The sequence below is a fragment of the Oncorhynchus nerka genome, unplaced genomic scaffold, assembly GCF_034236695.1.
Source record: "Oncorhynchus nerka isolate Pitt River unplaced genomic scaffold, Oner_Uvic_2.0 unplaced_scaffold_894, whole genome shotgun sequence".
NCBI classification, from domain to species: Eukaryota; Metazoa; Chordata; class Actinopteri; order Salmoniformes; family Salmonidae; genus Oncorhynchus; species Oncorhynchus nerka.
In genome coordinates this window covers 95,916-168,004 of record NW_027040401.1, presented here as the reverse complement: position 1 = coordinate 168,004, position 72,089 = coordinate 95,916, and the positions used below count along the sequence as shown (strand labels likewise).

Here is a 72,089-nt window from a genome sequence, read left to right as displayed (position 1 = left end):
AATGAATAGGGCAGTGAATGAATACAGCTACCTCATTTATAATGGCAAGGCAGATATCAAGGAGTTTAGGCATCAGTATGTCCATGTGGTTCTGAGCCATCACACGGAGAAAGGTCAAGCCCTCGATCTTCTTCTCCCTGCAATTCAGTGAAAGAAACGTAAGCATTTTACACAACATTTTCCAAAAACATTATAATGATGTTCATCAATTAGGACTCTGGTCTCTTAATTTCAGAAGTTTCTACGCTCTGTAGCTCAAATCTACTTTTCCAAGGACACTACACTGTGCTTCCTTTAGCCTAGCTCCATTGGTCTTGTCTACAGTGAATGCTCACCAGTCATCAGAGGCAGAGTGGAGTAGCTTGAAGGTCTTAGTCAGGGCCTGCTCTGGGTTGGACAGGGGCTGCAATCTGGCCTGGTTCTTAATTTGACCCTTTGGCTCACTGGCTGCCTTATTGTCTATGGGTTGACAGCAGACATCTAACTCTCTATGAACTTTCTCATTTCCATATCTGTTTGTAGCTTTTAACACTAGTTCATTATGATATCATTTTAAATTTAGCACATATATTTTTGGTGCTCTCCCTGCTCAGAAACAGGGTCCAATTAGCCTTGAGAAAAGGTCATCTCACCGTGAAACAGGCAAATCAAGTGTGGGAAAATGTCTTAGCCCTGGGCTAAAGCCATTTGTGTACCTTCCCTTCCTACTGTTTTTCTATCATTTATCATCTATCAATCTACCTAGCTTCATCTCCCTGTCTTATTTACATTAGTGTGAGTACATGAGAGGGACTGACCTGAGCCGGTGGCAGCCTTTGGCAGGCTAAAGAACCTTGTAGGCATAGTATGTTTGCTCCTGGGCTTGGTAGGAGTGGGAGCAGTTCTGGGTGGGCTGTCACGCGACTTGACCGGGGTCCCAACATCCAAGTAGTCACGGAGCTCAGCAGGGGTGTTCATATCCACTGAGCTCAGGCTTCCCAGAGAGCTGGTGGCCATTTCCCCCGTGGACATGGCCGAAACCAAATTTCTCCTGCCCATGGCCTTCATCTCATGTACCACCTTTGGTGTAGACCAGAAAAGACTGCTCCCATCATAGAAATACATATAGAACTAGTATATATATAAACTAATACACAGAGAGATCCTGTATTCTAGGATCTATTCTATCATGCTGTCAAAAAGAGAGTATCCTTTCTAACCTGTACCCCCGCACACTGACTCGGTACCGATACCCCCAGTATTTAGCCTCGTTATTGTTATGTCATTGTGTTACTTTAATTATTATTATTTTTTACTTTAGTTTATTTGGTAAATATTTTCTTAACTCTTCTTGAACTGCACTGTTGGTTTCACGGTAAGGTCTACACTTGTTGTGTTTGGCACAAGTGACAAATAAAGTTTGATTTGATTTTAAGACATGGAACCACTATCTGTTTTGGCAATTTATCAGTCCAAGTATAATTCTGAACGGCAAATTTTCACATGTACAATAAATTCAAAGTCCATCCTACCTTCATAATGGGGTCTGTTGACCGTGCTGGATAAGAGCGTCTGCTAAATGACTTAAATGTAAATGTAATGTGCTGAGCACATCAGCACATGGTGAACATTAATGAAAGCCTTTTGATTCCCATATAAAATCATAAATGTGGTGAATTTCTAAATACTATATATATATATATATATATATATGTATATAAACTCAGCAAAAAAATAAACGTCCCTTTTTTAGGACCCTGTCTTTCAAAGGTAATTCGTAAAAATCCAAGTAACTTCACAGCTCTTCATTGTAAAGACTCTTCATTGCTCCAAGACTGCTTCCATCACGTGGACTGGGATATGTTTCGTATTGCGTCAGACAACAACATTGACTAATACGCTGATTCCGTGAGCGAGTTCATTAGAATTTGCGTTGAAGATGTCGTTCCCATAGCAACGATTAAAACATTCCCAAACCAGAAACCGTGGATTGATGGCAGCATTCGTGTGAAACTGAAAGCCCGAACCACTGCTTTTAATCAGGGCAAGGTGACCGGAAACATGACCGATTACAAACAGTGTAGCTATTCCCTCCACAAGGCAATCAAACAAGCTAAGCGTCAGTATAGAGACAAAGTAGAATCGCAATTCAACGGCTCAGACACAAGAGGTATGTGGCAGGGTCTACAGTCAATCACGGATTACAAAAAGAAAACCAGCCCAGTCACGGACCAGGATGCCTTGCTCCCCGACAGACTAAATAACTTTTTTGCCCGCTTTGAGGAGAATGACGATTTACTACTGTTTTCCCATTGAAGGCCATATTGAGGTTAAATCAATGACTGGAGTTTTTCATTGATAAAAACAAATCACTATTGAAAGTGAAAGTCAGTATCGTGCATAAATCTCCCATGGAGGCGTGGGTTCAAATCCCACTTCTGACAGTTGTTTCGTGCCTCTCAGGATTCATGCTGCTTAGCAGTAATAATACGATGATGAAATAACAACTTCACACAGTGAAATAACAATTTATAATAAACACTCTCAAATGCAAACCTTCTGGTTAGTGCCACACGGTCAATGTTAGGCTTGCACAGATCGGGAGGACCTCAGGAATGTACCTGAGGTCGAATTGTGCTTCTCACCCTAACGGTTCTCTCACTGTCACCCAAAAGCAAATGACATTTAGGGCCAGGCTTAATTTTGGGCCTACTTGTTTCACGGTCGCTGCACTCAGAGCGAGCTACGGTCAAGCGTGGCATCTCGTTGAACTCGGCACGGCCTTGAGAATATGGAAATGCCATTGCAGGCTCTGTGTGTCTTTAAGCACCGCACTTTGTCACTCAACCCTTGCTGTGTGTGTGTGTGTGTATGTGTGTTTGTGTGTGTGAGAGCTTTTCTTTGACATCTGTTGGGAAAAATGACTGATTTACAGTTCATGAGGGTTGCTTAATCACACATATGAAGTTTTAAAAAGATCTGACCTTTTTAACCCTTCGAAACAGCACCTATGACACCATTTTAAGGCACTTCCGGTTGGCACAGGAACCTGAACGTGAACACATATCCTCATTGGGGTAGGCTCTTACGGAATCCTGAGTTTTAAGTCTTCATGTTTAGAATTGACTGATCTACACAGGGTGGAATGCAGTGATTTTCAAAATTGCAGGTTATGTACATCAAAACACTTTTAGGCTGAATTTAATCACTTCCGGTTGCTTCAGGAAGCTTAGAATCAACACAGGTAGACCTCATAGTGGCCTGATGGATTGTCATCGAAGACAGGTTCATAAGGCAATATTACCCACATAGGCTCTAGGTTGAATTTAGGGGAGCAGGCAATGTATTCCAATAAGGAGAGATGTCATTGTAATCTGTGAGACCAAAAAACCCTGATTTACTGTTAAGGGTTAGTGCCACACGGTCAATGTTAGGCTTGCACAGATCGGGAGGACCTCAGGAACATACCTGAGGTCGAATTGTGCTTCTCACCCTAACGGTTCTCTCACTGTCACCCAAAAGCAAATTACATTTAGAGCCAGGCTTCATTTTGTGCCTACTTTTTCTCATGGTCCCTGTGCTTAGACCGAGCGAGCTACGGTCAAGTGGGGCATCTCCTTGTACTCGGCACAGCCTTGAGATTATGGAAATACCATTGCAGGCTCTGTGTGTCTTTAAGCACCACACTTTGTCACTCCATCCTTGCTGTGTGTGTGTGTGTGTGTGTGTGTCTGTGTGTGAGAGAGCTTTTCTTTGACATCTGTTGGGAAAATGTTTATACAACTTCATGGACTAGGGCCCTATAAAATACAGCGCGCCCACACGAAATACAGACATTAACAGTCTCCTAGCCTAAAAACAAATGCTGAATGCACTGCCTAGATTTTGAGGTAAACGCATTGTCCATTATTTGATTTGATCAGGGCAGGGCATGGAAGCACTAACAAACTGCATTTAGTCCAATAAAAAGACACAACATTATTAGGGTGATAAATAAAAGGGAGTTGCTCCACGCATGACACAAGAGAACCCTCTGCTGGAGCAAAATGCTTACAGCACCTGGTATTCCCAGGCGGTCTCCCATCCAAGTACTAACCAGGCCCGACCCTGCTTAGCTTCCGAGATCGGGCGTATTCAGGCTGGTATGGCCGTAAGCGAAAGGCGATCTCTTGGTACAATATATAAAGTCAACGTGTCGCTTACTCTTAGGGGGACAGAGAAATGTCCACCTTGTGACACACACTGAAAAGCTCAAACCTTGCTTGCATTTCCAGACCATATATTTCACTCTTGTGGGGGGGGGGGGAAAGAGGGCATATCCTTAGGTTCATACTTATGACAACTTCATGGACTAGGGCCCTATAAAATACAGCGCGCCCACACGGAATCACGAAATACAGACATTAAACCGAAATTCAACAATATTCAAAAAAAAATTGAACTAAGGTTGAAATCAACTCAATCCCCTCAACTTGTTAGAAAATCCATTCATTTGCCCAAGTGAATCATAAGACATGAACAAAATGCATCAGTGATTCGTATTTTCACGCAACTTTCAGAAACTGCACAGGACTGCCCTGTTTCCGTGCGTATGCGTGCGGAGCGCGTGCATGTCTACACTTTGTGTAGCCGTTAGCGATGAGGCTAATGATAACCTTCTTGTGGTAGAGAAGGAAAGGCTTCCCACAAAAACCTTCTCAATCAAATGTTAACTGCAAAGTAGCCTATGCCAGCCTGGCAGAATTATATCATGATTATTTGCATCAATCCAGTGGCCATTTGTTTTGCAAACTCCGCAATCACATGAGCGCTACAGCAACACCGCTTAACCAAACAAAGGTCTCTTCCTGGCGCACACTTGCCTAAAAAAGTGTAACTACACCCCAAAATCGATATGTCTTCCATTTTCCCCAGACCTCAAAAGTGGTTTCCTGCTAGGGTTTGAAATGTTGTCGTGGACATAGAACATCTAATCGTGTTATATTTCTATTAAAAAGGTGTACTTTTGAGAGCGAAAACCTGCAGAAGCAGGGACAAACGGTCAATGGGGTTTTTTTTGGGGGAGATCAGTCAAAACTTTGAAGGGGATTTTACAGGGCCCTAATGGACTACAGACATTGACAGTCTCCTAGCCTCCTCCTAGAAGGATTACTTTATCCTATCCTAGGTATTCCTTAAAGAGGTGGGGTTTCAGGTGTCTCCGGAAGGTGGTGATTGACTCCGCTGTCCTGGCGTCGTGAGGGAGTTTGTTCCACCATTGGGGGCCAGAGCAGCGAACAGTTTTGACTGGGCTGAGCGGGAACTGTACTTCCTCAGTGGTAGGGAGGCGAGCAGGCCAGAGGTGGATGAACGCAGTGCCCTTGTTTGGGTGTAGGGCCTGATCAGAGCCTGGAGGTACTGAGGTGCCGTTCCCCTCACAGCTCCGTAGGCAAGCACCATGGTCTTGTAGCGGATGCGAGCTTCAACTGGAAGCCAGTGGAGAGAGCGGAGGAGCGGGGTGACGTGAGAGAACTTGGGAAGGTTGAACACCAGACGGGCTGCGGCGTTCTGGATGAGTTGTAGGGTTTAATGGCACAGGCAGGGAGCCCAGCCAACAGCGAGTTGCAGTAATCCAGACGGGAGATGACAAGTGCCTGGATTAGGACCTGCGCCGCTTCCTGTGTGAGGCAGGGTCGTACTCTGCGGATGTTGTAGAGCATGAACCTACAGGAACGGGCCACCGCCTTGATGTTATTTGAGAACGACAGGGTGTTGTCCAGGATCACGCCAAGGTTCTTAGCGCTCTGGGACGAGGACACAATGGAGTTGTCAACCGTGATGGCGAGATCATGGAACGGGCAGTCCTTCCCCGGGAGGAAGAGCAGCTCCGTCTTGCCGAGGTTCAGCTTGAGGTGATGATCCGTCATCCACACTGATATGTCTGCCAGACATGCAGAGATGCGATTCGCCACCTGGTCGTCACCCCTATTCGACAAATGTCACATTCCCTATTAATATCTCTATTGATTTGATTTAAAACCACATTAGTAAAAAGCCTATTATGTTTTACTTTAAAATCATTATCTTCACATTCTATTGAATTACATTTTACATTAACATTCTTCCATATTGATTTCACATCCAAATCCACAAAAACCTTCGACCACACTTTCTCCGAGGCAGGAACTTTTATCTCCTGCAAAATACATTTACTATATACTGTTTTAACTTTCAAACCTGACAAATCATTTTTCACTCCATTACTTTCATAAAATAAAACCGGCTCTCTTAACCGCCTCTGTATTTATTAAAAACACCCACTCCTCAGGAATACACCCCACAATTTTCTTATACATATTTCCTACAGTAGTTTTGCTTATTTCATCCTCCATCTCAACAATATTGTCATAAATAGCCTGTACAGGAAGAAACCCTGGAATAACTTCATATAAAATATCACAAATCTGTCTCATCCCAGCCCTCATAAAATATTTACAAAACAACATTGTATTATTATACTTGATCTTAGGATTCAAAAATATTGGCTGATTTAAAATATTTTCCAAAATGTTACAATCATAAGAAATGTGTGGTAAAAACTGCCCCCAAGCCTCAAAAACTTCCTTGTAAAACAAAGGTATGTTTCCCAACATTTCCTGTTTTACACACATTAATAAACCATTATCCCCGATCCTCCCAACCTCCTGCAAATACTCGGTAAAAAACTTTTTCCACCCGTAATCTAATTCCCCATATAAATACTTCCGAACCATTTTCACTCTTATCGCTATTCTCCTCACCTTTAGATCCACTAACTTCAAACCCCCCTCCTCGTAACCTGCAATCAAAGTTTTAAAAGCAATTTTCGCCCCCTTCCCATCCCATAAAAAATCAACTAAAATCTTATTAATTTCGGATAAAACCCATTCTGGCACGTCTAAAACATTCATGACGTGAACAAAAATTGACATCAGTAATGAATTTATAACAATAACCTTCCCCTTTAATTTTAGACACCTTCCATTCCACATATTTACAACCTTCCTAACTTTATTTATCACACCACTCCATGTCAAATCCCTAGATTCCTTTTCTTTTACCCCTAAAAACACTCCTAACACCTTAAAATAATCTTTGACCTCTTTAAAAGAAAAATTCCCCTCATTAACCTTCCCAATATACATTACAACAGACTTTTCCATATTCACTTTAGCCCCTGATGCTCTTCCATATATTTTAAAACCTTCTATTACCCTTTTTACACTGTCTTCATCTCTAACTGTTATAGTTGTGTCATCTGCATATTGGTGAATCAAACTAAAACCCCCCTGTGGAGTCTGGACACAATTAATAAAATGATCCTTCTTAAGAAAAGCCGCTAAAGGTTCAACTGATAAAACATACAATAAAGCTGATAAAGGACATCCCTGTCTTACCGATCTCTCAATAGTAAAAGCGTCAGTTAAAATCCCATTGCATTTCACCCTACTTTTTGCATTTCTATATAATAATCTAATCCACCCTATTATTTTATTACCAACGCCAAATCTTTCCAAAACCCTAAACAGAAAATCATGTTCTACCCTATCAAAAGCCTTATTTTGTGTATCACGTCTCTAATTGTATTAATTGTGTCAGCTATGTCCCTCCCAGGAACACTATAATTCTGTGTTGGTGCAATAATATCATGTAAAACTCTCTTCATCCTATTGGCTAACATTTTGGCTAAAATCTTGTAATCCACATTCAATAAACTAATAGGCCTATAATTTTCCAATTTGACCTTACTCCCTTTATTTTTATATAAAATAGTTATCATCCCTGTCACCATCGATTCTGAAACACAGTCATTCTCCTCCATATAGTGGTAAACCTCCAATAAAATAGGTGCTAAAAGTTCCATACATGTTATAAAACTCTGCAATGATCCCATCTACACCAGGGCTCTTATTCACCTGTAAATCCTTAATCGCATCTATAACTTCCATTTACTGTAATCGTCCCATCACACATCAACTTATCCTCTACATTAATTTTCACCTCCACATTATCTCAAATCTCCTGTACACACCCCTCATCCACCTCCCCTTTCTTAAATAAGTCCCTATAAAAATTCTGCACGTCTCTAAAATCTCTACATAATCATCTACTACTTCACCCTTTACATTTTCAATCTGTCTAAGATATGTTCTCTTTGAGTACTCTTCTCTAATCCTAGAAAAAAAGAAGTGCATTTCTCCCCCTCCAAAAAATACTTTGCTTTGCTTCTTATAATAGCCCCCTTACACTTATCTATGTCATATTTACTCAATTTAGCCTTCAACTCTAAAAACTTTTCTATATTATAATTAGGTTCACTGTCACACTTCCCCATTTCTTCATCCAATTTAGCTCTCAACTCATTTTCTTCTCTTTTCATCCTACCCCTCTTTTTCCTTGCATATCTTATACTAAAACATTTTATTTTTTCCTTAACCTGGTCCCACCATAAACACTTATCATTATCTTTCTGCTTATCCTCCATTTCACATGTTATCAAAGATTTAAGTTGTTTACAATAATCCTCATCCCCCAAATAACTATCATTCATACACCACGTACCACCCCCTGTTCCTTCCTTTTCTAAACCCACCGAGAAAATTAAATATGCATGGTCACTAAAAGTTGTAAAAACATACTTAATATCTTTCATAAAATCTCTTACGCCTTCTTTAACTAAAACCAGATCTATTCTAGTTTGTTTTAATTCCCCTAAAACCACCTGCCTTCTAGAAAATTCCCGTTTATCGGGATTTTCATCTCTCCATATGTCAATAAGTTTTTTCTCAAACATCACCTTTTTTAAAACCCCCCTAGATGCATCATTTCTAAAAATAGCTCCCCTTGTTATATCTAATCTGCCCATTTTCACATTAAAATCCCCCACCACAATGCAATTTCCCACACACCATCGTCCCACTTCAATAAATAAAACCTTGCGCTCTATTTCGTTATTTGGAGAATAAACATTTATAATTCTAAAAATCCTATCCATATACTCAAAATCTAAAACTAAAATCCTCCCATTGTTATCATCATATATATGTACCACTTTGTCCACCACATCCTTCCTCAATAAAATAGCAACGCCACTAGAGTTCCCCCTACCATTATTCACAAAAATAAAATCCCTCCATATTTTTTAAACTTTCAATACACAATCATTGTCCCAATGCGTCTCTTGTAAACACAAGATATCCACGTTCTTCATTTGAACTATATTTTGAAATTTGTCCATTGTCCTTAAACCATTTACATTTAGGGACATAAAATTAACCATTAAAATAAATAATACCATTAAAAAATGTACCTTCATTATCCTTTACTTGTTGACTTGTTTTTTCCCTTTTCCATCCTTTTTCACATCCCCCGCTTTCCTCCTCCTTAGGCCTCCTCTTATTCTCTCTACCTTTTCAGTGTCGTCTGTATCCGAAACCAACTCCAAATCCATCCCATCCAACCAGCTTTCTGTCTCCATTTCCGACTCCTCTATCGTTCTCAGCGTCCCACTCCCACTCCCCTCCGCTTCCTCTCCTCCCGAGGCACCCGCAGGGGCGGAGGCTCCAACTCAAAAACTGTGCGTCCCCAGTTCCTCTACCCAGCCCACTCCCCCTCATCCTGAAAGCTCCCTCTTCTCATCTCTGCATCCATGCTGCTCCCGATTTCATCCTCCCTCTGCTTCGCCACCTTCTCGCTCTCCTCATCTCCGCTCTTTTCCACGTCCTCTTCTCTGTCATTTTCTTCACCAAGCCGTGATACAGCTGCTTCATCGACTAGCTCTTGACTTCTCTCCGCCGGCAAAACCTCTCCACACGTGCACTCCTCTGTTCTTTTAACCTGCATCCTCCGCAAACTGCCCTCTCCCTTACTCCGACACATTCTCTGGCATAGTGTCCCTGGTTTCCGCACTTAAAACACCTGAGGTCAGGGCAGTCTTTTAAAATATGCCCAGGTTGAATACACAGACGGCACACCCTGACCTGCTTGTCATGAATCACCCTGAAGTATTCACCCCCCTCCTGTGTCTCGAACTTTGTGGAGTACGGCAAAGACTGCACGGTGTCCGTGAACTTCACCTTACAGTATCTCGTTCCATCCACGATCTCTGTCCCCGGCCAAACTCTCCTTCGGATATCCGTGACGGCGGCTACACCCCAGCGGCGCAGCTTTTCCATTATAGCACCGTCTCCAATATAAACCGGCAAGTTCATAAACGAGACTATTAATTCGTTTGTCATCACGTCTCTCGCCATTATCTTTGTGTCCTTCATCATGAAACCATCCATTAACCTCTATTTTCCTTTTGCATCCCGCATCGTGACTTCATATTTCCTGTCTCCTTTTATTCTGCACCCCACAACCTCTCCACACACTTCCTTAATTGATTTCAGTAATTCCATCGTCGTTATTCTGTCTTCTCCAATCAATTATACTACCACCGTTCGTCCTTTGCCATATTTTAACCCATCTTCAGGTCCATGTTTTGTCCGTTGTCCTTGTCCATTCCCTTGTTCTTTGCCATGTTGTCCGTCATAATAAACCAAAAATATGCAGCAAAACTCTCCCCCAAGCAGCAAAACTGCAAGGGGGAAGAACGAACCAAACTTAACTTATTCAACTACAAAAACCACAATTATACTTCAAAAACTGTTGAAATATAACCAAAAAAAAAAAAAAACGCTCAAGAAAAACTCTAGCGCAAACACTCACTCACAGCTCAATCAACCGCACCTGTCTCACTTTCCTCACCGGAAACGCATATTCAGGTTGGTATGGCCGTAAGCGAAAGGCAATCTCTTGGTACACTATATAAAGTTAACGTGTCGCTTACTCTTAGGGGGACAGAGAAATGTCCACCTTGTGACACACACTGAAAAGCTCAAACCTTGCTTGCATTTCCAGACCATATATTTCACTCTTGTGGGGGGGGGGGAAAGAGGGCATATCCTAGGTTCATACTTATGACAACTTCATGGACTAGGGCCCTATAAAATACAGCGCACCCACACGGAATCACAAAATACAGACATTAAACCGAAATTCAACAATATTCAAAAATGCTTTAAACTAAGGAGGAAATCAACTCAATCCCTTCAACTTGTTAGAAAATCCATTCATTTGCCCAAGTGAATTACAAAGTAGCCCAAAGTAGCCTATGCCAGCCTGGCAGAATTATATAATGATTATTTGCATCAATCCAGTGGCCATTTTTTTTTGCAAACTCCGCAATCACATGAACGCTACAGCAACACCGCTTAACCAAACAAAGGTCTCTTCCTGGCGCACACTTGCCTGTATAAAGGGTAACAACACCCTAAAATCAACATGTCTTCCGTTTTTCCCAGACCTCAAAAGTGGTTCCCCGCTAGGGTTTTAAACATTGTCATTGACATAGAACATCCAATTGTGTTATATTTCTATTAAAAAGGTGTACTTTTGAGAGCGAAAACCTGCAGAAGCAGAGACAAACGGTCGATGGGGAAATGTTAACGGAGAATATGGTGATTTTTTTTTTTTTTTGGGGGGGATCAGGCAAAAGGGGATCAGGCATTTACAAAGGGATTTTACATGAACACCTTATTCCAGTGGAACAGTAGTGCATCTAAATAAGGTTAGCAAGATGCTGCTCCACCACACTTGACCGTGGTATTTGTTCATGTTTAGCAACTCCCAATTAGCACATTCCTCTAGGACAGGAAATTCCATTGAAAGTGGCATCAACTTCTGGGGATCCTGTCAACTGATCCTATTCAGTTTCAAACATCCATGCTGCACAGGCATCTGAACCATCCTTTATGTTTAGAGCAATAACTGTTTTAAACACAAGAGGTCACTTGTGCCTGAATTCAACCCAAAACCAACAACTATTCAGTCAGTGTTAAGAGCAGTTGTTTGAAACCAATCGGAAAGGCAAGCCAAGCTTGCCAGCCACTCTTGATTTTCATTTGACTGACCATCAGTTTGGCACAACACTGAACTCTAGCCAACCAAAAGGATAACATTGAGTAAAAAGGTGTAGGTAACGCCAACATTAACCTTTTCACACGCGAGTTCCAAATATCTTCAACAGTCGCCCCAGTGGGAGTTGATTTTATGCTCGTGATGTCAGAATGCACTCACCGTTCCAACATGTGGACATTTAACCCGCGCTGACCTCAGACCAAGGCACACTACCTGCTAATTTTCTATAGGCTGTTTCAACTTCTAATTTTGCCTCATTCATTCACAAAAGTAGCCCATTTCACTGTTGCAGACCATTTCTATTTGAGAATTTAATGAGCCGGACAGACTTTCCTTCAAAAGAAAGCCCAAGCACTTCCCCAGATCAAGTATACAGTCCTTGCACATTTATTGCCTTCCTTACAAATAACTGTGGACATTCGTGCATTCCGATCAAAGTGCCTTATTTTCTGTGTAACGTGTTGTCGTTTCTACTGTAGCGTACCGTAAGTATAATGTACTTAGCGTTTTATTCATGCTTTCTGATTCCTGCCTAGATTGTAATGGACACGTGTGTAAAACACTTTTGAAGGTGGTACTGAATATGAGCTAATGCTAACGCCATACAATGCAGTCAGGTTATCACATACGCGTCTGTCAGACTAATGGTGATCTCAACTGGAGTACCCCCATTGTCTTGAATGCACTGAAGTCGTTAGTTGATTTGAACACGGCATCAGAGTGTAAACTATGGTACCTCAGGGTTGCCAGATCAGACCCCCTTTCCAGGGATATTTAGCTTAGAAAAACTGTCTGCCCCGCCATTTATTGTTGATAAATCCCCCATCTTATTAATATTTCCTGCATCATCCTCTCCATAATACCTTCCCCCAAGGACTTCACCTCCCAAAATGGATTGAGCTATATCTTGCAACTCTGTTTAGCTTTCGTGCTAAGGTTGTATTGGCTTTTTGATTAGTTAACTGTAAACTACTTGTCATGTGTACGCCGTAACAAGTACAAAGATTTGTCACATGCTGAAGTGGCCAAACTAAGTTAAGACCTCAGGAAATGGGCACAGTGAACGGCATTCTGGGATTAGGGAGTTCTTGCTTGACAAACATGGCTGCCATATTTTCTAAACTAGATTTACATGTTCCAATGGTACGCTGCAGGGACCAGTCAGTGATAACAAGCATGTGATCGTATGCGCCAGACTCTCCCATAAGTGTTATATTGGGTGGAGATCTGGTGACAGACCGCACATGACCGCACATGCATAGCAACATCATCAACTTCCGGTTGACAGGTGAAGAGCTAGTACACTCGACTGAAAGCATACTGTTCGTTTACAGGTTGGAACAACCTATTTCGTATGTTTTTGCGGTCCTTTTTTGGAACCGTATAAGCTTAAATGTTGCGGCATCCTGCAGCACATCTTGCATGGTTCCGCATAATTCTATGGCACGTTATTTAAGTGTCAGCCAATTTACCACAATCTGCCACCATCTACCACAAACGGTGGCTGCATAAGCTCAAAACTTTCAAAAGTAAGAACCACTGTACATCTGACAACTTTATCAGATGTAACATTTTACTGGTTGTCTCAGATAAAAAAAAACACTACTACTTTGTTCTCCTGTACCTCTTCTCCCTGCCTGTTTGTTCTTCTAGATTCTCCCCTTCTATCTATGTCCCCATCTGTGGCAAATCCCCCCTCGTCTCCTTTTCCGAACATTTTCCACCAAAAAATGTGTACAGTCTTGTAGGTAGACTCATCACTGATTCTTTCACCTTCATCCATCTCAGACATACTCTCATCTGGGCTACCTGCACAGCCTACCTCATTACAGATGTGCAGATCCACCAACCAAACGCACCACTACATTCACTTCCGAAACCGAATGTTTTGATCGAACACAACATTTTTTAAATAATAATAATTCAATGTCCAAAGTCAGATTCCGCACTCATCTGGTATGTTGTGATTCAAACTGTAGCCCAAATGAGCGTGCTCTGGTATCAATGCTCATCGGGAGAAGTCCTCAACTTCAAAACGTTGTTTTCTACAACAAAGCTGGCTTACCTTACTATTCACTACTGCACTTGTTTATTGCAATTGAATGGTAAAAACACATCCAAGAAACACCCACATCAAACCACACCCCCAAGACAATTCTTGTTTGCCTTCAGTCATGGCCGCTAGCATTTCTTAATGAGCATTGATGAAAAAAAAGAGCTGTGCTCGAATACCCATACTAACATACTGTATACTACATACTTAATGAGTATATACTGAATACTATATATTATTAGTTCATTTTAGTATACTGTAAACAAACAGTAGGCTTTCAATTGCGCGTACTAGCTTTTCACCTGTCTACCGGAAGTTGATGCTGTTGCTATGCAACCTCTTGCTAGCTATCTAGCATAACAAATTACTGGTTAGACATTATACGACTTCGGGTGTGTTCTTAAATTCAATCAGGAGTTCCAGAATGCGCTCATGAATTCAGAGCGTTGTCACATTGTCTGTTTGTAAATTCAGAGCAGAGTAGACAGCCAGAGCGAATTTACGAAAGCACCCGAATATCTATTGAGAACACACAATGACTATACCATTTAGCTAAGCTCAGAATGACAGGAATAATCATGTCAAACATTGGGTAGATTTCCTGAAGATTTGCATTATTGGCCCTAAAGTACGGAAATAGTGTCCTCTTCGTGTATTCCTCATATTTTGGCGAATTTAGTACGACATCCTGGAACATTTGGCATACTAAATATATCCATAGTATTTTTTTATTTCTATTTTATTTCACCTTCATGTAACCAGTTAGGCTAGTTGAGAATAAGCTCTCATTTACAACTGCAACCTGGCCAAGATAAAGCAAAGCAGTTCGACACATACAACAACACAGAGTTACAGATGGAATAAACAAACATACAGTCAATAATACAGTAGAAAAAGTCTATATACAGTGTGTGCAAATAAGGAAAGGATAAGGGAGGTAAAGGCAATAAATAGGCCATGGTGGCGAAGTAATTACAATATAGCAATTAAACACTGGAATGGTAGATGTGCAGAAGATGAATGTGCAAGTAGAGATACTGGGGTGCAAAGGAGCAAAATAAATAAATAAATACAGCAAGGGGATGAGGTAGTTGGATGGGATATTTACAGATGGGCTATGTACAGGTGCAGTGATCTGTGAGCTGCTCTGACAGCTGGTGCTTAAAGCTTAGTGAGGGAGATCTGAGTCTCCAGCTTCAGTGATTTTTGCAGTTTGTTCCAGTCATTGGCAGCAGAGAACTGGAAGTAAAGGCGGCCAAAGGAAAAATTGGCTTTGGGGGTGACCAGTGAGATTCTCCTGTTGGAGCGTGTGCTATGGGTGGGTGCTGCTATGGTGACCAGTGAGCTGAGATAAGGCGGGGCTTTACCTAGCAGAGACTTGTAGATGACCTGGAGCCAGTGGGTTTGGCGACGAGTATGAAGCGAGGGCCAGCCAACGAGAGCATATAGGTTGCAGTGGTGGGTAGTAAATGGGGCTTTTGGATTGGAGATGCTTAATGTGAGTCTGGAAGGAGAGTTTACAGTCTAACCTGACACCTAGGTATTTGTAGTCCACATATTCTAAGTCAGAACCGTCCAGAGTAGTGATGCTGAACGGGCGGACAGGTGCGGGCAGCGATCGGTTGAAGAGCATGCATTTAGTTTTACTTGCATTTAAGAACAGTTGGAGGCCACGGAAGGAGAGTTGTATGGCATTGAAGCTCATCTGGAGGTTAGTTAACACAGTGTCCAAAGAAGGGCCAGAGGTATATAGGTATACTATGATATATTTATACAGGTATACTATGACCAATAAGCATACTAAATACTCAATTCATGTCACAAACAGTACAGTTAGTGCGAGTATTCGAACACAGCTAAGGCCAAATCAGGAAGTGCAGTCACCTTTTAATCCTGAATGACAATTGTCTTGCCTCATAGAGATAGATACATCTTCTTAGGGCTGATCGATATGACAACAGCCAGTGAAAGTGCAGGGCGCCAAATTCAAAAGAACAGAAATCTCATAATTAAAATTCCTCAGACATACAAGTATTTCACACCATTTTAAAGATACACTTCTTGTTAATCCCACCACAGTGCCCGATTTCAAATTGGCTTTACGGCGAAAGCAACACAAACAATTATGTTAGGTCAGAGCCAAGTCACAGAAAAAACGTCATTTTTCCAGCCAAAGAGAGGAGTCACAAAAATCTGAAATAGAGATAAAATTAATCACTAACCTTTGATGATCTTCATCAGATGACACTCATAGGACTTCATGTTGACATGTTCATGTCAACAACTACAGACCAGTATCCCTTCTTTCTTTTCTCTCCAAAACTCTTGAACGTGCCGTCCTTGGCCAGCTCTCCCGCTATCTCTCTCAGAATGACCTTCTTGATCCAAATCAGTCAGGTTTCAAGACTAGTCATTCAACTGAGACTGCTCTTCTCTGTATCACGGAGGCCCTCCGCACTGCTAAAGCTAACTCTCTCTCCTCTGCTCTCATCCTTCTAGACCTATCGGCTGCCTTCGATACTGTGAACCATCAGATCCTCCTCTCCACCCTCTCCGAGTTGGGCATCTCCGGCGCGGCCCACGCTTGGATTGCGTCCTACCTGACAGGTCGCTCCTACCAGGTGGCGTGGCGAGAATCTGTCTCCTCACCACGCGCTCTCACCACTGGCGTCCCCCAGGGCTCTGTTCTAGGCCCTCTCCTATTCTCGCTATACACCAAGTCACTTGGCTCTGTCATAACCTCACATGGTCTCTCCTATCATTGCTATGCAGATGACACACAATTAATCTTCTCCTTTCCCCCTTCTGATGACCAGGTGGCGAATCGCATCTCTGCATGTCTGGCAGACATATCAGTGTGGATGACGGATCACCACCTCAAGCTGAACCTCGGCAAGACGGAGCTGCTCTTCCTCCCGGGAAGGACTGCCCATTCCATGATCTCGCCATCACGGTTGACAACTCCATTGTGTCCTCCTCCCAGAGCGCTAAGAACCTTGGCGTGATCCTGGACAACACCCTGTCGTTCTCAACTAACATCAAGGCGGTGGCCCGTTCTTGCAGGTTCATGCTCTACAACATCCGCAGAGTACGACCCTGCCTCACACAGGAAGCAGCGCAGGTCCTAATCCAGGCACTTGTCATCTCCCGTCTGGATTACTGCAACTCGCTGTTGGCTGGGCTCCCTGCCTGTGCCATTAAACCCCTACAACTCATCCAGAACGCCGCTGCCCGTCTGGTGTTCAACCTTCCCAAGTTCTCTCACGTCACCCCGCTCCTCCGCTCTCTCCACTGGCTTCCAGTTGAAGCTCGCATCCGCTACAAGACCATGGTGCTTGCCTACGGAGCTGTGAGGGGAACGGCACCTCAGTACCTCCAGGCTCTGATCAGGCCCTACACCCAAACAAGGGCACTGCGTTCATCCACCTCTGGCCTGCTCGCCTCCCTACCACTGAGGAAGTACAGTTCCCGCGCAGCCCAGTCAAAACTGTTCGCTGCTCTGGCCCCCCAATGGTGGAACAAACTCCCTCACGACGCCAGGACAGCGGAGTCAATCACCACCTTCCGGAGACACCTGAAACCCCACCTCTTTCAGGAATACCTAGGATAGGATAAAGTAATCCTTCTCACCCCCACCCCTTAAAAGATTTAGATGCACTATTGTAAAGTGGCTGTTCCACTGGATGTCTTAAGGTGAACGCACCAATTTGTAAGTCGCTCTGGATAAGAGCGTCTGCTAAATGACTTAAATGTAATGTAAATGTAATGTTACACAATACATGTATGTTTTGTTCGATAAAGTTCATATTTATATCAAAAGAATCTCAGTATACGTTGGAGCGTTATGTTCAGTAGTTCCAAAAACATCCGGTGATTTTGCAGAGAGCCACATCAATTTACAGAAATACTCATAATAAATGTTGATGAAAATAAAATTGTTATGCACAGAATTAAAGATATATTTCTGCTTAATGCAACCGCTGTGTCAGAAAAACCTTTACGGAAAAAACAAACCATGCAATAATCTGAGTACGGCGCTCAGAGCCCAAACAAGCCAAAAAGATATCCGCCATATTGTGCAGTCAACAGAAGTCAGAAAAAACATTATAAATATTCACTTACCTTTGATGATCTTCATCAGGATGCACTCCCAGGAATCCCAGTTCCATAATAAATGTTTGTTTTGTTCGATAATGTCCATCATTTATGTCCAAATAGCTACTTTTGTTAGCGAGTTTTGTAAACAAATCCAATCTCACGAAGCGTGTTCACTAGGAGCAGACGAAATGTCAAAAAGTTCCGTTACAGTCCGTAGAAACATGTCAAACAATGTATAGAATCAATCTTTAGGATGTTAAAATAAATCTTCAATAATGTTCCAACTGGAGAATTCCTTTGTCTGTAGAATTGCGATGGAACAGAGCCCGCCCTCATGTGAACGAGCGTCACGAGCTCAAGGCATTCTGCCAGACCTCTGACTCATTCCCCTCTCATTCGCCCTCACTTCACAGTAGAAGCATCAAACAGGTTCTAAAGACTGTTGGCATCTAGTGGAAGCCTGTTGACATCTAGGAAGTGCAACATGACCAATATCCCACTGTGTCTTCAATAGGGAATGAGTTGAAAAACGACCAACCTCAGATTTCCCACTTCCTGGTAGGATTCTTTCTCAGGTTTTTGCCTGCCATATTCTGTTATACTCACAGACATCATTCAAACGGTTTTAGAAACTTCAGAGTGTGTTCTATCCACATATACTAATGATATGCATATCTTAGCTTCTGGGACTGAGTAGCAGGCAGTTTACTCTGGGCACCTCTGCACAAGAAGATAATAAGAAGCCATAAGAAGGTAAAAGACTCATCTATGTATCTGTGCCAATATATTGTCTGTGACAGCATGGGCAGCGCCATTGAGGCTATCTTCATATTAAAGTAGTAACATTTCTTCTTCACAATTGTCTGAGCCCTTCTGATGACCCGATTGGACATGACTTCAACAGGGTCACCAGTAGGGCTCAGCCAATGAAGTTGGTAGTCCCACCCAGTTGACTACATTCAAATTGTGAAAGTGCATGCAAATGCAGCATTTTGGCCATTAGAGGCCAATATCTTTCTCTCTGTCTGGGCTACAATTGTAGACGGTTGGGTAATTATGCTTTTCATCTGTGAAAGGCTGTTGTGCTGCTAATGAGGGAGTTCTATTAACCTGAGCCGAGCGGTGAGGGCGGAGCACCCTTCTAAAATTGAACAGTAGCCTAACACTACACAGCTGATTCAGATGAACAAAGCTGGATGATTATTTGAATCAGCTTTGTAGTGCTAGGGGAAGAAAAAGAAAATGTGCAGCCCTTTGGGGTTCAGGTGACTGAGTGTGGGAAGCCTTTGTCATAGGCATACCCCTGGGCTGCACACTTTGGGTCAAATATCAGGTTCTGTAGCTGTGTATTTTATCAGAACAAATCTGTTCTACAATGATTATTTTCTTTAGCTCAGGGTAAGTAGTAGCAGGCCTAGGAGAGTCTTATGCGATGCAAACATTTGAGTTGTGTTCTTCCTCCTTTTAATCAATCATAATAATTTGTCAAATGCCTTACAGGTTGTTTTGCCTATTGATGGCAGCTGTGGGCATACAGGCACAACAGACACCTTCTATAAGTATGCACTTTGCAAATTTAAGCACTAAGCGTTAGACAATATATATATATATATATATATATATATATATATATATATATATATTTTTTAATTGAACTAACCTTTCCTATTCCAGATGACCTCAATGCTGAATGCCTTGGTAACGTTATTCGTTTGAGTGTCGCTCCTCTTTTTGAAGAGGTTGATGCTGTCTTCAGTGAGTTTGCCTCTTTTATGATTCTCTTTCTCTCCTTTCATAATTCATGAGAGAGTAATAGGATACGGCGCGTGTCAAATTTGATTGATTGCTGACCTTATGACCTGATGACCTGTACAGAATATGTGCCCCCGCCCCGCCCCCCCTGTTCGTGTGGTCATGTGTTAGAGGGTGTTTGAACTTTTGGGGCCCATGCCCCCCCTCCACCTCCCAGTTTTATCTCCCTTATGGTTGTTATCTATGAAGCAGGAATGTCTGGGGCTATAGATAGCGCTGGGGCCTCAGCATTATAAATGTCCAGAACAAGCCATTTTTTAAGACCTGAATATTAAGCATCTAAAAATATGTCTACAAGGGGAATTCTCGGAGTGCTCTGTAGCTCATGTCACGAACCCAACGCCAAAAGCTTGGAGGATATTTTGTAGGCTCCCGAATGTTTTAACGGATTTCTGTGTACAAGCGAGGGCCATATTTCGTACATATTCAACCCGGAGGAATCTACGGTTAAGATATTCACAGACAGCGTGTCCCAACCCTTTTATCGTGCAGAACCCGAGCCTTTTTCTCTAGCGCTAAGGATGCGAGAATGGCTTAAAATAAGGCTAGCTTTGTGTCAAATGGAACGTGCCCTGAGTGCTTCAAGGCTGCCAGGATATGCATTGGAAGAACAAGTCTGTGGACGTCAGGACCTAATGGCCCTGAGAGTCACATCCATGGGTTATACCCGGACTCCAGAGTGACAATTTTAGCATGTGAACAATTTGACAGGTCAAATGCTACGAAACGGTCAGTCCATATGTATCCTCCAAAGCATGCAAGGATGTAAATTTTTTCAAATAATGTTCAGTTTTAAATGGCGCGATTACCACATTTTCCGAACCCTGATGAATAAGCTGGACAGTCTTTTCGAAAATCGTGAACAATTACGACGATGGCCTAGGTTATCGTTGAGACATAAACTGAACAACATATGTTATCGTTGAGACATACACCGGAAGAACAACAAGTTCGAAGGAGGATCTTTCCCTGGCAGGAAAGTGGACAGAGCTTCGACGGAGCGCGGAAAAGACTTTGTGATGGGGAATTGGAAACGGATAATGTTCAGGGCTAACAGGACCCCATATATCTGTAAGAAATAGTTAAAATAAATGTTGAATTATAACGTGTGTTAAAATGTAGGTGTTAATTTTGAAAATGTATACCCCCATTTAACTAAGGGGTAGCGCTCTTTTCTCTCAAGCTAGGGTCTGGCGCAGACAACTGTAAGATCTGAAAAAAACATGTCTTATTTTATAGTCTATTCCTACATTGGGTATGTTATGAACATTCGTTTTATTAAAGTTTGTAATAATGTACAAAGACCTGCATCCAAGTTTTTTTTTTTTTTTACATAAAACACGTGTGCTGCATGTTTAAATATTATTCAAATGGGTTACTTAATTCAAACATGTCTTAAAGGTTGTACGAAATATTTTGGAATTCAATAAAAGGAATGTTTAAAAACGGTATCTCACCCTTTAACTATGGGAAAAACCTATTTAACAACGTCTTCCAACTCTGTCACGAAGTAAAATAGAATCCGAGTGTTTGTGTGTGTGTGTGGGGGAGGGGTCTTGAGGCGGAGCAACAGGCGTGTGTGTGTGTGTGTGTGTGTGTGAAAATCCTAAAGTTGGGGGGTCCCAGAACTCTTATCTGTAGAGAACCGTTTGAAACCAAGGTGTGCACTATCATGCATAAGGCATGTCGAGATATCAGCCGAACAGCGGGGGTTAAACATAAACGGCCCCACACACCCCGTTTGCAGACAGAATGTTACGACATCCCCTCCTGTTGTTGGCGTGTAGCATACATCTCTCAAACTCATTCGAACTTTTAGATAGTTAGGGACAGAACTATTTTTTAACGTTGTCAGCATTGCTTTAGCGCAAACATAAAGGCCCGAATATTGAGCTGCACGGACAGATTAAAATAATAATAATAATATTCGGAATAAGGGAATCTCGCATAATGGATATTTCTGGAGGTGAGTAAATGAAAAAAACATATTTTAAGATTTGTTTGAATATTATTGGAATATTAAACCCTAGTTATTTGGGTATTTCAGGCCAAAAGCCCAATATAAAAAAAAAAAAAAAAAAGTGTAGATATAGCGTATAACTGTTAACATTGTCTAATGGAATCTAGGATACATTTACGCAGCTTTTACGCGATTTACCTGATCTGGAACATGATGGGGGTTCGCAGGAGCAAAAGTCTGGCAGACAATCACCAACGGCCTTTTTCGTTGTAAGTCCTTATAATTAAACACATACCCAAGAAATATTTATATATAAACATTTTAAAAATAGGTTGTACTATTTTTAAAAACTATTTTATGTATTTACAGCCGACATACAGCCCTTTATGATAAAGGATGCGTTATGGCCAGCTGACACGCAGGACTTTGATGCAATTCTACCGTTTACTGTGGCCCAAACACCTGCTCAGAATCAAGCCCACCCGAAAACTACTGTTGGGCCTGGAACTTGCTGCTTCACGAGCCGGCGCTCCAGGGACAAGGTATGGGACCATTATACAGTTTTGTTATTAGTTATCAGCCTTTTTATTAGTTATAGATCTGTTGATAGCCTATGTTAAAACAAGGACAAATAATGTTTTTCAGACTGCCCGGAGACAGACCCAGCAGAATCTGGAACGCTAGAGGGAAAAAGTCACACACCCCACGATTCGTCACAACAAGCGCCAAAAAAGCCGAGGTATTTTAACTATGTACTGTTAATATATATTATTATAACGGAAAGGTATTTGACATTTGTATGTAGCTAACATATATATTTTTATATCTAATAACGTAATTATGTATGTATTATTTTCATTCAGACTCCGCACCGCGAAAAACGGCACAGACGACCACATAAATCTAGAGCTGGGGGATTCCGGCGCCCGAGCATTCCGAATGAAACACCCAAGAGACCTGTTTTTAATGACATGTCAGATGTTGATGACCAGCTATTCTGTGATGCGGCCAACCTTATAGACCCAGTCAATTCTACGGCCTCAATACCTGCAGACGAACAAGAAAGGTTTTTCACATTATTTTCCAGGGCTTTGAAATCGAGGAATGTTTTGCTATACAAACGACTGGGGGATTTAATTGAGAGACAGTACAGAGACGATATGTTATTCTGGCATAGAACAATTCCACGCATGTTAAACAGCAACCCCATTAAAAACGCAAATACAGACGCTAAAATCATACATGTAACACCAACCATTACAGAAAGAAAAAAACGAACACTCTTAATTATCCAAAAATGGCAGAACTAACGCAACACGGGGAGACAGTTGAAAGCCTCTTATCCCAGATTCCAGACGAACTCCTAGAAGTTATAAGACGTATGAACGATTCAGGAACGTTAGATGAAAGCATATTAACACAGATTCCAGCCGAACTCTTAGAAATGATTACTCGTATGAACCAGTCAGGGGGTTGAGGAAAACATGTTATCCCAGATTCCCAAGCCCTCATAACCTTAATTAATCGTATGAACGCGAGTCAGACAATTTCGGCCCGACAAACCCGACAACGATAGCACAACCCGTAACGCCTAGGTCCGTAGAGTCTGAAACGCCACAAGATGTTTTTGGGGAATTGGACAATTATCTAATAAATCTGGCTGCAGATGTTCAGGATAGACGTGTCAGGGTTGTTTACAGGAATAAATTCAACAATACAGAGATTCGACAGTTTTTCAATTTCCTATGTGTGAATCAGAATCTTGACTATGCTGTATTTTACATGATGATAATGGACACTCTGAATGACCTGTTAGAAACAGCAAGAGATTATGGCGAACCTCGTGATGTCTTACAGTTGGAAATATGTGGAGATAGCCTGCATAATTCAGTATCTCTTATTTTACCCAATGGCGAAGCAGATCTTGAACAATTTACAGCGCTGGTAGAACGCCTTGTTCAGTCAAATTTAGCCATCATAGCCGATCGAACCCTAGAGCTTGTAGTGCAAATAATACGTCAACCACAGGGGGCGGTGGGCAGAGAAGGAAGCTTGATAGCCTAATGCAGTCAGAAATCATAAGCAATAAAAGGGCCTACCTCATAAACGTTCACAATCCCGATAATAAGCTATGTTTTGCAATAGGCCTAGCGCATTTACTTAACCCCGGATGTACTGATCTGACGGCATTGCAAAAGGCTAGAGAGATCCAAACGGCGGTGGGTCTCGGGATCCATGAAGGCGTGGCATTCTCAGACATTGTCAAATTTGAAAACCTTCTGAATATCAAGATTGTGGTTTTGTACCACAGTAGAGCTAATGCAGCTCTCTTGAAGTTCCAAAACACCCCCAACCGCACCCCCAGATTCTGTACTTTTATGTGCAAAACGAACATTACTATGCCGTTACAAACGTCACGGCGTTCCTAGGGCAGCCTATGTGTGTAGATCCTGCCATACCGGCTACAGCCGAAAGGGGGGACACTCGTGCCGTTATAACTGTTCGGTATGTCAGGATGCCGGGTGCCCTATGCAGACCCTAAACTTGACACCATGTGAGGATTGCCATCGCACATGTCGTTCGACCTACTGTTACGATAAACACAAAATTGAAACATGGCACCCTAAGGCCGGTAAATCTGTAAGCATTTGTGCCATTAACAAGAAATGCCCAAAATGTCATTGCAATTACAGCCTTAAAATAGATAGCCCTAAACCACATGTTTGTGGAATCCTACTGTGTCCAATCTGTAAAGGGGATCTGAAAAGCAGAAATGCTGAAGTGGTTCAAGAAGTGACACACGAGTGTTATATTCAGCCCTTGGCTGAAGATGAACCTTCAGAGAAATATGTGTTCTATGATTTTGAGACAAATCAACAATCGGGGGATCATTTGCCTATTTTTGTATCTACCATGACATTCACGGGGGAAAAGTGGTCTGCAGAAGGATCCAATTGTGCACTACACTTTCTAAAACATTTTAGAAAACCACAGTACCGAAACTTTACGTTCATAGCGCACAATGCTAGAGCCTACGACTCGTACCTTCTTCTGAACCCCTTGATAAAGCAAGGCATAGCGCCGAGGGTCCTAGCGCAAGGGAGTAAAATCCTGTGTTTTGTTGATCCCGCCTTCAACCAGAGATACATTGACAGTTTAAGCTTCTTACCCATGAGATTGGCTCAAATGCCAGAGGCCTTGGGTTTTGAAAACTCTGTGAAAGGCTGGTTCCCCCACTTCTTCACATCTGAGGAGAATCTACACTATATAGGATCATATCCCAGCCCAGAAATGTATGGGTGTGATCAAATGTCTCCCAAAGAGCGAGAGAGATTCATGACTTGGTATGAGACAGTAAGACATGGCACCTTTGATTTCCATAAAGAGATGGAATCATACTGTGACAATGATGTGGTTATACTTCGTGAAGGATGCCTCAGATTCAGAGAAGAGGTAATCAAAGATGCAGGTATTGACCCTTGGAGTTGTACAACGATTGCATCGGCATGCATGAAAACATACCGTACACACTATATGCCGACATCCTCTATAGCGATCCCCCGCCTGACAACTACCGACGCCAGTTCAAGGCCTACTCTAGTGGGTCCATTCAATGGCTAGAGTATATGGCCCAGGATAAAGACATTTTTATTCAACATGCTTTGAATTGAGGGGAGAAGGCGTTTGGCTCTTACCATGTAGATGGCTACACCAAGATTGACGGGGTTGAGAGCGTGTATGAGTACAACGGTTGTTTCTTCCATGGTTGCAAATCTTGCTTTGTGCCCCAGAACATATGTGTCCTAACCCAAAAGACTTTTGGGGAAATGTACGAAGAGTTTCAAGACAAAGTTGATTCGTTACAGGCTACTTACAGTCTAAAAGTGGTTGTTTTGTGGGAGCATGAATGGACAGCCCTCAAAAAGTCTGATCCTCATGTTCAAGCATTCCTTTCCAGCTTTGACATCCCAGAACCTCTGGAGCCAAGACAGGCCTTGTATGGCGGCCGTACCAATGCTTTGACATTGAGGTATGTAGCGCAACCCGACGAGACAATAGGCTATGTGGATTTTACATCCCTTTATCCGCATGTAATGAGTTCCTCATGCTATCCTATAGGTCATCCTGAAATTATTCATCGTGATTTTGACTTACCTCAAAACTATTTTGGTCTGATCAAAGCAACAGTCTACCCTCCAAGGGGTTTGTTTATACCTGTGTTGTCTTACAGGGGCCCTCAAGGAAAACTTTTCTTTCCCCTTTGTCGCACCTGCAGTGAAAACATACAACAAAACCCATGTGATCACACAGATCAAGAAAGAGCACTGACAGGTGTATGGGTCACAGCTGAATTCTCTAAGGCTTTAGAGATGGGGTATCGTGTGGCCAAAATCTTTGAAGTATGAACTTTCCAAAGAAATCAGACACTCTTTTTAAAGAGTACATCAAGACCTTCTTGAGATGTAAGCAAATGGCTTCAGGCTATCCTGCATCGGTCACAGATCAAGAAAGTAAAGACAGGTACATTCAAGACTATCATGACAGAGAAGGCATCCTTCTTGACCCTGACAGAATAGAGGTCAACAAAACCAAACGAAATGTGTCGAAATTGTACCTAAATTCGCTTTGGGGCAAATTAGCGCAGAGGTGTAATATGTTGACAACGTCGATTATTAAAGATCCTGAAGAATTTTGGAATTCATTTTTCGGACCAATACGAAATTTCACATTTTTCATTCTTGAGTCAAGACATTGCCTTGGTGCAATGGCGACGTAACAAGAAGTGGGTTCTACCCCGGGTAATGTAAATGTGTTTCTTGCAGCATTTACCACGGCCTATGGCCGACTTGAACTGTACAAGCTCATGGAGCAGCTTCAGAGGCGGGTACTTTACCACGACACAGACTCTGTGGTCTATGTAAGCAAACCAGGGGATTGGAGCCCCCACTCAGCAACTATCTGGGTGGCTTAACGAGCGAACTCGCAGAGGGTGACCATATCACAGAATGGTCATCCTGTGGGCCCAAAAGCTATGCTTTTAGAACGCTAAAGAATCACGTGGTATTGAAAGCCAAAGGAGTGACTCAAAACTATGAAAATGCCCAGCGTGTAAACTTGGAATCAATCACACGCTTGGTCGAGGGGTTCCTAAATGACAGGAATAGTGACTTGGAGATTTTGAGCTCCTACAAAAAGATTGTTAGGGATAAAAAGGGCTTCCATCTGAGGAATGCCCCACTCATTAAAAGATTCAGGGTTGTCTATGACAAGAGAGTGCTTTTGCCTGACGGGACTACATTGCCCTATGGCTACTGACTTATGCTACAGGCCGCAGTGTGTCAGGCGTGACTCAAAAACTATGAAAAAAAATACACCTCGTGTAAAAACTAGGAATCAATCACACGTTTGTTTGAGGGGTGGTTCCTAAATGACAGGAATAGTGACTTTGAGATTTAGGAGCTCCTACAAAAAGATTGTTGTGTATAATAAAGGGCTTCCATCTGAGGAAGGCCCCACTTACTAAAAGATTCAGGGTTGTCTATGACAAGAGACTGCTTTTTGCCTGACTGGACCACATTACCCCCTTTGGGTGTTGACTTATGCTACAAGCTACAGGGATCTTAAAGCTTAAGATATAATGACTGCTGTAGAAGGTTTTGACCCCCGGTTGCAACTACCATTTTCGGCCTTAATCGCAGGGCCTTCGAATAGTGGTAAAACTTGTTTTGTAAAAAGTATTTTAGAGAATTCTGAACATGTGTTATCTCAAAAGCCTGATAATGTTGTGTGGTGTTATTCATGTTATCAACCTCTGTATGATGAATTGTTGAAGACAATAAAAATCAAGTTTGTTGAAGGAATACCTGATACCCTGTCTGATGATGAACTTTTACCTCCTCATAAAAACAATCTGTTGGTTTTGGACGATATGCTATTTGCAGGTAGCGAACATCCCGAAATTGCCCGAGCGTTTACCCAATATACGCATCATAGAAACCTGTCCGTGCTTTACTTGGTGCAGAATGTGTTTCACCAAGGTAAAAATAGCCGCACCATCAGTTTGAACGCCAATTACATGGTTTTGTTCAAAAATCCTAGAGACAAACTACAAATTAACACTCTAGCTCAGCAGATGTACCCGGAAGGAAATCCTACTTTATGGAGAGCTACGAGGACGCAACCCAAGCGCCATTTTCTTATTTAATCATGGATTTAAAAGCAAATACTCCAGAACACCTGAGGCTACGAACCGGTCTGTTCCCGTGGGAGTGGCCGGCTGTGTACATTCCTAAAAAAAAGTAGCCGCTATGTCTCTGCGTTTAAAAAGAAACTTGCCCCTCTTGAGAAGCCTAGTTGGGGCTACATCTAATGAACGGAAGGCCATCTTGGGTCACTGTTCTTCAGATCTCATATTATCCCTATGTGAGATTGCTTTGAATCTTCTCAAAGGACGCATTCCACTCACCCTGACACAATTGAAAAAATTAAAGAGACAAAAGACCTCGATCAAGCTCTTTGCCAATAAAAGGGTCAGTCTTCAAAAGAAACGACATAGCATACAACAGTCTGGCGGTATTATTCTACCTTTACTAAGTATAGCCGTGCCCTTCATCACCAGCCTTATTGCAGCCCGACGTGGTGGTTGAACACATAGGGTGATGGCCAATAAAATGTATCTGGTGCCACAACAAGAGTTGGATAGACTTAAAAAAACAAATGCAGGGGCCCCCGAAAATATCAGACAAACAGCGGAAAATGATTTGGATACGGCCATGAAGGATATTTTGAATCAAAAAGGATTGAACCCCTATGATAAGGTCCAAAAATACACAAACCTCTTGCAAAGGTATTTGTCCTTGGTGAAACAAGGGGAGAGAGAGACAGGCCATTTAACTATTTCCCTACAGGACCCTTTAAAAGATGACGAGCCTTGCGAGAGCCACGCCCCTGTAAGGCCGGTACCTGCGAGCTTACCATCTGAAGATCAAATGCCTGTTGAAGATAAAGTTATGCATGACTTGTTAACCCATGTTCCGGCACGTAACAGGAAAAATGTTAGCTACATTATGAACAAGCTAAAAGACTCAAATGGGGCAGCTACTTGGAATGACAAAGGAGAGTTTATCCTTCAGGGGCTGTTGTCAAGGGTTCACATATACTTGACTTGCTTAAAAGTACCACATCTGCCCACAAGGTGGCTGATGACCGAAGACCTCCAGGGTGGCTTCAGTTTCTTAAGGCCCTGGCCATCCTCAACATACCCCTCTCGGGTGTACCCAACTATAAGATTCGGCAACAGATTCACTCTTTAAAACACAAACCGTCACCGAGATACAGCACCCCTAAAGATGCCCCAAAACCCTCGCATCCTTATGAAATGAATGACGATAACCCATTTACCCCCTGAACGCCTCTGGACCTTTCCCTAATCCCGATCTCTCTGGGTGGTTAGCCTTTTGAATGACTTTTGAATGACTATGATTAAATTCAATAAATTTTATTTGAAAAATAAGCAATTTAACATTTGTGGCATTCTTGAAACATTTGGCGTGAGCATAGCTTGATTATACGTTCTTAGAGGATACACATTTGAACACTTTTGATATTTTCTAACAAAACAAGCTACAACTTTATCATTACTTCTTAAATCATCCTTATAAAGAGACATAACATCTTCAAAAGAAACTCCCGGGCTCTTTGGCATAGGTAGAATACACAGTGTTGACCGCATGTCGTTGAAAGGGTATCTTGCACCTGTTTGATATTGTAGTATATCTTTGAGCCATTTTTGGTCAGAAATTCTTTAATAGATTTGGGGAAATGTGAAAAACCGGGTGGGAAACCATAGGAATCAAAAAAAGTTGAGATTTTTCTTCCTCCTTCCTCTTCTAAGGTCACAGCTAGCCAATGTTCACCCGGCATGTTTTTAGGATGGGTATTGACAATAAACATTGCAGGCCGCACCTTCCATTTCTCCATAGGTAATTCATCACAAGCCAACACTCCGCAAAATTGTTTTCCAATCAGTCGGCTCATCAGCCCTTCCAACTCTTGGGTATTCATGTCTTTTGCTCAACGATCCTTAATAATAATCTACTAAAACCTGTCTTCGGCTATTCACCTCCAAGATTGAATCAGAGCAGGCATAAACAATCATGCTAACCGTACAGGCTAAAGGTGTACGGAAATGCATTTCCAGCCTGAGGTTACCTTGGGACATCACAGAAAGATTTCCTGAGGTGTCATCATCTGGGGATAAATTGAAAGCATACATTGTGTAACCCTCGGCAAAATCATTTCTGTCAATAGGTAAAGAGAGATCTTTTAGATGCCTCCCGGTAGCCAGGAATAGATTGTAAAATTCTCGCACAGATATGTTGTTATTAAATTGCGGTTGGAAAGCTTTAGCAGGGACCTGACGTCCGTCCTGACACAGAGCGACATACTCTGCATTGAAGTGTTGAAAATTAAAGTTTTTTTATTTAAGCTGCCCGTATTGGAGGCGTGATCAACCAAACCTATAACTACGTATCGCGGTAAAGGGCCTAGAAATAGGTTTTCTTGACTGCAGATTCTGCTGCCCACAGGTATGCTAAAGGTTTTCATGGTAATTCTTTGGAGAGGGTAAAGGGCATTTCCTTTCAGCAAAGCCTGTGAGTGACCCAGACGAACTGCCGGAGATACCGATACTTTTTTAATAAAAAGCGTGGCCCCCAACACTTTTAAGCTAAAGTCCCCATCCGTTGCAGACATTAGGCAAAACTCATCCTTGGCCCTGGTTAATTTTAGTCTTAAATCAACCGCATTTAAGAGTAAACGTTCTTGAAAGAAAATGTCAGAGTGTATAGGGCCTAGCAGATGAAACTCTCGAGATTCTGCACAGTAGCGAGCCCGGGCGGCCAGGCCTTTATTTGCACCTGTGGATGGGTCTGTCGATTCCATAGAGCCTCCTGCAGTATCCTTGCTAAAAAGCCCTGCGCTGAATTGGGTCTTGAGAGTGTCTTCAGAGTAGTTGAGTAAGCATTCCATGATGGCACGGTAGGGGTATGTGGCACTGCTTTGACTGATTAGCCGTTCCCCCAAAGTCACATCCACTTGGGAGAAGATGGTGGCCACTGGGTAATTAATGAGACTCACTTTGGCATCGTTTGCAATATCAGTACCATCTCTTTTGGTTACTTTTAGACGCAAATGCACCAAGGTGTTGTTGAGGTCCAGATAGTTGTCACCGTTGCCTGGTATGAAAAACTCTATGGGGCCGTTGTCTGTAATGGCAGAGAGTGGGGCTATCTCCACATAACTGGACCTCTCTACTGAATGTTGGGTTAAGGGGGCCGTGAAAAGATCGAGCTCTGTTTTTATAGCTTCAGAGGACATGCGGTGTAAAAGAGCCATGGTGCTTGTTCTTTTAGAAAATACTTCCGAGTATTCTTTTTACCGTTTTTGGTCCAGACCTCCTCACTTTACCCCGTCTTTGACTAACTGAGTTTCTTTTAACCGTTAACCGCCGTTTTTTAGGCTCAAGTCTTCGCCTTATACCTGGCGGTCTCTTTTTCGGTCTTCGAGACAACATCATCAACCCCGAGCCTTCTTGACTCTCGACATCTGGTGACGCCCTTCTGTTTATCGCATTGGCGACAACCTCACTTACTATATTTTTTTGCTGCTGATTTTAAATGCGGTTTGGCTATGCTGAAGCCTCTCTTCATAAACGGTAAAACCATCCTAAAGAGATTACGAAATATCCCTCCGATCCCGAACCATACATGGTGGGCGATCCATAATATCCTGGTAACCCATTACCCACTTGATCCACATAGTATGTGACATACCGGTTAGGGTCGAGATGTCGGTGTTCCATAATTTTAATTTAGTATATATATAAAATATATAATACTAATATTATATATGTAGAGAGGTTTTGGTGGGTCTAAAGTGGAGTTTTACAATCGTTTTACCATAAGTAAATTCAATGTTTTCGTTCTGATCCGTTTTAAGCTCAACAAGAATGTTTTCAATATATTTCTTGCTTACAGGTACGTAGTGTGGCTTGTCGTAGGTGACAGTGACGATGTCCCCATCCTTTCCATCTATATGAACCGTTCTCAGGAGTGGCACACAGCTGTCTCCGACCCTTTGATAGGATATGATGTCGGTATACACAAATATGTTGTAAAATCCTGCATGTATATCCGCGGGAATGGGAATAATTTATCTCTCACATACGTCCATGTATTGGGCCCCATCCCTAACATGTAGGCTAAATTACCACTGGTCTTTATCCCCCTGAAGCATCTCCTGAGATTTGTACCCTTTTATTTATAGGGTTGTACATCAGGAATATTTCCATACTGTTCTGCGATAGCCGTTCATTCAACTCGGAGACGAGCCTTTCGACGGTTCTATAGAACCCTTTTTTAACCTTAATAAATTTAGCAGGTTCCGTTAACTTTTGAAATAAAATTCCCGGTCCTTATCTTTGATATTATACCAGCTATGGGGGTATGTAATCTCGCTGAGCCCTACTTCCCAGACCTCTGATAACTCTATAGGCTTTGGAAAATTGGTTGTATAATTAGAACTCTGATTATTACGATATATGTGTGCTGACGCATTACTGGGGAGAATCAGGTAGAAGCCGTTGTGTTCCATTATGCCCTCCGTTGTACACCCGAATGAGGATGTATTTTATCATGCATGGGGGTTTAAATTAACCCCTGATGCCTCCACTACATCCTTCTCTAATACCCAGCTGTTGAATTTTAGCGGCCAGTTTTTCCAGCGGACCAGCACCCATTTTTGACCTTTCTCTCTCTTTTGATCTAGAATCTCCTCTACGTGAAACACCTTGTCTTTACCAACCGTTACCTTCTGTAATTCCTGCTCATAAAAAGATCCCGTTATAAGTTCCCCGTCATAATCTTTTAATATGTAGACCGGGGTATGCGCGGCAGACATTCTGTAACCGTGAAAAGCTCATCACTGTATCCTTGCACGTATTTTTTATCGAAAACACCCCTCAACTTGGATATACGAACCAAGTCCCCCACAATAAATTTAAAATGTATTTTTTTCTTACGGCGAAGAGGAGCAAACCATACAGATTTTTAAAGACTTGAAAAGAGTTTTCCGAAGAGACTTCGGAGGGTTTCATCCTTATACTTTTATGATAACTATTGTTATACGCAATTACTAAATCTTGAACTATATCGATATATCTATGCGTGTTGTGCGCTGTAAAATAGCGCCACATCCTCTCCTTCAGAGTCCTGTTAAAGCGTTCAACCACAGAAGCTTTCAAATCCGATCCTGTAGCAAAATGTACTATATTGTGCTTTTTCATTAGTTTCTGAAAGGTCTTATTAAAAAATTATTTTCCGCCATCGGTCTGCACTTTCTTGGGGGCGCCTCCTTCCTTCAAGATAGAGGCAAATGCCCTGGTCACCTCAGCGCCGCTCTTATTCTTTAAGACCCGGACAAAAGCTATTTTAGAGAAAATATCTATGACCGTTAGCATGTAGCGGTTTCCTTCATTTTTATCTGCAAGGGCCTGCATGTCACATAGATCCGCCTGAAATTGGGACAATGGGTGTGTAGAAAAAACTCTATTTCTAGGAAAATGTTTTCTCACGGGTTTATGTAGAGTGTGCGCATCTTGTTCGGATAGCCACTCAGTGACTTTAGCATCGCTTAACCTGTGACCTGTTTCTTCGGCTAAAGCGCTGTAAACGCTCCTTACCACCATAAGACCCCGGGTTAGAGGGATTATAATAAATGTTTTTCAAAATCTGCTCTGCCATCCTTCTTGCCTCTCTGAGGTACAATAATGTTAATGAGCCACTTTCAAATAACAACAACATTTCATTTTCATTTTTGGGATTTTTATTTTCATGAAAACATTAGGTATTACGTATACAGACAATCCCTAATTCGTTGCAGGATACATGCCCCCCCTTTCTCTATGATCGAATCATGTAAAACCTTGTATATTTGGGTTAGATTAACAGGTTTGTTTCGCTGAATTTTTACAACAGACACATCCGCTATAAATGTATATAAACAACAAATATGATACATGGTACAATTAAAGGGTGTTTCAAACAAATAAAGTAAAATCTTAGACAAGGTTGTTTCTAGTTCTTCAGAATCACAACCAAGCCGGGTTACCATTTGTGTCCATTGTAGAACCTCGCCAGCATGGCGTACATGAGTCATGATTTGGTCCATTTTCAAAACACGCTCTACATTAGCCCCGGAATTGGGGTTTTGTAGAACGAGACATTGTTCACTTTATTTTCAATAATTTGATGCATAACACTTGTAAGTTCTCTCAAAAGAAAAAATGTATTTATTCTATCTAACATCGTATACATATAGTTACCCATTGCTCTACATCTAAATAACAAAAATGTCACTCGGGCTCTTGGGGTTTATTGAGCCAGAAAGCCAACACATCCGACACCACAGCCTCCCTGTATTTGTTATCCTCCACCAGGGTGTGTCGGATTTCTTTGAGTTTCTGGTGTATGTGAATTGCCTCCTTTAGCTCGTGTAGGAATGCTTCGGTTACCCCGTAAACTCTGGGGATAGACGGCACAAGGCCCATAGCCTCCAGGGCTCTGACCAGCGATGGTATAAACCGGCGGGACCAAAGTCTTTTCACCAGCGCCTCAAAATTGTTGAAGAAGTAGTATCTTGGGGGATCGTATAGGCAGGGGTGCCTTCGCTGGCTGGGGTGATTAATCTCACAACCGATGCATTTTTCTCGTATATATTCTCCAATCACCACGTCTAAAAGCGCGGCTACTGAGGCCTTGATTGTGTCAACAAAATAGTACTGACCACCCCATCAAACACGTCCTCAGGTTGTGTACAGGTAGGGGGTGTCGAGGGTCTTGCCAGGGGGGAGTAGAATGGAGGGCTGCGAGGCATACAATCCTTAGTGTCGGGAGCCCAGGCTGTTTCGGAGTTCGGGTATGTGTTAGGAATATCCATGGTCAATGCGTAGGTTAAGAACTGTAGGTTTTAAGAACCAGCCTTTTTATTCTTGAACCAACCCTCGGGGTATCTGGGCGGGGTTAACAACACAGCTTACCTCGCTTTCTTTGGGGCTGCCTCTCCTGACGTTGTATCTTCTTGGGGTTGCTTTGAGTCGTAATCCTCAGGATTCGTATATATTATGCACTTCTTTATCCGTGCAATGCTCTGGCGCTTTTGGCTCTGTACAAACAGAGCGTCCAACAGCTCCAACATTTGCAATTCCATTAAAGGCCAGCTTTTAAGGGGTATAAGCATTCGAAGCCGGAAATCCCCGTCCGAACCGCCAGCCCTGATGTTTTGGTTTCGGATTTCGAGGTGCTGACGTAAAATTCCACGCACCCGCAAGGCCGTCCATTTATACGTTGTAATTTAACTCTGTGAAATACTCTTCCTGAGGTGTCCGGGGTACCTTCCCAACGGGTCTCGTAGCCTGTGAACAAGCTGTAACCCTTGGTGATACGGCTCAGTTCGGGACACAAAACCTGTCGAAAAACCGTCCAGTCTTCAACATCATAAGTCACGCCTAATTTCTGGTCGGTATATTCTTCTCCTTCGGCTAACGTATAGAGTTTCACGCTACAGGCCAAGTAATCAAACAGATGCCCCCAATGCTGTCCATTAGACATCAACATTTCATCTTTCAGCGCCGTTGCGGGCGGTATCTGGGTTCTATACACGTTTAGAAACCGCTTTTTTGGTGCATCGTATATTGCGGCTGTATACTTTGCCCTTTCTCGATGTTTCAGACGCGGTCCTGCCTCCGAGGCTACAGTCATCACAGCTTTGCCACTGATCGCAAAATCCATGTTTAAAAAATAGGGTTTACGGTTCTGGGTTTGAAAGCCTTGTTCTGGACATTTATAATGCTGAGGCCCCAGCGCTATCTATAGCCCCAGACATTCCTGCTTCATAGATAACAACCATTGATATTGCTTGTCAACTATTGTGTTCACACCATCTCCATCCCTTCCAGATGACACACAAATCATAAACCTGACGCCTGGCCTTGCTACTCAGTGTGGATTCAGCTTTAAATTTGACCCCATGGGGAATGCCATGTTTTTTGCTTCTCTTCAAAACTGCTTTTCCCAAAACATGGTAACCCTAAGAACTGTAGTGTTTGCTTGTACTTCAAATGGACAGTTTTTCTTTCAGTGTCACTGCATTTGCAACTCATACTGTAGCAGTGTCATTTTATTTACCTTTGACATGGAGTCATGCTGAGACCAGGCTCTTTTACAGATGAGCCCTGTATACACAAAGATACAAGTCAATATTTGCATCACTAGATGGAAAAATAAAATAATTGGAAACCCATTTTTCAGTAAAAAGGTCCTCAATAAGCCTGAGGTGCTAATACATACAATTGAGCGCATGGAGGTTATTAGAAGTCCGGTTCCAGTTTTACTTAACTCTGTGGATATCAAAAGGATCTCCATTGTTAGCCACCCCTGGGTCTGGTATCTCTTACCTCTAAGTTAACGATGACGTAAGGTACAGCAGATGTTTATGGAGGGCTTTCAGAGGGCCAGCCAACTTTCTGATACAGACTGCAGTGATGTGAACTATTGAGCTCTACTCCTGTAGTGTGGCTTCAATACAGTGGCAGCTGCATTCATATAGCCAATTTTGCCACAGTCTATAACTTGCATGAATGTCACCTGCATTTTGTTTATTGCTATATAATGAAGGCTTTTTTCCCTTCCCCCTTCATTTTAGGATGATAAGATGTTCAGCTTGGTCATGCAGTTCAGGCTGCCAGGAAACCACATGACTGAAGACCCTGTGTATAGAGTGGGCAAAACCTGTAGCTATACCCCCTGGACCTCCCGAGAGATTCTGTGCGACCGCAACTACATGGAGGCAAGTGAGCAGAGCATGCCCCAATGGACATGTTTACAGTCGCGCTTGTCGTACTGCCTGTATAATTGATCTGTCTAGAGCTACAACTGTCCAGTGTTTCATTTCTTCTGCGACACAACGTAGAGGTCTTGACTATCAATTCCACTCGCCTCTTCAAAATGCACATAGGAGAACTTTAGAGGTGAGGAATTTTGGCCTATTCTCAATGCATTTAAGGAGGTGAGTGGACAGATTGAGAACTGGCCCTTGATTTCCTATTGTATGGGAGGGAGAAATGCATAGGGAATAATGGCCTTTCTTCTCTAGGTGTCTGTCAGAAGGACTCTTCCAGACATCCAAACCATCCCCGAACAGCCCACTGGGGGCCCGAAAGCAAGGAGCGGCAACTTCCGGAGAGGAGCTGAGGTAGCCATGTTTCAGTTTCTGTAATTTCACTACAAAATGACAGGATGGCGCTAAACAATGTGCGTTTGACAATTTTGTTTAATTCATGTTTCCATTTCCTGAGACAGGCTGTTGCTTCAGGATACAAAATGACAGCAGTCGTCTTTAGTCCTAGCAAGAATGTCATGAATGTGGATGAGGTCCAAAGAAAGGGCTATGCAATAGCCAACACTCCCACACGGCTGGTGTTAAGAAGCCCTCATAATGCAGAGGAGACATACCTCCAGAATGTAAGCTGACCTCCATGAACTGGGTCATGTTCAGTAGAGCAAGCATTTGGAAACGGTGGCCCTACCTGAACTCGGCAACATATTGTTAATACGTTGTGCCCTACTGAACACGGCCCTGGTGTGGTTGCCCCCTGAACAGGTAGCTGGGGTTCCGATGCGGGTGCTCTCAACCTCAACCTTCTTTGAGCAGAAGTGGCTGGTTACTCGAGTAGATGCCACGGCTGTTTGTCCAACACCAGGTTGAGTGTGAAATAATTTAAGATCCTATAAGCCCAGTTCTTAATTGGCTCCAGACAAGACTTTCATGTTGGGAAAATGTTTTGGGGGTGAACTTTTTCCAAATAATGGCACAGTTGTTTTCAGTTGCAAAATGTTCTGTTTTGATGTGCACTTGGCTTCTTGTTTCACTGCAGGGGCAGTTGCCTTTACTCCAGAAGTGATCACCTGGTACATGCCCAAGCACATAGACCCACTTTTCTCCTCTGATGCCTTCACCATGTTGGAGGTGTACATGGGAATTGACGCGAAGAGGCTGAACACTGAGGAAATGGCTGCCAGAAACTACTCGGTTTTAGTCACAGAGGCTCATATTATTGTTGCAATTCCGGTGGGGGCGGTTGGCGGCTATTTCAAGGTCAGCATTGGATGAGTAAAATGATCCTGTTTCATTTCTAAATCTAATTTGTAGAGCCCTTTTTACTACAGCAGTTGTCAGTGCTTTGCAGTAGCCCTTTGCTATCTCTCATGGGTAAACTCCTAGAAATGTTGTCTTGTGTAAAATGTTTCTTATTGAGCAATTGTCTGCTTAATCAGGTTAATATACAAAATTGTGTGAATTTTGCATAAAATTACATTTAAACATACTCTACCGCTTGTCTTTGCAGTTTGTCCTTTAGCCGCATGAAATTTGAGACCAAATATCCACACTAAAGGATTGTTTACCTGACTTTTTAGGTAGCCGGTAGCTTTGCCACTGTCAACTGAATGCTGCTGTTTACATATTGCGCTAGTGTTTACTTTGCTTGTCAGTTGCTTTGAAAATGCACACTGCCGGAAATGCAAGTTGGTAACCAATACTTTCCTTTGGATATTTTGTCTTAAATTACGAGTGGCAAAAAGACAAGCGGTAGAATAATTGTATTTAACATTCTGGCTTATAAGGAACATTTATCTGTTTTTGCACTCCAATTGTGTATTACATCACTCGTCTCCCTTACAGAGCCACATTCAGGATGACCAGTACTTTGTCACTTACACCATTGAGCCCATGCTTGAGTTGCTGTGGATTGAGGAGATCGCACACGAGGACACCAGCTATAAAGTCCTCTTCCCTATCACAACACCTCCGATGGCCAGGCCTCCACAAGTTCGCAACTGTGAGTCTGGTTTAGTTAAATAGTGCCTAGGGTAATTTGGGATGCCTGGGTTGTTCATTAGGCACAAAACAGAAGAAAATGTACTGAAACGGGGAGGCAATACCTGGACTTACCCAATAACAAATGTCAATTTTCAACTTCCATTCAAATGTTTTCCTTTGTTTGCCAATGAACAGACACGCCCTTAGACACAGTTCCTGAGCAGGCAGTGTTTGTGCTTGAGTTGGGGACCTTCAACCTTGATGTGGAGCTGCTGAACATCACCTTTCCCACCATGGTGCTAACTGTTGCAGAGTGCAACGCCAGGGGCTTCAATGTTCAGGAGCAGAGATCCCCGGACAACACCTTGAAGACCTTCAGGATGGAGGTGCCCTTCTCAGACCCGGTGGTCTTTAAGGAGGTGTGTTTCTGTTAAATCCATGCCCTAACAAAATATAAATAATGGCACAAAGTACTTTGTATCCCTCATTTTCATTTGATTTCAAGCTCAATAATGGAACAAAATATAAATAATGGCACAAATGTACTTTGTATCCCTCATTTAGTCAAGTGTTTCATTTGATTTAGGGGAACATTACTTTAAGTATATAGTTTGTTTTAATAGTCCCCATATGTACTTAGTTGTTACTTGATGTTGAATAGAGTTCTGTTACAACAATAATGCTGACCAATTGACCAATGCTTTTAACTTCACTACAGAGAAGGGTGGAACAAGGTGTCACAACCTTCACTCTTCAGCTGTGCCTGGTCATCTTTCCAGAGTACGCTCCTTTCTCTCACTCTGCCGTTGTGGACGCTGTACTGCTGGACATTGGTATGTCTCTGGACTACGCCAAACTACTGTTGAATGGTTTCTCTCGTTAATGATTGCCCTGAAAGGAAATTGGCAGTGAAAGCCCAGATAGCCATTCTGTAGGGTTTTCCTATGCGGTCTCTCTACAAAGAAAATGTTAAGCTTTAGAGTATTTGGACCCAGTTGTCCTGTTCATGTTTATTCAGTCCCACCGTAGCAAAACATTTTGCAATCTAAACAAGGGTTTCTTCTTAAAGTTCACTCCACCTTGAAGTTTTTGTGACAATTTGAACTTACATCCCTGTTTTTTTTTTGTCCTTGTAGTGCCACCCTCAGTCACTGGCAACTGTGATCAGGAGAACTTCCACATCACTGTGGACTACAGGAACCAAGAGCCCTTTTTGTGGTCTTTTTGCCGAGACTGCTTAACCATGAGTTTGCTCAACAGTATTTAACAGAGGGCGACACAGACTTCACCATCACGTTGCCCTTCTCTTCGCCGGACGCAGTGTTTGAACTTGACGCTCTCCCAAAACATGTTAACCTAAATTGCTGCAGCTAGCCTCGCTTTCCTTACCCTGTATACATGCATACAATATTGGACTAATGAACTCTCCCATTGGTTCCCAGTCGGTTCACTCGTCCTCTGTCAGGAGCAGACTGGATGTGGCTCTGTTGAATCCTTACAACAACATGACCATCAAATACTTTTCCCTGGCTTGCAGCTTCCTCAAAACGCTGACTGGTTGGTTCTCAAACAATTACTTCCGATAAATAGTCATTTAACATGGTTACCAAACCTGGGTTCCTTGCAAATACTGTGAGTCATATAGTAGTGCCAGATGTGCATGGTTTGCACTTTTGGTGATATTCCATTGGTTCACGCTCAATAAGTGGAACAAATACAGAACCCAGGTCTGATGACTACCTGTCTTTTGCTCCCCCCACCTCCAAGAGTGTTTCTCTAACGGAACGATGACTGCGCTGGCGGTGAAGGTGGATTCTGTTCCCGGTCTGAACCCCGGTCAGCTGACCCTGAGCGACCCCGCCTGTGGTCCCACCTACAGTGACGATCGCTTTGCCTACTTCCACTTCACTGTGAACTCCTGTGGCACCATCAGGAAGGTAAAATGACTATTACCCCGAGGTGATGGGTACTGTGTGTTTGCTTCTGCAGGTTGTAATAAGCAATTCCCCTCTACTACATAGTTTATCAACAATGTCATGCTGTATGAGAACGAAATCTCCTTGCCAGATGAACTTGAGGTGAAGCTGAATGCCACAACGTCTTCAGAGGAGGAATATCAGTAAGTGCATTACGCATCCATCACAATTGTAGCTATTAGCTTTCATGCTCAATACTTTGTATAGAGGGAAAATGTGCCTCTACTACCAGTGTCCACTCCACTGCTTGAAGTTTCCCCTATTGAAGTTGCTTACATCCCTCTTTTTAGGTTAAAGGTTTCCTGCTACTATGTGGCCAACATCACTCGCACATTGGCCTTCCTGACCAGGCCGCGTGACAACGAGCCTTTTGCCGAGACTGGGACGGGTCGACTAATGGTCAGAATGAGACTCGCTCAGGGTAAGCGTGCACAAATTCAGAACTTTAACTTGACCCCTAGCCTCTAAAAGTATCTTGGAAGGTCTCCTTTACAAAACCATTCCCAAGAATCTAAGCCTTATGATATATTACTCTTGCTTTCTGAGATCTACAGGTGTGACTATGGAGTAACGGTGAGGAGCTGATTTGGGAATTTGTCAGAAGCCTCTGGTGGGGGGTGGGTGGTGTTCATTGGGGCACAATAGGATATGATAAACGAGCATTTCTTAATGGACAAGTTCAGATGGTGCCCACTGAACACGACCCCGGTTGTCTTGTTCTGTGTTCCAGACGCCTCGTATAACACGTTCCACCAGGAGGCGGACTATCCAGTGGTGAGGTACCTGAGACAGCCTCTGCACTTTGAGGTGGAGCTGACCACGTTCTCTGATCCCAAGGTAGCGCTGGTGCTTGACCACTGCTGGGCCACCCTCAACGAGGACCGTGACTCCCGACCCCGGTGGAATCTCATCATTAATGGGTAACATGTTGTTTTTGGGCCTAAACAAGTGTTATTCCACAGGTGTGGTTCCTGAGTAATTAGCAACCTATCATGCTTGGCAGGCCATTTACTTTGGCTACCGTGGCTATGCCCCCATCCATAGGTCTCGAGTGGTCAAAACGCTTAAAAACGATGTGAGCCATGTGGGGTCTGTCACCAGATCTCCACCCAATTTAACACTTATGTATGATCACTGAGTGGTCCCTGCGGAACGTATGCTGCATCAAACGACTCTACACCGCGTTGTCTGAAAAGCATCTAAACAATGTTTTGTACTGATGAGAAATAAAGGTCTTCACAACTTTATTCCAGCTTTGCTTGTAAAATATATAAATGTTAACGGTATCATCTAGTCTAAATAACAGGTTGACTTGTCCACAGTTATTTGTAAGGAAGGCAATACATGTGCAAGGACTGTATACTTGATCTGGGGAAGTGCTTGGGCTTTCTTTTGAAGGAAAGTTTGTCCGGCGCATTAAATTCTCAAATAGAAATGGTCTGCAACAGTGAAATGGGCTACTTTTGTGAATGAATGAGGCAAAATTAGCAGGTAGTGTCCCTTGGTCTGAGGTCAGCGCGGGTTAAATGTCCACATGTTGGAACGGTGAGTGCATTCTGACATCACGCGCATAAAATCAACTCCCACTGGGGCGACTGTTGAAGATATTTGGAACTCGCATGTGGAAAGGTTAATGTTGGCGTTAACAAACCCTTTTTTACTCAATGTTATCCTTTTGGTTGGCTAGAGTTCAGTGTTGTGCCAAACTGATGGTCAGTCAAATGGAAATCAAGAGCGGCTGGCAAGCTTGGCTTGCCTTTCCGATTGGTTTCAAACTGCTCTTAACACTGACTGAATAGTTGTTGAATTCAGGCACACTAAACCTAAAGGATGGTTCAGATGCCTGTGCAGCATGGATGTTTGAAATTGAATAGGATCAGTTGACAGGATACCCAGAAGTTGATGCTGCTTTCAATGGAATTTCCTGTCCTAGAGGAATGCGCTAATTGGGAGTTGCTAAACATGAACAAATACCACGGTCAAGTGTAGCAGCATCTTGCTAATGTTCATATTTGAAAAAATGTTACGACATTTTTGATTTGGGTGAGCACTTTGCCACAGATGGACACGCTGGCCTAATTTTTATCTCAAGAATTTAAATTGGTTAACTATTGGAAGATGACTTATTTATCCTACATTGTAATGGGCCACAATGATTATGCACGCTGCAAATGACACTTTATTTTGCGGGTGCCTTTTCAGTATCTGGATGCATGTTACACCAAGCAGTGTAGTGAAGCAACTTTATTGGTCAAAACCATTCATTTGGGGGATCATCGGGTTTGCAAAAGCAATTTTATGGTATCAAAAACCTAAATTTGGCCATGTGGACACGGAGTAACTTTGCAGCTGTTTATTAAATCAGCAATGTCATAGCAGTTTAAAAAAAACAGGCTGAAATGTTTTGTATATCATAGGAAAAGACACAACATTCACATGGCTGTGCACGAAATGGGCAGTTCAGATTTGTCACTTCAGCTGCAACTATATCGTTGTGCAAAATCCTGACCATCGTCTGTCAGCTCAAGTGGATTTGTACTGGTGTGGGCGTTTGTCTCTTCATGTAACGTCTTCAGATTTCACAAATTCCTTTTTGCTAATATCTGGCAGTTAAACAGTGAAGGATAAACCTCCCAAAGATGCAAATAAAATAAAAAAGTAGACCTAAACTGTCAATGCGTAGGTTACTTATAGTAGAGCTGCGCCCTTCACAGAAGTCCTCCACATGTGAATCCGATGCCGTGGGTGTAGAATTTATTTTGCGTGAGCAATTTTTCCAACAGCGGAAGAATTTCTCTGGCGCATTGCATGAAATTCTTGTTTAAAATGAAGGTCTTATTTTGAAAAATATGATTGCCTTGTTGATGATACTTTGGTTAAACCACGGTCAATTGATCAATATTCAGGTCGCCTGTAGTCTGACCATTCTGGATCATTTAGAATTTTAAGAACCATTTAGAGGGACATCTCACCTCATGTCAATGGCATTGAATATACATGTTTGACAGCCGTCATTTAACAAGCCATTGCAGTAGACCAAAATAGATCTTGTTGCCGGAAAGCCCAATTTCTGTTCTTTAAAATAAAAACGTACTTAATCAGATGCATCCAGGTCTGATGGGCCAAAATATCAGAAATTAAAACCAACAAACCACTTTCGTGACCTTGAATTATCTGAGGACTGTTTAATTGTTAGCTGACTCTAAATGAATCATGTTAGGATTTGGGGTGCCGAGGAAGTGGTTTTAAAGAGTTACCATCTCTAGACGGTAGAGATCTATTAAATTGATAGTCAACTTATTAACATTACATCGTATCCTCCTTGCAGCTGCAAAAACCCCAGCCTTATGATTCAGTACTATACAAGTTGGTTTAACTAAATAACAACACACAATATGACTGCTTGTTACAAGGTTTCCCCCCCATTCCGTAAGGGACACTTATCATTGATACATTTATTTAAAACACGAACCGGCACCAGCTTGGAGTAAAAGCATGAATGTATTTATGTGGGATGCCGCCGTGGCAAGGTAGGTGGTGTCTTCTCGCTGATTTGCTACATGAGATCACAATGTCGTTGGTTGTCCGTGGCTCCAATGACTAGTCTTGAACAGAACTACAGGATGGGTTTTCCTTTCACTCGTTCTGGAAGATGGGCTAATCAACCCTGTCGCTGATTCCTCAGTGGGTGATGAGTAGGATGGTTTGGATATAGTAGCAGAATGATCCCACTTAAGTTCATTTTTCTAGGTACTTGTGAGTTTAGGAAAGTTCCAAACGTGTAGCTTGCGCCTCACGGTTTTCTGGTCTAATGTTAATTTCTGTTACCATTCCTTTTATGCACTCTGGCCGCCGGGGATGGTTCTGTCAGTCTGACCCGCTCTCTGATGTCCCTCGTGGCATGGCTACTTACTATGCACATTTTCTAGGGGAGTTTCTCTAACACGTTCAAAGTGAATACTGGAACAATATTTCTAACATAAGACTGGTCAGAGATTAGCTATAGAAAATGAATGTCATATTTTTACTAGAAACGTCCTCACTCTACAGGTAGGAAGTCTCGAGCCTTTACATTGTATATGAAATGTTTTTTCATAAATAAAAAAGCCTGTTAGCAAAAACATTCCTTTAGTTCATACTGGAGGGGGAAAAGATCCCACTTCTGCTGTAAATTGATCTGATCCTCACAGGACAGTCATGACACCACCACAAGACTTTGTACACAAGGCGGTTGGGGTTTGCAGCGTTTTCTTGTTCCTAACTTAGTCCCTCTCTCTACACTGGCAGCTGTGAGAACCCCGAGGATCCATACAGTGTGGTCTTCCACCCGGTAGTAGCTGATGCCAGGGTCCACTTCCCCCCTCACGTCAAACGCTTTGAGGTCTATATGTTTTCCTTCGCCGAGGATGCGGTTGAGCCGAGTGGCCAGGTAACAAAGTTCACCCAACAATCTTTATTGGTTAATTTAAAAATAATAATCTGACGGCATCAAATCTTTGATTCCTAGGTCTTTGTCCATTGTGATGTGGTCATCTGTGATGCCAGTAGTCCCTCTGGCGGCCCCTGTAGTGGACAATGTGTGAATCAGGACAACCCGAAAAGAGGTAGGTCTTGTTTTATGCTTTTCAGACCCTGGCAGACCATAACTGAACTAATAGTTTCTCTCTCTATCTCTCTCAACAGGTCAACGACATGTCAAAGACCTCTCTGAGGAGCGTCATTTCTATGTTTCTTCTGGATACATTCTTTGGGTGTAATGTCTTGTTCTAACATGTCAAATAAAGTGTTCTATATAAAACAATCCTAACCGTTGGAGCTACCTTAATTGTATCTGATTTGCGTTTAACACCAAGGCGCATGTAGTAGGCTTGTCATCTGACATGTATCAATCAACCCTTTTGTAAGCATGGAACTCTGAACCATCCACCGGAGGGAGATGAGTGTTGCACACCAATTTCCCGTCTAGGACAAACAATGGGTGTCAAAACAAAAGCTTTCCAATGTCCAGTAGGATGAACTGACTCAATGTTATAGTGGTTTGCCAAAGTGAAACCAGCAGGGCTGTGGTTGGATGCAGTGTTGGTAATTTTCAACTGAAATTACAACTTTCCTTGATACCTCTCACTAGCTTGGTTTCCATCCAAATATGGAAATTTCTTCTTTAATGATATGCATGTCAATCTCTCATGGCTCAAATGGGAAGAGCATGAATTCATCGCTACTTGTTTGTGTAAGAAGTGTTGACAAGCTGAATGTACCGAGCTGTCTTTTTTAAACTACTAGCGCACAGCTCGGACACCCATGCATTCCCCACAAGACATCTCTTCACAATCTCCAAGTCCGAACTACGAAGGTAGAGCCATGATTACGTTGCAATCTATTCCGCATCAGGATAAGATTTCAACACACACCGTACGGAACAGCGGGGACTGAAGACACTCCTTAAAAAGTTGCGAGCTTGCACCGCGGGACGGCTTCATTGCTCCAGACCACCACAAGGGGGAGTTTGCGCAATCATTATGCATTTGGGTCCCAAGGCTTTGACCAAAGACTAATTTTGACACGAGCCACCCAACGAAGATTGCTGACAAAACAGATGGAAGTTACCTTAACGAGTCAAGCAAATGTACAATGAGAGGAATGTGATAATGTAGAGATGGCTGCTTTTTATTGTTAAAGTTAAATTACAAATCTCTTTTTATCAAGTTACCAGACTAGCTAGTGTTAAAATGAATTTGTAAATCTTCTTTCAGGGACTCCTGAGAACCAACAAACCAGGCAGTTGTCTTGTGAAACAGTGGATGTAAAGAATCGAGCTGGCTAAAGCATTGACTGCACAATTGTAAGCTTGCCTTGCAGCTGAAGTAACATGGCTAGCTATTTACTCGCTAGAGTCGGATTAAAAATAACTGTTGCCGCTCTGGGTATGGACGCTAAAACGTAGTTCTGAACTAATATTCATACCAATCAATGAACCTCAAGTCTGAATGGCATTAATGAAGCCTAGAGTAGAATATACCTTTCATTGTGCCAAGGATGCAAGACCTATATACACATGTATTTGAGTTATTACCACGTATGAGATTCCCATATTGTAGATTGAATATATTCACCGACCACATACTCTTCCCTGGCAAATAAAGCTGCGGTTCAGGTATGACACACTTTCAGTCATATCAAACGATGCGGTGTCTGTATGTATTACAATTGTACACTTCAAAAGTGTTTACTGCTCCTGGGATATCAATGATTACACATTGTAACTATACAATAGACTAAACATTATTGATTTGTAATTCATATATGCATAGGTTTTTTTCCTGTATATCTAACTTCATTAATCTGAGGACACAGGATAGTATTTCAACCAGTGGAGAATGTGAAACGCTTTATTGAAAAATCGATGTCTTCTGTTTTTCCCAGACCTCAGAAGTGGTTTCCTGCTAGGGTTTTAAACGTTGTCGTGGGCATAGAACATCCAATCATGTTATATTTCTATTAAAAAGGTGTACTTTTGAGAGCGAAAACCTACAGATGCAGGGACAAACGGTCAACGGGGAAATGTAAATGGAGAATAGGGAATTGTTTTTTGGGGGGGGGGATCAGGCAAAACAATGAAGGGATTTTACAGGGCCCTAATGGACTACAGACATTGACAGTCTCCTAGCCTAAAAACAAATGCTGAATGCACTGCCTAGATTTTGAGGGAAATGCATTGTCCATTATTGGAGTTGATCAGGGCATGGCAGGGAAGCACTAACAAACTGCCTTTAGTCCAATAAAAATACACATTATGGTGATAAAAGGCAGTTGTTCCACGCATGACACGAGAACCCTCTGCTGGAGCAAAATAGGTTCATACTTATGACAACTTCATGGACTAGGGCCCTATAAAATACAGCGCACCCACACGGAATCACGAAATACAGACATTATACCGAAATTCAACAATATTCAAAAATGCTTTAAATTAAGGAGGAAATCAACTCAATCCCTTCAACACTTTAGAAAATCCATTCATTTGCCCAAGTGAATCATAAGACATGAACAAAATGCATCAGTGATTCGTATTTCCACACAACTTTCAGAAACTGCACAGGACTGCCCAGTCTCTGTGTGCATGCGTGCGGAGCGCAAAGTAGCCTATGCCAGCCTGGCAGAATTATATCATGATTATTTGCATCAATCCAGTGGCCATTTTTTTTGCAAACTCCGCAATCACATGAACGCTACAGCAACACCGCTTAACCAAATAAAGGTCTCTTCCTGGCGCACACTTGCCTTTATAAAGGGTAACAACACCCCAAAATCAACATGTCTTCCGTTTTTCCCAGACCTCAAAAGTGGTTCCCTGCTAGGGTTTTAAACATTGTCATGGACATAGAACATCCAATCTGTTATATTTCTATTAAAAAGGTGTACTTTTGAGAGCGAAAACCTACAGATGCAGGGACAAACGGTCAACGGGGAAATGGAAATGGAGAGGGGGGGGTCAGGCAAAACAATGAAGGGATTTTACAGGGCCCTAATGGACTACAGACATTGACAGTCTCCTAGCCTAAAAACAAATGCTGAATGCACTGCCTAGATATTGAGGGAAATGCATTGTCCATTATTGGATTTGATCAGGGCATGGCAGGGAAGCACTAACAAACTGCCTTTAGTCCAATAAAAATACATTATGGTGATAAATAAAAGGCAGTTGCTCCACGCGTGACACAAGAGAACCCTCTGCTGGAGCAAAACGCTTACAGCACCTGGTATTCCCAGGCGGTCTCCCTTCAAGTACTAACCAGGCCCGACCCTGCTTAGCTACCGAGATCGGGCACATATAAAAAAAACTTTTTAAACTTTGAAAAAAAAAAAAAAAACACACTATTTACAACATTCAGACAATAAAAGATGAACAATTCACCCTTTAACAAAATCAGAAAAAAAGTAAAACAATTAACATAATTATCCACTAATACCAATTAATAATGAATGACATGTTTTCCATTTGATAGAATTTCAATTAAAGTACTCACCCACAGTTTCCTCCACCGTATCTATATATTATCTATCTTTCTCTAAAATACTCCTAAAAAAAACTCCACACACAATTTTCCCTTCATAATGACCTAAATTCCTTAATCTTATCGCATGACTTAGTACAAAATTCACCAAATTAAAATGTAAAACTTTACTTTTCCCATTTAAACCAAAAAGAAACAACCTCCTCCACTCCAGTAAAAATCTCTTCTCCCCAATGTTTTACTTAAAGCCATTTTAAAAACTCGTGAAAATCTTTTAACCTACTACATTCAACAAAAAAGTGCATAAAATGTTCTGCCCCCGTACCACAAATATCACATTCTCTTTTAATATCGCTATAAATTTGACGCAAAACCACATTTGTAAAAATCCTATTGTTTCAATTTAAAATCATTGTCTTCACATTCTATAGATTTATATTTTACATTTACATTCTTCCATATTGTTTTCACATACATGTTTGCAAACACCCTAGACCACACTTTTCCCGAAGCAGTGACTTTTATCTCTTTAAAAAACATTTTCTATAAACCATTTTAAGTTTTAAACCTGATTAAATCATGTTTCTCCCCATTACTTTCAGAATATAAAACCGGTAAACCCCTAGATCTTTTGACCACCTCTTTATTTATTAAAATCACCCACTCCCCAGGAATACATCCTAATATTTTCTTGTACATATTCTCCACAGTAGTTTTACTTATCTCTTCATCTACTTCAACCACATTATCATATATTGCCTGAAATGGAAGGAACCCAGGAATTACCTCAGGTGACATAACATATCTGCCTCATCCCAGCCCTCATACAATATTTACAAAACAACATATTACACTATCTTTGGATTTAAAAATATCGGCTGATTTAAAATATTTTCTAAAATGGTACATTCATAAATATTTGGTAAAAACTGTCCCCAAGCCACAAACACTTCTCTATAAAACAAAGCTATATTACGTAACATTTCCTTCTTCATACTCTTCAATAAACCATTGTCCCCAATCCTCCCAACCTCCTGCAAATACTCTTAAATAAACATTTTCCACCCATAATCCAATTCACCAAATAAATATTTCCGTACCATTTTTACTATAATTGCTGTTTTTCTTACACTTAAATCTAATCTTCAAACCCTCCTCCTCATAACCTGCAATCAAAGTTTTAAAGCTATTTTCACCCCCTTCCCATCCCATAAAAAATCAACTAAAATCGTATTCATTTCAGATAAAACCCATTCTGGCATATCCAAAATGTTCATTACATAAATAAAAATTGACATCAACAATACATTTATTACAATTACTTTCCCTTTTAATTTCAAAGACCTCCCCCTCCACATATTTACCACCTTCCTAACTTTATTTATTACACATTTTACATTTACATTTAAGTCATTTAGCAGACGCTCTTATCCAGAGCGACTTACAAATTGGTGCGTTCACCTTATGACATCCAGTGGAACGGCCACTTTACAAGAGTGCATCTAAATCTTTTAAGGGGGGTGAGAAGGATTACTTTATCCTATCCTAGGTATTCCTTAAAGAGGTGGGGTTTCAGGTGTCTCCGGAAGGTGGTGATTGACTCCGCTGTCCTGGCGTCGTGAGGGAGTTTGTTCCACCATTGGGGGCCAGAGCAGCGAACAGTTTTGACTGGGCTGAGCGGGAACTGTACTTCCTCAGTGGTAGGGAGGCGAGCAGGCCAGAGGTGGATGAACGCAGTGCCCTTGTTTGGGTGTAGGGCCTGATCAGAGCCTGGAGGTACTGAGGTGCCGTTCCCCTCACAGCTCCGTAGGCAAGCACCATGGTCTTGTAGCGGATGCGAGCTTCAACTGGAAGCCAGTGGAGGGAGCGGAGGAGCGGGGTGACGTGAGAGAACTTGGGAAGGTTGAACACCAGACGGGCTGCGGCGTTCTGGATGAGTTGTAGGGGTTTAATGGCACAGGCAGGGAGCCCAGCCAACAGCGAGTTGCAGTAATCCAGACGGGAGATGACAAGTGCCTGGATTAGGACCTGCGCCGCTTCCTGTGTGAGGCAGGGTCGTACTCTGCGGATGTTGTAGAGCATGAACCTACAGGAACGGGCCACCGCCTTGATGTTAGTTGAGAACGACAGGGTGTTGTCCAGGATCACGCCAAGGTTCTTAGCGCTCTGGGAGGAGGACACAATGGAGTTGTCAACCGTGATGGCGAGATCATGGAACGGGCAGTCCTTCCCGGGAGGAAGAGCAGCTCCGTCTTGCCGAGGTTCAGCTTGAGGTGGTGATCCGTCATCCACACTGATATGTCTGCCAGACATGCAGAGATGCGATTCGCCACCTGGTCATCAGAAGGGGGAAAGGAGAAGATTAATTGTGTGTCATCTGCATAGCAATGATAGGAGAGACCATGTGAGGTTATGACAGAGCCAAGTGACTTGGTGTATAGCGAGAATAGGAGAGGGCCTAGAACAGAGCCCTGGGGGACGCCAGTGGTGAGAGCGCGTGGTGAGGAGACAGATTCTCGCCACGCCACCTGGTGGGAGCAACCTGTCAGGTAGGACGCAATCCAAGCGTGGGCCGCGCCGGAGATGCCCAACTCGGAGAGGGTGGAGAGGAGGATCTGATGGTTCACAGTATCGAAGGCAGCCGATAGGTCTAGAAGGATGAGAGCAGAGGAGAGAGAGTTAGCTTTAGCAGTGCGGAGCGCCTCCGTGATACAGAGAAGAGCAGTCTCAGTTGAATGACTAGTCTTGAAACCTGACTGATTTGGATCAAGAAGGTCATTCTGAGAGAGATAGCGGGAGAGCTGGCCAAGGACGGCACGTTCAAGAGTTTTGGAGAGAAAAGAAAGAAGGGATACTGGTCTGTAGTTGTTGACATCGGAGGGATCGAGTGTAGGTTTTTTCAGAAGGGGTGCAACTCTCGCTCTCTTGAAGACGGAAGGGACGTAGCCAGCGGTCAGGGATGAGTTGATGAGCGAGGTGAGGTAAGGGAGAAAGTCTCCGGAAATGGTCTGGAGAAGAGAGGAGGGGATAGGGTCAAGCGGGCAGGTTGTTGGGCGGCCGGCCGTCACAAGACGCGAGATTTCATCTGGAGAGAGAGGGGAGAAAGAGGTCAGAGCACAGGTTAGGGCAGTGTGAGCAGAACCAGCGGTGTCGTTTGACTTAGCAAACGAGGATCGGATGTCGTCGACCTTCTTTTCAAAATGGTTGACGAAGTCATCTGCAGAGAGGGAGGAGGGGGAGGGGGAGGAGGATTCAGGAGGGAGGAGAAGGTGGCAAAGAGCTTCCTAGGGTTAGAGGCAGATGCTTGGAATTTAGAGTGGTAGAAAGTGGCTTTAGCAGCAGAGACAGAAGAGGAAAATGTAGAGAGGAGGGAGTGAAAGGATGCCAGGTCCGCAGGGAGGCGAGTTTTCCTCCATTTCCGCTCGGCTGCCCGGAGCCCTGTTGACCACTCCATGTCAAATCCCTAGCTTCCATTTCATTCACCCCTAAAAAGTCCCAACACCTTAAAATAATATTTTACCACCTTAAAAGGAAAATTCCCCTCATTAATCTTACTTATTACTACTGACTTCTCCATGTTAACCTTTGCACCCGATGCCTGTCCGTATACTTTAAAACACCCCATCACCCTTTTTACACTTCCCTCATCTCTAACTGTTATAGTGGTATCATCTGCATATTGATGAATCAAACTAAAACGTCCTTGCGGAGTCTGTACACAATTTATAAGATTATATTTTTTAAGAAATGCTGCTCAAGGTTCTACCGATAAAACAAATAAATAATGCTGATAAAGGGCACCCCTGTCTCACAGATCTCTCAAGAATAAAAGAATCAGTTAAAACCCCATTACACTTCACCCTACTTTTTGCCTTCTTATATAATAATTTTATCCATCCTATTATTCTATTACCAAAACCATATTTATCCATTACCCTAAACAAAATCATGTTCCACCCTATCAAAAGCTTTATTTAAATCTATGCTTCCAACTTTTGTTTTATCACATCTCTAATTGTATTAATTGTATCAGCAATATCTCTACCAGGCACACTATAATTATGTGTAGGTGCTATAATATAATTTAAAACTTGCTTCATTCTATTTGCCAGTATCTTAGCTAATACCTTATAATCCGAATTGAATAAACTAATTGGCCTATAATTCTCCAGTTTCAGTTTGCTCCCCTTATTTTGATATAAAATCAGCCCTGTCACCATAGATTCTGAAACACTATTATCCTCCATATATTGATAAACTTCCAATAAAATAGGTGCTAAAAAACGTTCATATATTTTATAAAACTCTGCAATTATCCCATCTACTCCAGGACTCTTATTTACTTGTAAACCCTTAATCGCATCTTTAACTTCATTCACTGTTATCTTCCCATCACACATTTGTTTATCCTCTACATCAATTTGCACATCCACACTATCCAATATCTCCTTTACACACCCCTCATCCACCTCCCTTTTCTTAAATAAATCCTTATAAAAATTCTGCACTGTTTCTAATATCTCTACATAAACATTGACAACTTCACCCTTTACATTTTCAATCTTTCTAATATACACTGCTCAAACAAATTAAGGGAACACTAAAATAACACATCCTAGATCTGAATGAATGAAATATTCTTATTAAATACTTTTTTCTTTACACAGTTGAATGTGCTGAGAACAAAATCACACACAAATTGTCAATGGAAATCAAATGTATCAACCCATGGAGGTCTGGATTTGGAGTCTCACTCAAAATTAAAGTGGAAAACCATGACCTCCCTACAACGCCTGGGCATGCTCCTGATGAGATGGCGGATGGTCTCCTGAGGGATCTCCTCCCAGACCTGGACTAAAGCATCCGCCAACTCCTGGACAGTCTGTGGTGCAACATGGCGTTGGTGGATGGAGCGAGACATGATGTCCCAGATGTGCTCAATTGGATTCAGGTCTGGGGAACGGACGGGCCAGTCCATAGCATCAATGCCTTCCTCTTGCAGGAACTGCTGACACACTCCAGCCACATGAGGTCTAGCATTGTCTTGCATGAGGAGGAACCCAGGGCCAACCGCACCAGCATATGGTCTCACAAGGGGTCTGTGGATCTCATCTCGGTACCTAATGGCAGTCAGGCTACCTCTGGCGAGCACATGGAGGGCTGTGCGTCCTCCCAAAGAAATGCCACCCCACACCATGTCTGACCCACTGCCAAACCGGTCATGCTGGAGGATGTTGCAGGCAGCAGAACGTTCTCCACGGCGTCTCCAGACTCTGTCACGTGCTCAGTGTGAACCTGCTTTCATCTGTGAAGAGCACAGGGCGCCAGTGGCAAATTTGCCAATCTTGGTGTTCTCTGGCAAATGCCAAAAGTCCTGCACGGTGTTGGGCTGTAAGCACAACCCCCACCTGTGGACGTCGGGCCCTCATACCACCCTCATGGAGTCTATTTCTGACCGTTTGAGCAGACACATGCACATTTGTGGCCTGCTGGAGGTCATTTTGCAGGGCTCTGGCAGTGCTCCTCCTGCTCCTCCTTGCACAAAGGTGGAGGTAGCGGTCCTGCTGCTGGGTTGTTGCCCTCCTACGGCCTCCTCTACGTCTCCTGATGTACTGGCCTGTCTCCTGGTAGTGCCTCCATGCTATGGACACTACGCTGACAGACACAGCAAACCTTCTTGCCACATCTCGCATTGATGTGCCATCCTGGATGAGCTGCACTACCTGAGCCACTTGTGTGGGTTGTAGACTCCGTCTCATGCTACCACTAGAGTGAAAGCACCGCCAGCATTCAAAAGTGACCAAAACATCAGCCAGGAAGCATAGGAACTGAGAAGTGGTCTGTGGTCACCACCTGCAGAACCACTCCTTTATTGGGGGTGTCTTGCTAATTGCCTATAATTTCCACCTGTTGTCTATTACATTTGCACAACAGCATGTGAAATTTATTGTCAATCAGTGTTGCTTCCTAAGTTGACAGGTTGATTTCACAGAAGTGTGATTGACTTGGAGTTACATTGTGTTGTTTAAGTGTTCCCTTTATTTTTTTGAGCAGTGTATGTTCTCCTCTGTTTATTCTTCTCTAATCCAAGAAAAAACAAAGTGCATTTCTCCCCCTCAAAAATACTTTGCTTTACTTCTTATAATAGCCCCCTTACACTTATCTATTTCATATTTACTCAATTTTTCTTTCAACTCTAAAAACTTTTCTATATTATAATTAGGTTCCCTGTCACACTTCCCCATCTCTTCATCCAATTTAGCTCTCAACTCATTTTCTTTTCTTTTCATCCTACCCCTCTTTTTCCTTGCATATCTTATACTAAAAACTTTTATTTTTTTCCTTAACCTTGTCCCACCATAAACACTTCTCTTTCTGCTTGTCCTCCATTTCACATGATATCAAAGATTCAAGTTGTTTCCCATATTCCTCATCTTCTAAATACCCTGCATTCATACACCATATTCCACCCCCTGCTCTTTCCTTATCTAAGCCCACTGAAAATGTTAAACCTGCATGATCACTAAAAGTTGCAAAAACATACATAATATCCTTCATAAAATTCCTTAAACTTCTTTTACTAAAACCAGATCTATCCTTGTTTGTTTCAAATCTCCTAAAACCACCTGCCTTCTAGAAAATTCTCTTTTGTCTGGATTTTCCTCTCCACATATCAATCATTCCTTTTTCTAACATCATCTTCCTTAAAACACCCCAGATTCATCACTTCTAAAAAAAATAGCTCCTCTTGTCATATCCAGTCTATCCATTTTAACATTAAAATCCCCAACTACAATACAGTTTCCCTCACACCATTTCCCTAATTCTAAAAATAAATCTTTGCGCTCTATTTCAGTATTAGGCGCGTAAATATTTATAATTCTAAAAACCATATTCATATATTCAAAATCTAAAATTAGAATTCTCCCAATATTATCATTATAAATCTTTCACATTCTCTACCACATCCTCAATAAAATAGCAACACCACTTGAATTCCCCCTGCCATTGTTAACAAAAATAAAATCTCTCCATATTTTTTAAACTTCTAAAATACATACATTGTCCCAATGTGTTTCTTGAAGGCATAAAATATCAGAATTCTTCATTTTTACTATTCTTTGGAATTTTTCCATTGTTCTTAAACCATTCGCATTGATTGACATAAAATTAACCATTCCAATAAATTAAAAAATATCTATATTTTCTCATTATTCTGTACCTGTTGTCATGTTTTCATCCTTTTCTGTCCTTTTTCACCTCCACCGCCGCTTTCCTCTTCCTGTAGCCTCCCCTTGTTCTATCAATATTTTCCATGTCATCTGAATCTGAAATTGACTCTAAATCCATCTCATCCAACCAACTCAAAATCTTTCCTGTGCCTGTTGTGCTTCCTGTATCCATTTGTGTCTCCTGTATCGTTGTCAGCATCCCACTCCCCTCCACTTCACCTCCTTCCGAGGCACCCACATCGCTCGAGGTCCCCCCCAAAGTCTGTGAGTCCCCAGTTCCTCCACCCAGCCCATTTCTGAATCCATACTGCTCCCTATTTCATTCGTCTTCTGTTCCATCTTCTCCCTTCTTGCTTTCTCCGTCTCTCTACCCTCCACCACGTCCTCTCCTCCATCTTCTTCTCCTTCTTGTGGTGATACAATTGCTTCCTCAAAAAGTTCCTGACTCCCCACTTCAGCCAAAACCTCTCCACAGTTGCACTCCTCTAGTCTCTTTCGGCATCCACCACAAAAAGACCTTGCCTTCCCTCCAACACATTCCCTCACATAATGACCCTGTTAACCACACTTGAAACATTTAAACTCAGGGCAGTCCTTGACTATGTGCCCAGACTGGATACACAGTCGACAAACCCTGACCTGCTTATCGTGTATTACTCGGAAATACTCTCCTCCCTCCAGTGTCTCAAATTTTGTCGAGTATGGCAACGATTGTACAACGATTGTACTGTTTCAGTGAATTTTACTTTACAGAATCTCGTCCCGTCCACGATCCCTGTACCTGGCCAAACTCTCCTCCTTATTTCTGAGACAGCAGTTACACCCCAGCTACTCAGCTTATCCAGTATAACTTTGTCTTCGATGTATACCGGAAGATTCATGAAAGATACAACTAGCTCATTGGCAATCATATCTCTCGCCATGATCCTTGTATCTGTAATCCTTTCCTTTTCCATTTCGCATTGTAATTTCGTACTTTCTTTCTCCTTTCATTCTACATCCCACCACCTCTCCACACACCTCTTTAATCGAACGTAGTAACTCCATTGTTGTAACTTTATCTTCTCCCATCAACTCCACTGCCACCGTAAATTCTTTGCCATATTTCAGTCCTCCTTCATCTCCATGTTTCTTCCGTTGAGCATTTTCTTTGTCCTTGTCCATTCCATTAGTCATTGCCATGTTGTCCGTCATAGTAAACAAAAATGAGAACAAAAACTCTCCCCCAAGCAGCAAAACTGCAAAGGGGAAAAAAACTAAGCAAACTTAAACTTGTTCAAATGCAAAAATCTAAATTATACTTCAAAAAACGTTGAAAATAACCAAAAAAGCTCTCAAGCAAACACTCTCAAGCAAACAAACACTCACCTCACGACTTAATCACCAACACCTGTCTCACTTTCCAAACAGGAAGTGCTCACTCAGGCCGGTATGGCCGTAAGCAAGAAATTATCTCTTAGTGTACTATAGAGAAGTCAAAGTGAGTCTGATTAACATATGTTGTATTTTCACCATTTAGATAAGCATCTTTGTGTCACTCAAAAAGTGGAAGAAATTGCATATAATTTAGCCATCACTTTGTAGCACAGATCGTTGGATGAAATACAAACTAACCTTGCTTACTTATTTCAAAGCGAGGGCATATATTTCAGCCTTGTGGGAAAAAACAGACAAAGAGTTTTAATTCTACAAGGCAGTGATGCTGATGAAATTATGCAAGAGCACCCCCTAGTGGATCAAGCCCACTACCTCTCACATGCTTAGCAAGCACTCTTCCATTTGATCTAATTCTCCAGCCGGATGGAATTGCCACAAGGAGCAACCAAGAGTGTACAGTCTTGTCAGGCTATGCTGTTGGTGGACTTGTTAGTTTATGCGCCAGCACTTGCAGAGGCTCGGTGCATCTCAACAATTGTGCTCCGTAGCCAGTGGCTTGTAAGCTCAGTTGGTTAGAGCGTGGTGCTAATAACTCCGATGTGATGGGTTTGATCCCTGTACTGGCCATGAGGTGCATTTGAAGTGTCAAATTGTGACTCACATGCGTGTGTATCGTCAAGGGTGCCGCAGAAATAAGTTCAGCTACTTGCAGAAATATCTCAGTTGGGAGAGAGTTAGACTGAAGATTTTAAGGTCCCTGGATTGATCCCTGGTTTCGGCATAGGTTGTTGTTCTTTCTTTATGTTTGCGTTGGCTTCAAGGAAACCGCCCACAGCTTTGTTTGTGGGCCTCAATGGTGTGTGCTACGCTGCTCGTCTGAAAGTAAGTAATGTCTTACTTTTTCATCTGACATTGTGACATCAGCATTACATGACAATTGCTTGTCATTGTTACATGACAGTAGGTTGTCGTAAGACAAGGCTGCATGAAGTGCTAACTGGAGCTTTCTTGGCTCCACAAAAACAAAATGTTTTTGGAGAATGCGGGCATCAAACCTACTACCTCTTGCATGCTATGCAAGCATTCTAGCTTTTGAGCTAATTCCCCAGCCAGTTATAGTTGCCACAAGGAACAACCAAAAGGGTCCAGTCTTGTCAGGCTTTGCTGTTGGTGGACTTGTTAGTTTACACGCCAGCACTTGTAGTAAGACAAGTCTGCATGAAGTGTTTACTGGGGCTTTCATGGATCCACAAAGAATTGTGTTATTTGAGAATGCAGGTATCGATCCCACTACCTCTCACATGCTAATCAAGCAATCTACAATTTCAGCTAATTCCCCAGCAGGTAGGAATTGCCACATTGAGAAACTAATTCATCTTTAATAATCTGATATTGCAATGCCTGAGAAATATTGTGTCTGTGTCGGCATCGCAAGATTGAGAGACATAGTATTTTCGTACTTGTAAAATATCACTAGCTGTATGCTCTGTATGCTTTCAAATAGGGCTGCATCACATAGACTGCGTGACCTAATGGATAAGGCATCTGACTTCATATCAGAAGATGAAGGGTTTGAGTACCTTCGTGGTCATTTAATTTCATTAGCTCAGCTAATTTGAACACGTTTGCAATTTCCCGAAATAAGACATTGGTCTTGTTGATTTGAAAAGCTAAGACATTGTAATTCATCTTTAATAATCTGTTATTGCAATGCCTGAGAAATATTGTGTCTGATTTGGCATCGCAAGATTGAGGGACATCGTCTTTTCGTACTTGTAAAATATCACTAGCTTTCCTCATTCGGACAGGTTCACAACTTTGATGTCTACTGTTGCATAGCAAAGTCTGTGTGATGTCAAATAGGGTCGTTTAATTTCATTAGCTCAGCTAATTCGTACATGTTTGCAATTTCCCTAAATAAGGCATTGGTCTTGTTGCTTTGAAAAGCTTGGACATTGTTGTTCAACTTTAATAATCTAAGACTGCAAGGCCTGAGAATTATTGTGTCTGAATCTGCATCGCAAGATTGAAGGAAAGAGTATCTTTTTACTTGTTAAAAATCACTAGCTTTCCTCATTCGGACAGGTTCACAATTTGATGTCTATTGTTGCATAGCAAAGTCTCTATGATGTCAAATAGGGATGTATCATATAGACTCCGTGGCCTAATGGATAAGGCGTCTGACTTTGAATCAGAAGATTGAGGGTTCGAGTACCTTTGTGGTCGTTTAATTTCAGTAGCTCAGCTAATTTGAAAATGTTTGCAGTTTCCCGAAATAAGGCATTGTTCTTGTTGCTTTGAAAAGCTTGGACATTGTTGTTCAACTTTAATAATCTAAGACTGCAAGGCCTGAGAATCATTGTGTCTGAATCTGCATCGCAAGATTGAAGGAAAGAGTTACTTCTTACTTGTTAAAAATCACTAGCTTTCCTCATTCGGACAGGTTCACAATTTGATGTCTATTGTTGCATAGCAAAGTCTCTATGATGTCAAATAGGGATGTATCACATAGACTGCGTGGCCTAATGGATAAGGCGTCTGACTTCGATTCAGAAGATTGAGGGTACAAGTCCCTTCATGGTCGTTTAATTTCATTAGCTCAGCTAATTTGAACATGTTTGCAATTTCCCGAAATAAGGCATTGGTCTTGTTGCTTTGAAAAGCTTGGACATTGTTGTTCAACTTTAATAATCTAAGACTGCAAGGCCTGAGAATCATTGTGTCTGAATCTGCATCGCAAGATTGAAGGAAAGAGTTACTTCTTACTTTTAAAAATCACTAGCTTTCCTCATTCGGACAGGTTAAAAAAATTTGATGTCTATTGTTGCATAGCAAAGTCTCTATAATGTCAAATAGGGATGTATCCATAGACTGCGTGGCCTAATGGATAATTGACTTCGATTCAGAAGATTGAGGGTACAAGTCCCTTCATGGTCGTTTAATTTCATTAGCTCAGCTAAAACATGTTTTTAAATCAGGCATTGGTCTTGTGCCATTTGAAAAGCTTGGACATTCTTGTTCAACTTTAATAATCTAAGACTGCAAGGCCTGAGAATCATTGTTCTGAATCTGCATCGAAGATTGTAAAACGTTACTTCTTACTTGTTAAAATCACTAGCTTTCCTCATTTGGACAGGTTCACAATTTATGTCTATTGTTGCATAGCAAAGTCTCTATGATGTCAAATAGGGATGTATCATATAATTTCATTAATTTCATTAGCCAGCTAATTTGAACATGTTTGCAATTTCCCGAAATAAGTCTTGTTGCTTTGAAAAGCTTGGACATTGTTGTTCAACTTTAATAATCTAAGACTGCAAGACCTGAGAATCATTGTGTCTGAATCTGCATCGCAAGATTGAAGGAAAGAGTTACTTCTTACTTGTTAAAAATCACTAGCTTTCCTCATTCGGACAGGTTCACAATTTGATGTCTATTGTTGCATAGCAAAGTCTCTATGATGTCAAATAGCAATGTAATCATAACGACTGTGTGGCCTAATGGATTTCTGACTTCGAATCAGAAGATTGAGGGTTCGAGTCCCTTCGTGGTTGTTTAATTTTATTAGCTCAGCTAATTTGAACATGTTTGCAATTTCCCGAAATAAGGCATTGGTCTTGTTGCTTTGAAAAGCTTGGACATTGTTGTTCAACTTTAATAATCTAAGACTGCAAGGCCTGAGAATCATTGTGTCTGAATCTGCATCGCAAGATTGAAGGAAAGCGTTACTTCTTACTTGTTAAAATCACTAGCTTTCCTCATTCGGACAGGTTCACAATTTGATGTCTATTGTTGCATAGCAAAGTCTCTATGATGTCAAATAGGGATGTATCATATAGACTGCGTGGCCTAATGGATAAGGCGTCTGACTTAGAATCAGAAGATTGAGGGTTCGAGTCCCTTCGTGGTCGTTTAATTTCATTAGCTCATCTAATTTGAACATGTTTGCAGTTTCACGAAATAAGGCATTGGTCTTGTTGCTTTGAAAAGCTTGGACATTGTTGTTCAACTTTAATAATCTAAGACGGCAAGGCCTGAGAATCATTGTGTCTGAATCTGCATCGCAAGATTGAAGGAAAGCGTTACTTCTTACTTGTTAAAATCACTAGCTTTCCTCATTCGGACAGGTTCACAATTTGATGTCTATTGTTGCATAGCAAAGTCTCTATGATGTCAAATAGGGATGTATCATTTAGACTGCGTGGCCTAATGGATAAGCGCGTCTGACTTGAATCAGAAGATTGAGGGTTCGAGTCCCTTGTGGTCGTTAAATTTATTAGCTCAGCTAATTTGAACATGTTTGCAATTTCCCGAAATAAGGCATTGGTCTTGTTGCTTTGAAAAGCTTGGACATTGTTGTTCAACTTTAATAATCTAAGACTGCAAGGCCTGAGAATCATTGTGTCTGAATCTGCATCGCAAGATTGAAGGAAAGCGTTACTTCTTACTTGTTAAAATCACTAGCTTTCCTCATTCGGACAGGTTCACAATTTGATGTCTATTGTTGCATAGCAAAGTCTCTATGATGTCAAATAGGGATGTATCATTTAGACTGCGTGGCCTAATGGATAAGGCGTCTGACTTCGAATCAGAAGATTGAGGGTTCGAGTCCCTTTGTGGTCGTTCAATTTTATTAGCTCAGCTAATTTGAACATGTTTGCAATTTCCCGAAATAAGGCATTGGTCTTGTTGCTTTGAAAAGCTTGGACATTGTTGTTCAACTTTAATAATCTAAGACTGCAAGGCCTGAGAATCATTGTGTCTGAATCTGCATCGCAAGATTGAAGGAAAGCGTTACTTCTTACTTGTTAAAATCACTAGCTTTCCTCATTCGGACAGGTTCACAATTTATGTCTATTGTTGCATAGCAAAGTCTCTATGATGTCAAATAGGGATGTATCATATAATTTCATTAGCTCAGCTAATTTGAACATGTTTGCAATTTCCCGAAATAAGTCTTGTTGCTTTGAAAAGCTTGGACATTGTTGTTCAACTTTAATAATCTAAGACTGCAAGACCTGAGAATCATTGTGTCTGAATCTGCATCGCAAGATTGAAGGAAAGAGTTACTTCTTACTTGTTAAAAATCACTAGCTTTCCTCATTCGGACAGGTTCACAATTTGATGTCTATTGTTGCATAGCAAAGTCTCTATGATGTCAAATAGCAATGTGATCATATAGACTCCGTGGCCTAATGGATAAGGCGTCTGACTTTGAATCAGAAGATTGAGGGTTCGAGTCCCTTTGTGGTCGTTCAATTTTATTAGCTCAGCTAATTTGAACATGTTTGCAATTTCCCGAAATAAGGCATTGGTCTTGTTGCTTTGAAAAGCTTGGACATTGTTGTTCAACTTTAATAATCTAAGACTGCAAGGCCTGAGAATCATTGTGTCTGAATCTGCATCGCAAGATTGAAGGAAAGCGTTACTTCTTACTTGTTAAAATCACTAGCTTTCCTCATTCGGACAGGTTCACAATTTGATGTCTATTGTTGCATAGCAAAGTCTCTATGATGTCAAATAGGGATGTATCATATAGACTGCGTGGCCTAATGGATAAGGCGTCTGACTTCGAATCAGAAGATTGAGGGTTCGAGTCCCTTCGTGGTTGTTCAATTTTATTAGCTCAGCTAATTTGAACATGTTTGCAATTTCCCGAAATAAGGCATTGGTCTTGTTGCTTTGAAAAGCTTGGACATTGTTGTTCAACTTTAATAATCTAAGACTGCAAGGCCTGAGAATCATTGTGTCTGAATCTGCATCGCAAGATTGAAGGAAAGAGTTACTTCTTACTTGTTAAAATCACTAGCTTTCCTCATTCGGACAGGTTCACAATTTGATGTCTATTGTTGCATAGCAAAGTCTCTATGATGTCAAATAGGGATGTATCACATAGACTGCGTGGCCTAATGGATAAGGCGTCTGACTTCGAATCAGAGGGTTCGAGTCCCTTCGTGGTCGTTTAATTTCATTAGCTCAGCTAATTTGAACATGTTTGCAATTTCCCGAAATAAGTCTTGTTGCTTTGAAAAGCTTGGACATTGTTGTTCAACTTTAATAATCTAAGACTGCAAGGCCTGAGAATCATTGTGTCTGAATCTGCATCGCAAGATTGAAGGAAAGCGTTACTTCTTACTTGTTAAAATCACTAGCTTTCCTCATTTTGATGATTTTAGGTTCAGCTAATTTGAACATGTTTGCAATTTGATTTCCCGAAATAAGGCATTGGTCTTGTTGCTTTGAAAAGCTTGGACATTGTTGTTCAACTTTAATAATCTAAGACTGAGGTCAGAATCATTGTGTCTGAATCTGCATCGCAAGATTGAAGTGGCCTAATTGTTAAAATCACTAGCTTTCCTCATTCAGACAGGTTCACAATTTATGTCTATTGTTGCATAGCAAAGTCTCTATGATGTCAAATAGGGATGTATCATATAATTTCATTAGCTCAGCTAATTTGAACATGTTTGCAATTTCCCGAAATAAGTCTTGTTGCTTTGAAAAGCTTGGACATTGTTGTTCAACTTTAATAATCTAAGACTGCAAGGCCTGAGAATCATTGTGTCTGAATCTGCATCGCAAGATTGAAGGAAAGAGTTACTTCTTACTTGTTAAAATCACTAGCTTTCCTCATTCGGACAGGTTCACAATTTGATGTCTATTGTTGCATAGCAAAGTCTCTATGATGTCAAATAGGATGTGATCATTTAGACTGCGTGGCCTAATGGATAAGGCGTCTGACTTCGAATCAGAAGATTGAGGGTTCGAGTCCCTTTGTGGTTGTTTAATTTTATTAGCTCAGCTAATTTGAACATGTTTGCAATTTCCCGAAATAAGGCATTGGTCTTGTTGCTTTGAAAAGCTTGGACATTGTTGTTCAACTTTAATAATCTAAGACTGCAAGGCCTGAGAATCATTGTGTCTGAATCTGCATCGCAAGATTGAAGGAAAGCGTTACTTCTTACTTGTTAAAATCACTAGCTTTCCTCATTCGGACAGGTTCACAATTTGATGTCTATTGTTGCATAGCAAAGTCTCTATGATGTCAAATAGGGATGTATCATATAGACTGCGTGGCCTAATGGATAAGGCGTCTGACTTCGAATCAGAAGATTGAGGGTTCGAGTCCCTTTGTGGTCGTTCAATTTTATTAGCTCAGCTAATTTGAACATGTTTGCAATTTCCCGAAATAAGGCATTGGTCTTGTTGCTTTGAAAAGCTTGGACATTGTTGTTCAACTTTAATAATCTAAGACTGCAAGGCCTGAGAATCATTGTGTCTGAATCTGCATCGCAAGATTGAAGGAAAGCGTTACTTCTTACTTGTTAAAATCACTAGCTTTCCTCATTCGGACAGGTTCACAATTTGATGTCTATTGTTGCATAGCAAAGTCTCTATGATGTCAAATAGGGATGTATCATTTAGACTGCGTGGCCTAATGGATAAGGCGTCTGACTTCGAATCAGAAGATTGAGGGTTCGAGTCCCTTTGTAGTTGTTAAATTTTATTAGCTCAGCTAATTTGAACATGTTTGCAATTTCCCGAAATAAGGCATTGGTCTTGTTGCTTTGAAAAGCTTGGACATTGTTGTTCAACTTTAATAATCTAAGACTGCAAGGCCTGAGAATCATTGTGTCTGAATCTGCATCGCAAGATTGAAGGAAAACGTTACTTCTTACTTGTTAAAATCACTAGCTTTCCTCATTCGGACAGGTTCACAATTTATGTCTATTGTTGCATAGCAAAGTCTCTATGATGTCAAATAGGGATGTATCATATAATTTCATTAGCTCAGCTAATTTGAACATGTTTGCAATTTCCCGAAATAAGTCTTGTTGCTTTGAAAAGCTTGGACATTGTTGTTCAACTTTAATAATCTAAGACTGCAAGACCTGAGAATCATTGTGTCTGAATCTGCATCGCAAGATTGAAGGAAAGAGTTACTTCTTACTTGTTAAAAATCACTAGCTTTCCTCATTCGGACAGGTTCACAATTTGATGTCTATTGTTGCATAGCAAAGTCTCTATGATGTCAAATAGCAATGTGATCATAACGACTGCGTGGCCTAATGGATAAGGCGTCTGACTTCGAATCAGAAGATTGAGGGTTCGAGTCCCTTCGTGGTTGTTTAATTTTATTAGCTCAGCTAATTTGAACATGTTTGCAATTTCCCGAAATAAGGCATTGGTCTTGTTGCTTTGAAAAGCTTGGACATTGTTGTTCAACTTTAATAATCTAAGACTGCAAGGCCTGAGAATCATTGTGTCTGAATCTGCATCGCAAGATTGAAGGAAAGCGTTACTTCTTACTTGTTAAAATCACTAGCTTTCCTCATTCGGACAGGTTCACAATTTGATGTCTATTGTTGCATAGCAAAGTCTCTATGATGTCAAATAGGGATGTATCACGTAGACTGCGTGGCCTAATGGATAAGGCGTCTGACTTCGAATCAGAAGATTGAGGGTTCGAGTCCCTTTGTGGTCGTTCAATTTTATTAGCTCAGCTAATTTGAACATGTTTGCAATTTCCCGAAATAAGGCATTGGTCTTGTGGCTTTGAAAAGCTTGGACATTGTTGTTCAACTTTAATAATCTAAGACTGCAAGGCCTGAGAATCATTGTGTCTGAATCTGCATCGCAAGATTGAAGGAAAGAGTTACTTCTTACTTGTTAAAAATCACTAGCTTTCCTCATTCGGACAGGTTCACAATTTGATGTCTATTGTTGCATAGCAAAGTCTCTATGATGTCAAATAGGGATGTATCACATAGACTGCGTGGCCTAATGGATAAGGCGTCTGACTTCGAGTCCCTTCGTGGTCGTTTAATTTCATTAGCTCAGCTAATTTGAACATGTTTGCAATTTCCCGAAATAAGTCTTGTTGCTTTGAAAAGCTTGGACATTGTTGTTCAACTTTAATAATCTAAGACTGCAAGGCCTGAGAATCATTGTGTCTGAATCTGCATCGCAAGATTGAAGGAAAGAGTTACTTCTTACTTGTTAAAATCACTAGCTTTCCTCATTCGGACAGGTTCACAATTTGATGTCTATTGTTGCATAGCAAAGTCTCTATGATGTCAAATAGGGATGTATCACATAGACTGCGTGGCCTAATGAATAAGGCGTCTGACTTGAATCAGATTGGGTTCGAGTCCCTTTGTGGTCGTTCAATTTCATTAGCTCAGCTAATTTGAACATGTTTGCAATTTCCCGAAATAAGTCTTGTTGCTTTGAAAAGCTTGGACATTGTTGTTCAACTTTAATAATCTAAGACTGCAAGGCCTGAGAATCATTGTGTCTGAATCTGCATCGCAAGATTGAAGGAAAGAGTTACTTCTTACTTGTTAAAATCACTAGCTTTCCTCATTCGGACAGGTTCACAATTTGATGTCTATTGTTGCATAGCAAAGTCTCTATGATGTCAAATAAGGATGTATCATATAGACTCCGTGGCCTAATGGATAAGGCGTCTGACTTTGAATCAGAAGATTGAGGGTTCGAGTACCTTTGTGGTCGTTTAATTTCATTAGCTCAGCTAATTTGAACATGTTTGCAGTTTCCCGAAATAAACATTGGTCTTGTTGTTTTGAAAAGCTTGGACATTGTTGTTCAACTTTATTAATCTAAGACTGCAAGGCCTGAGAATCATTGTGTCTGAATCTGCATCGCAAGATTGAAGGAAAGCGTTACTTCTTACTTGTTAAAATCACTAGCTTTCCTCATTCGGACAGGTTCACAATTTGATGTCTATTGTTGCATAGCAAAGTCTCTATGATGTCAAATAGGGATGTATCCTGTAGACAGTGTGGCCTAATGGATAAGGCGTCTGTCTTCGAATCAGAAGATTGAGGGTTCGAGTCCCTTCGTGGTCGTTCAATTTTATTAGCTCAGCTAATTTGAACATGTTTGCAATTTCCCGAAATAAGGCATTGGTCTTGTGGCTTTGAAAAGCTTGGACATTGTTGTTCAACTTTAATAATCTAAGACTGCAAGGCCTGAGAATCATTGTGTCTGAATCTGCATCGCAAGATTGAAGGAAAGCGTTACTTCTTACTTGTTAAAATCACTAGCTTTCCTCATTTTGATGATTTTATTAGCTCAGCTAATTTGAACATGTTTGCAATTTCCCGAAATAAGGCATTGGTCTTGTTGCTTTGAAAAGCTTGGACATTGTTGTTCAACTTTAATAATCTAAGACTGCAAGGCCTGAGAATCATTGTGTCTGAATCTGCATCGCAAGATTGAAGGAAAGAGTTACTTCTTACTTGTTAAAAATCACTAGCTTTCCTCATTCGGACAGGTTCACAATTTGATGTCTATTGTTGCATAGCAAAGTCTCTATGATGTCAAATAGGGATGTATCACATAGACTGCGTGGCCTAATGGATAAGGCGTCTGACTTCGAATCAGAGATTGGTTCGAGTCCCTTCGTGGTCGTTTAATTTCATTAGCTCAGCTAATTTGAACATGTTTGCAATTTCCCGAAATAAGTCTTGTTGCTTTGAAAAGCTTGGACATTGTTGTTCAACTTTAATAATCTAAGACTGCAAGGCCTGAGAATCATTGTGTCTGAATCTGCATCGCAAGATTGAAGGAAAGAGTTACTTCTTACTTGTTAAAATCACTAGCTTTCCTCATTCGGACAGGTTCACAATTTGATGTCTATTGTTGCATAGCAAAGTCTCTATGATGTCAAATAAGGATGTATCATATAGACTCCGTGGCCTAATGGATAAGGCGTCTGACTTTGAATCAGAAGATTGAGGGTTCAGTACCTTTGTGGTCGTTTAATTTCATTAGCTCAGCTAATTTGAACATGTTTGCAGTTTCCCGAAATAAACATTGGTCTTGTTGTTTTGAAAAGCTTGGACATTGTTGTTCAACTTTAATAATCTAAGACTGCAAGGCCTGAGAATCATTGTGTCTGAATCTGCATCGCAAGATTGAAGGAAAGCGTTACTTCTTACTTGTTAAAATCACTAGCTTTCCTCATTCGGACAGGTTCACAATTTGATGTCTATTGTTGCATAGCAAAGTCTCTATGATGTCAAATAGGGATGTATCATATAGACTGCGTGGCCTAATGGATAAGGCGTCTGACTTCGAATCAGAAGATTGAGGGTTCGAGTCCCTTTGTGGTCGTTCAATTTTATTAGCTCAGCTAATTTGAACATGTTTGCAATTTCCGAATAAGGCATTGGTCTTGTGGCTTTGAAAAGCTTGGACATTGTTGTTCAACTTTAATAATCTAAGACTGCAAGGCCTGAGAATCATTGTGTCTGAATCTGCATCGCAAGATTGAAGGAAAGAGTTACTTCTTACTTGTTAAAAATCACTAGCTTTCCTCATTCGGACAGGTTCACAATTTGATGTCTATTGTTGCATAGCAAAGTCTCTATGATGTCAAATAGGGATGTATCACATAGACTGCGTGGCCTAATGGATAAGGCGTCTGACTTCGAATCAGAGGGTTCGAGTCCCTTCGTGGTCGTTTAATTTCATTAGCTCAGCTAATTTGAACATGTTTGCAATTTCCCGAAATAAGTCTTGTTGCTTTGAAAAGCTTGGACATTGTTGTTCAACTTTAATAATCTACGACTGCAAGGCCTGAGAATCATTTGTCTGAATCTGCATCGCAAGATTGAAGGAAAGCGTTACTTCTTACTTGTTAAAATCACTAGCTTTCCTCATTTTGATGATTTTATTAGCTCAGCTAATTTGAACATGTTTGCAATTTCCCGAAATAAGGCATTGGTCTTGTTGCTTTGAAAAGCTTGGACATTGTTGTTCAACTTTAATAATCTAAGACTGCAAGGCCTGAGAATCATTGTGTCTGAATCTGCATCGCAAGATTGAAGGAAAGCGTTACTTCTTACTTGTTAAAATCACTAGCTTTCCTCATTCGGACAGGTTCACAATTTGATGTCTATTGTTGCATAGCAAAGTCTCTATGATGTCAAATAGGGATGTATCATATAGACTGCGTGGCCTAATGGATAAGGCGTCTGACTTCGAATCAGAAGATTGAGGGTTCGAGTCCCTTTGTGGTCGTTTAATTTCATTAGCTCAGCTAATTTGAACATGTTTGCAATTTCCCGAAATAAGGCATTGGTCTTGTTGCTTTGAAAAGCTTGGACATTGTTGTTCAACTTTAATAATCTAAGACTGCAAGGCCTGAGAATCATTGTGTCTGAATCTGCATCGCAAGATTGAAGGAAAGCGTTACTTCTTACTTGTTAAAATCACTAGCTTTCCTCATTCGGACAGGTTCACAATTTGATGTCTATTGTTGCATAGCAAAGTCTCTATGATGTCAAATAAGGATGTATCATATAGACTCCGTGGCCTAATGGATAAGGCGTCTGACTTCGAATCAGAAGATTGAGGGTTCGAGTACCTTCGTGGTCGTTTAATTTTATTAGCTCAGCTAATTTGAACATGTTTGCAATTTCCCGAAATAAGGCATTGGTCTTGTTGCTTTGAAAAGCTTGGACATTGTTGTTCAACTTTAATAATCTAAGACTGCAAGGCCTGAGAATCATTGTGTCTGAATCTGCATCGCAAGATTGAAGGAAAACGTTACTTCTTACTTGTTAAAATCACTAGCTTTCCTCATTCGGACAGGTTCACAATTTATGTCTATTGTTGCATAGCAAAGTCTCTATGATGTCAAATAGGGATGTATCATATAATTTCATTAGCTCAGCTAATTTGAACATGTTTGCAATTTCCCGAAATAAGGCTTGTTGCTTTGAAAAGCTTGGACATTGTTGTTCAACTTTAATAATCTAAGACTGCAAGACCTGAGAATCATTGTGTCTGAATCTGCATCGCAAGATTGAAGGAAAGAGTTACTTCTTACTTGTTAAAAATCACTAGCTTTCCTCATTCGGACAGGTTCACAATTTGATGTCTATTGTTGCATAGCAAAGTCTCTATGATGTCAAATAGCAATGTGATCATAACGACTGCGTGGCCTAATGGATAAGGCGTCTGACTTCGAATCAGAAGATTGAGGGTTCGAGTCCCTTCGTGGTTGTTTAATTTTATTAGCTCAGCTAATTTGAACATGTTTGCAATTTCCCGAAATAAGGCATTGGTCTTGTTGCTTTGAAAAGCTTGGACATTGTTGTTCAACTTTAATAATCTAAGACTGCAAGGCCTGAGAATCATTGTGTCTGAATCTGCATCGCAAGATTGAAGGAAAGCGTTACTTCTTACTTGTTAAAATCACTAGCTTTCCTCATTCGGACAGGTTCACAATTTGATGTCTATTGTTGCATAGCAAAGTCTCTATGATGTCAAATAGGGATGTATCACGTAGACTGCGTGGCCTAATGGATAAGGCGTCTGACTTCGAATCAGAAGATTGAGGGTTCGAGTCCCTTTGTGGTCGTTCAATTTTATTAGCTCAGCTAATTTGAACATGTTTGCAATTTCCCGAAATAAGGCATTGGTCTTGTTGCTTTGAAAAGCTTGGACATTGTTGTTCAACTTTAATAATCTAAGACTGCAAGGCCTGAGAATCATTGTGTCTGAATCTGCATCGCAAGATTGAAGGAAAGAGTTACTTCTTACTTGTTAAAATCACTAGCTTTCCTCATTCGGACAGGTTCACAATTTGATGTCTATTGTTGCATAGCAAAGTCTCTATGATGTCAAATAGGGATGTATCACATAGACTGCGTGGCCTAATGGATAAGGCGTCTGACTTCGAATCAGAGGGTTCGAGTCCCTTCGTGGTCGTTTAATTTCATTAGCTCAGCTAATTTGAACATGTTTGCAATTTCCCGAAATAAGTCTTGTTGCTTTGAAAAGCTTGGACATTGTTGTTCAACTTTAATAATCTAAGACTGCAAGGCCTGAGAATCATTGTGTCTGAATCTGCATCGCAAGATTGAAGGAAAGAGTTACTTCTTACTTGTTAAAAATCACTAGCTTTCCTCATTCGACAGGTTCACAATTTGATGTCTATTGTTGCATAGCAAAGTCTCTATGATGTCAAATAGGGATGTATCACATAGACTGCGTGGCCTAATGGATAAGGTGTCTGACTGAATCAGAAATCAGAGGGTTCGAGTCCCTTCGTGGTCGTTCAATTTCATTAGCTCAGCTAATTTGAACATGTTTGCAATTTCCCGAAATAAGTCTTGTTGCTTTGAAAAGCTTGGACATTGTTGTTCAACTTTAATAATCTAAGACTGCAAGGCCTGAGAATCATTGTGTCTGAATCTGCATCGCAAGATTGAAGGAAAGAGTTACTTCTTACTTGTTAAAATCACTAGCTTTCCTCATTCGGACAGGTTCACAATTTGATGTCTATTGTTGCATAGCAAAGTCTCTATGATGTCAAATAAGGATGTATCATATAGACTCCGTGGCCTAATGGATAAGGCGTCTGACTTTGAATCAGAAGATTGAGGGTTTGAGTACCTTTGTGGTCGTTTAATTTCATTAGCTCAGCTAATTTGAACATGTTTGCAGTTTCCCGAAATAAACATTGGTCTTGTTGTTTTGAAAAGCTTGGACATTGTTGTTCAACTTTAATAATCTAAGACTGCAAGGCCTGAGAATCATTGTGTCTGAATCTGCATCGCAAGATTGAAGGAAAGCGTTACTTCTTACTTGTTAAAATCACTAGCTTTCCTCATTCGGACAGGTTCACAATTTGAT

General features: G+C 41.5%; 1 protein-coding gene, 1 long non-coding RNA gene, 2 other non-coding genes and 1 pseudogene across 4 annotated transcripts in view; 3 read left to right on the top strand and 2 right to left on the bottom strand.

The window, feature by feature from the left end:
* LOC135570770 (uncharacterized) overlaps positions 1–455 on the bottom strand; it is a 986-nt gene extending 531 nt beyond the window's left edge. Inside the window, exons 1-2 of the long non-coding RNA XR_010463602.1 lie at positions 336–455; positions 32–137 (exon numbers count right to left, since the gene is read on the bottom strand). This is a non-coding gene — a long non-coding RNA (uncharacterized LOC135570770). The remainder of the gene's footprint in view (positions 1–31; positions 138–335) is intronic.
* Positions 456–4,026: 3,571 nt separating this feature from the next.
* Positions 4,027–4,135, bottom strand: LOC115136530 (5S ribosomal RNA; annotated as a pseudogene).
* A 15,654-nt stretch (positions 4,136–19,789) lies between these two features.
* On the top strand, positions 19,790–45,593 carry LOC135570768 (uncharacterized). Its single transcript, XM_065016737.1, has 19 exons — positions 19,790–19,864; positions 35,896–36,020; positions 36,642–36,785; positions 37,092–37,190; positions 37,298–37,459; positions 37,599–37,698; positions 37,873–38,093; positions 38,679–38,835; positions 39,012–39,235; positions 39,535–39,649; positions 39,953–40,075; positions 40,170–40,373; positions 40,584–40,753; positions 40,838–40,935; positions 41,083–41,213; positions 41,523–41,712; positions 45,080–45,221; positions 45,300–45,396; positions 45,476–45,593. Exons 2-19 carry the CDS (start codon positions 35,967–35,969, stop codon positions 45,547–45,549), a joined length of 2,505 nt encoding a protein of 834 aa, XP_064872809.1. The 5' UTR covers positions 19,790–19,864; positions 35,896–35,966; the 3' UTR covers positions 45,550–45,593.
* Positions 45,594–61,254: 15,661 nt separating this feature from the next.
* trnal-uag (transfer RNA leucine (anticodon UAG)) lies at positions 61,255–61,327 on the top strand. The gene has a single exon. It is a non-coding gene; the product is annotated as a tRNA-Leu (tRNA).
* A 1,270-nt stretch (positions 61,328–62,597) lies between these two features.
* Positions 62,598–62,670, top strand: trnaq-uug (transfer RNA glutamine (anticodon UUG)). Its single transcript has one exon. It is a non-coding gene; the product is annotated as a tRNA-Gln (tRNA).
* Positions 62,671–72,089: the final 9,419 nt, after the last annotated feature.

Coding starts and splice junctions, on each gene's coding strand:
- LOC135570768 (XM_065016737.1), top strand. CDS start 35,967: ATGGGGAATGCCATGTTTTTTGCTTCTCTTCAAAACTGCTTTTCCCAA. Junction 37,191..37,297: donor ACTTCCGGAGAGGAGCTGAG/GTAGCCATGTTT, acceptor TTCCTGAGACAG/GCTGTTGCTTCAGGATACAA. Junction 37,460..37,598: donor AGGAGACATACCTCCAGAAT/GTAAGCTGACCT, acceptor CCCCCTGAACAG/GTAGCTGGGGTTCCGATGCG.